A 58,722-nucleotide genomic window follows, 5' to 3' on the forward strand; every position below is an offset into this window, starting at 1 on the left:
AAGCAAAACAAGTGGCTTACTGTGTTTTTGAAATGACACAAAGTACGAAATATCAATGTTCACACTGTTTGTAAAACAGAATGGGCATGACAGATGTACACCTCAAGACTGTAGAACAGAAGGCCTCAGCAATGTTGTGGTTCGTTTTGAAGTAGCAGAGAAATTGTGGGTTTGACTTGTATTTATAATGCACTTGCTCTGAATGTAATTACAATGTTTCTCAATGTCTACAGTAAAAAAAACACTTTCTGTAAAGCAATATTGTTTATTTATTTGCAAGCTTTTCTGTGATTCAACTATTTAGACACATTCCTTCACCATAGCAGGAATGTTTGTAACAGTATTTACAACATTAAATGCACTACGGAGTGCGCAACAAACCTAGAATGTCTCTTTTATCTCACAAAAAGCAAATATCCTTTTTTTACAGTTGTCCATCACATCCAAACTGGCTGTTGTGTACTCATCCAAAACTTGTGCTGATATGTAATTAAAAGAAACACAACTTGTAACATTTTGTTAGAAAGCTTTTTATTCTGCATGTTAGAGGAGCAGATCACCCAAAAAAATGAAATTCACGTAGTGATCTTGAATCTGTGTGCTGTCATTTTTTTTCTTTAAAAACAAAAGTAGAAATTCATTTCAAAGTGTTATAAAGTCTATGCGACTTTTGGAAATATTCCCAGTCTCCTGAAGCCGTGGAGAATTGATTTAAATAATTAGTGTTTTACAAGTTATATACCATCTATTCCCTGTTAAGCTTTCACATGCAGATTTAAAACAGGATGGGGAAGAGTAAATATTTTTGACTGAACATTTTCCAATCACGATTGTCAGGTAAAATACGAAAGAAGGATCCAGAGGAAAACCATGAGCTGTACAGACAGCGTTTAATCTTCTGTGATATAAGATTGTCACTTCAACATCTCATTCACTAATAATGCACCTTTGGGCAAAGTAAAATGACCTAAAATGGTGAAACTAAAATGTTTCCTCTCCTCACGATATGCTGATTTAATCAGCTGTCATTAGTTCCCTACAGCACATCAACCTAAATAAGGCTTTACATTTTTTGTACAATGGATATTTATTGTATTTTTATATAAGTAAATTATATATTTTTAAATAGGTAGCATGTGGTAAATAAAACAGTTTTCCAGTGTTTTAAAATAATGCATAATGAATAAAAGCAACAGTAGATTGAGACTTTTTTTGTTAAAAATCCAAGACAATTCAACTAAAAATGTAAAAACAGAAAAGTAGCCACTGATACAATCACAAGCTGTTGTGCATCCATCATGTCGTGGCGCTGTACCATCATCCAGCCGGGGCGGAGTCTATTTCCTCCCCTCTTACTGTAGCAGTATGTTTGAGTCACTTAGAGGACGGTTTCTCTGAAGACTCCTATGAGGCTGTGTGGACGTTCATGTTCCAGGCGGCGGGATCCTGCCCGAAAGCCCATCCTGGAGTTAGTCCGGGAATGGGGGGCCGGCCTGAGTTCCGGCACGCCCTGAAGCTCCGCCCAAGTGAATGTGCTTAGGTCACCACAGCTGCGAAGGTGAAGGATGCCCGGACGCTTACGCAGGGGCATCGTGTTGGAGGCGGGCTCTATCTGAACGTGTCTGCTGCGGGTGGGTTGCGCCGGTGCTGTCTCTGAAACAGTGATGACCTGCAGTTGATAACAAAACAGAAGCTCATGTTTTATCCATTACATGTCTCAATGGAAAGAAATGACTGTGGATGGGAACAGGGCCACAGCTCCAGTCTCTATTCACTTTCGTGGTACTGTATAGAGCTGCTTGGACATTCTGTCTTCTATGCAAGGAGGTATATCATTTGGTTTCGAATCACCACGAGGATGACAGAACTATCTTTTCGTTGAACTGTCCCTCTAACAAGCTCATCTGTTGATGGAAGTCACTTGCCTGGTCAATGAAGCTGGCACATCGGACAGCCTCCTCCATGTGTTCCTCATCGGAGCGCAGCACGGTTTTAATGCTATTGACCAGCTCCTGTACCTCAGGAGTTAAGCTGCAGGCAGATTGCTCCAAAAACCGTGCCACCAGTAACTTCGTGTCTTTATAGCTCTGGTAGTCCACCATGGAGTTAGGGCGGGGCTTCCGTTTGCCACGCCCCCGTCGTAGTGTAACCGTTCCTTGCTTTGTTCCTGTCACTGATCCAGGAGTGGGACCTGGGCCTAACTCTGTCTGTGTGGCTGCCTCACAACTTATTACTGTAATGGACAGAAAATATCAAAACTCAGAACTGTATGTCGAAGTTATTTAAAGGGATAATTCACACAAAAATTAAAATTTATTCCTCATCATGTCAATCAAAACCTGTAGAAGACTCTTTCTTCCGTGGAACACAAAAGAAGATATTTGGAGAGGTCTCAGTCGTTTTGTGTCCATTCAATTGTAGTCAATAGAGGCCAATGTTGTTCTTTTAAGTAATTTTTTAGTTTTGGGGGAAACTACCCCTATAAAAGTGCACTTTTTTCCAAACTTTTGAACAGGAAGTGGGGCTGTTCAACAATGAATCGCATCCAATCAAAGTGCATATTTTTTTATATTTACAAACATATACCTGTCTGCATATATATGGAAAATATATATGTAATTTCAAATATATATATAAAGATTTATTCATTTTTATATTTCTTACATGAATGTGAACGTGTTTATAAATACAAAAGTAATATGCACCGATACACAGGAGACATATAAAAGGAACTTTCATGCTGTATGCGATTAATCACGATTAACAGATGAACAGCCCAAACCCAAAGAAATGCATTGTTTTTAAAATATGTCTAAATGATGTTGCTGAGAAAAATGTCATGTATAGCTATGTATTTAAGATCTCTGCACATCTCTGAACAGCACCCTGGGCCGCCCATCCGTGATTATGAGAGAGGAAGCCCTATATTTAAAAAGCTCTTAAATTAGCTGCTGACAGACACGGTCTCTCTAGATGTACAGCTAGAAGTGTCAAATCGGCCCCCTCTGTCCTAGAGACAGATACCGGGACACTTTATCTGAAGTGAGAAGCAACCTTACTCGCGAGAAGCCAATATTCACACGCTAATTATAAAGGAATCTTGTCATTTTATGACATTGTGCTAAACAGAATATCTCAGTCCATGTGGACTATATAGTACACTTAATGTATTGGCCTACCCTTGGCAGTGAGGTCCAGCAGGACAGGGTCACTGTTGGACCTGCGAAGGCGAGTTCTTTGAGGTCTTCTGGATGGGGAAACTGCCGTGTGAGGCTGTCTGGACTGTGATGGTGGGGTGGGGCTCAGTATGGCCGTCTGACGGCACCTGTCTGAATAGAACAGGCCGACAAATTATATAAAGTACAAGCTAACTGTAGATTAATCGTACATATTAACTGTAAACAATGGTGATTAATCGCATCCAAAATAAAAGTTTGTGTTCAAATAATGTGTGTATGTGTACTGTGCATATTCATTTTGTATTCATAAAAACATGCACATACATGCAAAAATGTATAAACATTTATATACAATTTAAATGATTGGTAAATATAATTAAATACATCTTAATATTTCCTAAATATGTATACACGTACGTGTATGTGTTTATAAATACAAAATAAATGCACACAGTATATTATGTAAACACGAACTTTTATGCTGGATGCGATTAATCGTTGACAGCCCTAATACTAAGCCGAGACAATAGACTTTTTACTTGAGTAGAACAAATTATTTTAGTTATTGCCACGATTCATAACTCTCTATCACCATCTCTGTTGCAGGTTACTTTAATTACTTTTCTTTACATGGGTTAAAATCAAATGATGTCAAACAGACATTTTGAAGGAAAGTGTACCCGACTGTTTAAATCATTATTATACGCTTAATGTTGTGAATGTACAATTTTGAGTAATAGCTCACCCAAAAATAATAATTCTTGTCATTTCAAACCTGTATGACGTTCTTCTGCAAAATATATTTTGAAGAAGGTCAGTAGCAAAAAACCTTGGTACCCATTCACTTTTTGTCGGTACCTTTTAAGTCAATGGGTTCTCAATGATAAAAAAAATCTGTTTTTACTAACAATCCATTAAATTTTTGCATTAAAGCAAAATAAAAACGGAACTATTGTACGCAATACGTTTGTTTGCTACACACATCATTTGGCCTTGACAAATATTTTGTCAGCTACCAAGCTGAAACGGCTATGAACAGATGAGGGGAAGATAAAACGCAAAACATATTTTAATGTTTTGAAGTATACAGACAGCTATAAAAAGACAAATCCCTCATTGGTGAACACACGAGACGCTGAACCCCCGAACCCATGCCCCCAAAAATACACATCTTTTAATATACAGATGACATAACTATGGATGGATACTCTGACACGCTTGTAAGGGGGCTTGAGTTTATTTATAAGAGGACAGTCAAGCGCTTTTACAAGATGTGTCAAGTGAATGTTTCATCATTTAATTTCAGAACTTCTTCAGAAGGAGGCTTTATATTCATAAAAGTGATTACAGTGATGTTTCGCCCACAACAGTAATGTTTTAGCAGACGTATACAGATTATGTAAACTGATTTTAGACACAAGCATAAAAGTAGGAATACAGCTTTATCATACCATCAGTGGGTGTATCTCTTTCTGTGGCCTCTGTGAGAACCTCCGTCTGGTCAGACATTTGCACCTCAGCCTGCTGGACCTGATAGAAATACAGAGAGGAGTCTTAATCTGACGGAGCTGCAGGCAATGTAAGCCGCAGAACGTCATGCTTGTTAGACAGGGACAAAGTCAGTCATGTCCACTGATGCAACCTTGGCAATGTCAAATTCTCCAGCAGCAAAAGAAAAAACTAAAATCGACTGTCATTTTATTGGATATTAATCCTTTTTTGTGGAAATATTTTATAGGCATTCTCCGTGCCTTGAGGAGGACTTATGTTGTAATTTTTTTTGCCAAGCCTCCTTAAATTTAGTTTACACGCCAAGCACACCAATGCAACATTCCTACAACAGTTACAATGCTTGTTCAATAAAGTATTTCAATAAAGAGCAAAGATGTCAATTGTGCAAAGTTATACATCACTTTTGGCCACTACCATACGTATCGTACATCTTGTTCCAATAGTGATTACCTGTTGTGCAGCCAGCTAATAATGTTACAGTAACAGGTACAGTATATGGTTATATAAACAAACGGTATGTGGCCCAAAGTTCACTTCTGGTAAACCTCCACAAATAATCAATAACTGTAGAGTTGTTTTTATTACTCTAATAGCATTCAATACAATATTAATATGAATTAATATTAGTATAAATCAAATGTAAAACAAAAAAATTATATTATAGGCAAACACCAGAATTTTAATTTCAGGGCAGTCACGTGCGTACGATGAAACAGTCTTTACAGAGGAGGCCAAAAGCATAGAGACCTGGTGACCTCCAGTGATAAAATCACTCTCAGTGTAAATGGGATGTAAATGCAATCTTAAACGTATTATTTATACCTTCAGTAGAGAGATAAAAGCATCATAAAAGCAAATGGAACATGATGACGTATTTTTTCTCATACCTGTGTTGCTGGCTGTGAAGCAACAGCTTCATAAGGTGGAGGAGGTTCCAGTGGACAGAAGACCTCCACACCTTTAATCCTGGCGCCATATATATGAGGAAGAGGAATCGTGCAGTCACCAAACATTCTGCCAAAACACATACGTTTACACTATTATTAACCCATGAGAAAACACAAATACAGTAAATACCAAATGATTCCAGATAAATCCATTAAAGCAGGATCAGAACATCTCATGAAATGGGTTCAAAATCATTAAATTATAGTCATGGTTCCCACAAGCTCTTCAGGAAAACTAGAGTCCTGTTTTTGGTTGCCAGAACATTTTGGTTGCCTGCCAAACCTGAAACCCGCCACCCACATACCACATCTACCGCATTTTTCTTTAAAAGAGATCCAGACAAAGAGCATTTGTTTCTGTGAAACTTTTTCCCTTTATGCAAGATATGGATCAGGTGAGGATAAATATGTGGTAAATTTACTGTAATTATAATTTCATGGAATGTTTTTTCAAGAAAGAAAGATTGAAAGATTTCACTGTAAATGTTAACACAGCAAGCAGAACAAAGAAAAATGGATGGAAAACCTCATATACATTGGCCTAAATCCTGCAACAAAGAGTGGGCAACCATTCGGATCTCTTCCAGCTATTAGCAGGCAAAAAAGAGATGTTGAAGGAAACCTGGAGAAGATGGCGGAGATTATCTACACCTATGGGGTGGAGAGATTTGGAGTGAAAAGCCAGAACCCAAGGTCATAGAAGGAGACGACGGGACGGCCTAAATCCAGGAGACAAAAAGAGATTGACAGACTTGTGAGAGAAAGGAGGAGACTCAGAAAAACAGTGGAAGAAGGCCACAGAAGAAGAAAGGAAGAGCTTTGAGGCACTACAAGGCGATATTAAAGAGCTTGAGGAGGCAAGATGAGAAAAAGGAGCGAACCAGTAGGGCTTTCTACAAAGATCCTTACAAGTTCGTCAGTAGCAACTTTAGCAAGGAGAAAACTGGGACCCTTAAAGTACATATAACAGATCATGAGGAACATCTACAGAAAACATATTTCGACAATCAGAGGCATGAGCCAATCTCCATTCCAGAGGACATTCTACCAATTCAGCTACAAGAACACCAGATGGACACAAGGCCCTCTAAATGGAGCGATGTTGAGAGTGCCGTAAAAAGGGCAAGATCAGCTTGAGCTACTGGAGCCAACAGTATACCATACAGGCTCTACAAGAAAGCCCCTGGAGTGTTTAGGTACCTTTGGATATTAATGGCTGTGGCATGGAAAAAGCAGGTGATACCAAAGATCTGGTGAAGGGCAGGAGGCATACTGATCCCCAAGGAGAAATACTCCTCAACTATTGACCAGTTTTGACAAATTAGCCTCTTGAATGTGGAAGGTAAGACTTCATAATAACTTCATCAACACTTCAGTGCAGAAGGCGGGCATAGGGGGTTTCTCCAGATGTTTGGAACATGCTTACATCATCTGACACCAGTTGCAAATGGCAAAAAAGGAGAAAAAAGACCTGCATGTGGATCCTTTGGATCAGTGCAACAGACTAAACTGCTGTGGACAGTCTTTGTCAGGGACTATTCCAGAGCAAGAAATAATGGAGCGTTTGAATAATGGGTGTGCTCTAATCAGGGCATACATGGATGACATGACACCCATTACAACAACCAAAGCATGTACAAAGTGACTGCTCGATAAGATCCAGGAGAACATGGAGCGGCACAAATGGAGATCAAACCCAGCAAATCCCGCAGCATTTCTATTGTCAAGGGCTGGATTACCAATGACAGGTTCTGTATAAAGGTCGAGCCCATGCCAACGGTTATGGACAAGCTCATCAAAAGCCTTGAGCGGTGATACACCGCAGAGCTTAAAGACGCTGAACAGGTGGAACAATTCATGCAAGAGTCAGTCAGTGGATTCAAGAAAATCAGTTATACAGCTCTTCCTGGTCCTTCCTCTTTGCTTGTTGCTATGCCTGATGTGTCCAATTTCAATGTTTGAGCTCACAGTGTCTCACACCAAGAACCTGGAGAGATTGGCGAGTACACAAGGGAAGAAATGGCATTGGGTACCAAGATGCCTTAGCAACATAGTGTTGTAAGGGAATGGACTACTGTCTTTTCACATTTCAAGCCTTGTGGAGGAATATGAAGGTTCCAAAACAAGGCTGGAGATGACCCTCAAAGAATCCCTGTGTAAGAGATGCTGCTCCAACAGTACAACAGGGAGGAAATGGAACCCAGCAACAGCGGTAGCAGATGCGAAGGCAGCCCTCAGACATCCTGGGACAACTTAAATATGACAGAGGGGGACTTGGTTTGGGATCAACCACACCCACATGACGAAAAGCTACAGCAAAGGAACAGCGTCACCTGGTGGTGGAGGAGCTTCGGCATTAAAAGGAAGCAAATAGATGCGCCAGAGCAGTTTCTCAAGCCCAGCAAGGCTGCTGGATGAGGTGGAAAGGCATAGAACGGCGCAAAATCACTTGGAGTGAGCTGTGGAGTATGAAAACAAACAGGCAAAGTTTTATCATAAGAGCTACATATGATGTGCTGCCCTCACCAACAAATCTGCATGTTGGCGTGGACAGGATCCAGTTTGCCACCTATGTGCAAGCTGCAAACCTTAAACATATTCTTGTGGGTTGTAAGAAGAGCTTGACACAGGGGAGATACACATGTTGCCAAAATCAAGTACTAAACTGCAGCAGTAGAGACCAAGAAAGTGGCAGCAACTGCCATCCCCCAAAACGCCCAGGCTAACTCACAAAAAAGGCAACCCTTTATTCGGGAGGTTCAGAAAAAGCAGGCCAAGCCCTTATCCCCAGATTCAGGGCTACTCAGTATAGCCAGGGATTGGGAAATGCTGTTGATTTAAACCACAGACTTACTTTCCCCTTTGATATCGCACTGACAAATCTGCAGCCAGACATGGTTCCGTGGTCCAGCTCCAGCTCCAGTAGGACAGTCATCATAGTTGAGATGACTGTACCATGGAAAAAAGGCATTTATGAAGCATTTGAAAGAAAGGACCTCCGGTATGTCAACTTGGCAGTGGAGGCTTAAGATCGGGGCTGGACAGCGAAAGTGTTCCCGGTGGAAGTGGGCTGCAGGAAGAACTTTTGTTTCCAATTCCACTACAAGCCTACTTATTGAAGTGGGGGATCCGAGGACAGGCCCAAAGGACGATAGTCAAAGATTTGCCAGTGTTTCTGAGAGAAGCAGCCAGTGGCTGAGATCAGGGGTACTGAGCATGCATTAACAGTTACATTGGGTCTAGAACAGCCTTAGCAAAGTGGTTGGCGTGTATGGTTGCATTGAGGTGTGATGCCACCGACCTACCAGCAAAGCAAGTGTTGTTGAGGCTGCAGCTACATTAATCTGGATGATCTTAATGACACAGGAACTGGGGTTCAGAGGACAGGTCCAGTGGAGGATAATCAAGAACTGGCCAGTGATGCAGAAAAAAGAAGCCACTGGCGGATGGACACCTCATGGACTGCCAAATGACCATGTAAAAATGGGACACACATCCAGGTCTTATCAACCTGCAATGGGCCTCCCTTGGCTGAGGGTGTCTTGTGACAAAGGGCCGAAACACCCAATTGGGCTGAGCTGCACAATTGACAATGTGTCTCATTGTCGGGAACCATACAAAGGTCATTATCAGTAGCACCTCACCAAAAGGTATTTGTCTCTCTGATAATAGCAAGGTAATGCTGGTATAAATATGCTATGTATTTCTATAATCATATATCTCCTAAACACAGAGGATGCTTACCCTATGAACCCATTGAAACCTCGAACCTCATTTCCTCTATTCATATTCTTGACTGCTCCCCCTGTCATGCATTAAGCGTGTGAAATATCCATTTGAATAGTGGGTTTATAAAACTTAGTCCTATTAAGCGAATCTGAACAAATGTTACTTTAAGGTAACAATTCTGTCAAGGTTTATTCAAAAAAGTGTGTCCATACAATAAAAATCAATGTGGTCCAATTCAATAGATTACCAAAGTTCTTCAAAATATATTTTGTGTTCTGCAGAAGAAAGAAGTCGAATGATGAAATGATAAAATAATTTTTATTCTTGGGCGAACTATTTAACTTGACCTGGCCAAAGAATTATTTAGTTTATGTTATGCAATATAGAATATAATAGCATTGCTAGGGGATCAAAGCACCTGCCAAAGGTATAAATGTTATTAGCCGCACATTATTTTGCTTTAATAACAAGCTTATTATTTTAGGCTACATGACAAAATATTTTAATAGTGTAGAAGACGGACTACAAAAAGAGAGATTTTGTGTTTTTGATACCTGCGGGCCAGGCGTGGGGTGTATGAGTAAAAGGTGGAGAAATAAGAGGGTGGGGGCGCGGGGGCGACAAACTCATCGGGGTCTGGGAGACGAGTGTGCTCCTCCACTTCTTCTGGAACCGGCCTGGCCTCTTCCTACCAAAGACGATCAATCAAAGCAATGTTAGCAAGCACAAGAGCAGACACAGCCATCAGAAAGTCTTAAAATTACATAGTACATCAAGCTCCAAGATTTGAGGAAATTCAGATTCCTCAAGATGTGACCAAGATGTACATCACGCATTATTTACTGTGTGATGTCTCCTCACCATGCAGGGTCTTCTGGTTGAGAAGATCTGGAGATATCGGAGCGCCGCGGCGACCAAACACACAGCTGTAGCCAGAGCATTGAGCGCACACAGCGCAAAGAGGACTTTCTGAAAGTGAAAAAAAACTGTGTGATGTCTACTGATAAGAAACTAAATGATTTCAGCCTTTTTAAACTCATAGATTAGATTTTGGACCACAGACACACACCTTGAGCAGGATTCTCATTGTCCCACATGCATGGCCTGCATAGATCTTTACCAGCTTCTCCTCTTGGCACTCTGTGCTTGGGGTCTCCGAACAGCAGTAACAAAGGTCACCATGCTCACTCTGAAACACAAACGTTATTTTATTTAGTGCAAAATATTTTCCACAGAAGAAAGAGTCGTATAATGACAATGTGCAATAAACACTCCACCGCTGCATGCAATATAAAGATTGAAGATTGTCTAGACATTTTGATGGGGAAGTTGGTCAAAGATCATTCTTTCACATACTGAAAAAATGCATTCATTTGATTTGTAAGTGGACCAATTTCTCACCAGCTGGCAGTTGATGGTACTGGAGACCAGCTGAGCTCCCTGACAGCAGAGAATGAACCCCGCCAGGTTTAGCAGAATACAGACCACTGACAGCAATACAAACAGGTTCACCTGTATGAGGATACAGACAAACCTTAATATCACTCAGTAAACAGCGTATTTATGGTTCACTCATTAGAAATGTCAAATCTACTTTTATTTGAATGGCAAAAGGACTTTTATTTAAATGGGAAAAGGGAGAATCGAAGACCAAGGTCAGCCTGAGGCCATCAAGACCTTAAATGATCATCTTTATTTTTGTGAAGGCATCCAGCAAAATCGGGAAGAAAAATTGCCTTCATCTGAATTATGTACAATAATTTTTGCAAGGCCGTTTATCCTAAAGTAACGAAGACACACATACCAGCAGAAGCATCGGCCGTTTCCATGTGGTCAACCCTATGATGCCAGAGAGAATAACCTGCAGACAGCAAACACAGAGCATTCAGCAAAGAGACAAACAGATTAACAGATCATGAGCCTATAGTTACCCAGAAGATGCTAAACAATTTCACAAAGGCCTACAATACTTTTAAATACAGTCATCGCTGACTGACTCATTCAAATACCACTGTCCATACTTGGCTCTCTTGCATTTCCTGTAACTCTGCCACTTCCTGTCCATTACACCAAATGCTGTGTGAGAGCCACTGCAGTATACAATTTGTGTTTGGCTCATTTTTTTCAGAGATAGCAAACGAAGGCTGTAAGTGTATTAAAACAGAGTTTACGAACAGCTTCTAAAGATAGTAATAGTGTTAACTGCATCCTATTGTCCTCCTGAAAACCAGTTTTTGCACAGAGACAGAAAAGATCTTGGTAACCGGTTGGTTGATTGTGGATATATAATATGGCACATAACGCAAATTATAATTATCGTGCCGTTTACTCATAAACAATAGCTAACAAAAGATAAACAGTTTAAGGGATTAAATGTATGGTTGTTCAACCTGTTTTTTATGCACATTGTAATTTGTGCTGTAGAAATAAACTTGCTATTTGTCATTTTTGTTTGTTGCTATTTAAGTTGTTCTAATGAGTTCCAATACACTTCAAATTAAAGAAAGGAAGGACGTGTGTTATTTGTAGGGAGCAGAATATAAAAAATGTACACGGGCTAATAAGCAACACCATATAAAAAAACACCATAGCAATCACTCAGATACCTAAATCACCCCTGACACCCTAGAAACCACCTAGTAATGCCATAGCGACCACCCAGAACACCCTCGAAACCACCTAGAAAAGCCATACACTCTAAAAATAGAACCTATTAGAGTTTCAGATTCTGTTTACAATGGACGCGTCATGATGCAAAATGACAAACCCATTAAGAACAAGACAGTTGTTGTATCACGTCTGATATAGACACGGTGTAATAGTGTAGTAACCACCTGTAACACCCTAGAAACCACCTAGCAACGCCATTTCAACCACCTCTAACGCCCTAGAAACCCCCTAGCATTAGCGATCACCCGGAACACCTAGAACCAGTGCTCGAATTGAAGGGGGGACTGGGGGGATCCGGGACCTGCCATTAGAAGTACCCTGAGATACCTTAATTAGAGTAAAAATTATAATGACAAATGTGATTAAATCTGTGCAATGGATATGGTAACCCAGAACACCCTACAAACAACCTAGCAACGCCAAAGCGATCATGCAGAACATACAAATTTAGGTCTCACACTCATTCTTTCATATTTTATCACTATGACTCTTGTGCTCTTAACACAAAATGTTACATAAACCTGAACCCTTAACAACGTAATATGGGATGTTATTCACTGCATAAAAAAAAAACGTTGACCTGTAATTTTAAAACTGTCAATTATTGTTATCAATTGTCATCTGTTGATCCCCATATTCTTGCATTTTAGTAGCAGATTAAAAGCAATTTGTGATCTGATCATGTTGCATTTTTGGTCATTTAAATACAGACTACAGTGAAATCACACCACGACAAAATGCATGCCACTTAATCTCCCTTTAAAAACCGTGCAGACCATAATAAACTTCTCCACCGTAACTTACATGTACATCACAGAGGGTCAATAAATAACCATTCGAGTCGCATGGTGACATATTAAGTTACGCTTTGATGCGATCTGACTATTTCTGTACACGCGTGTAATGTGCGGTTTGAGGCGTAAAATTACAAATTAAAAATGTTACGATGAATCAATCGGCAATGAAATACTCACTGAAGATCCGGCCCAGAACGGACAGGAGTTTCTGATCGGGGGTGAATTGCTGAGAGACAGAGCCCCGAAAGAGAGCGCCACCATGGAGCAGCCGAGCACCAGCTGCACTAAGCCGAGTGAGAGCAGCGGGCGAGCGGGCAGCAGCGCTGGGATGAGCCGCGTCTGATATCCAGACATGCGGGAAGGAAAAGCAGACGCGCACCGGCTGCGACTTCTGTTGGTGAAATGATGGGCCAAAGCGGCCCCCGACAAACGGCAACAAGATCCGGGCAACACTACTGGAAGAGACATTGGAGCCAAACAACATGCGTTGAACAAGCACAGCGCCGTGCCCTCATTTTACTCTGTTATCCTTCAACGCGAAGATTATTTCTTTAAACAATGTGTTCGCTGCGTCTTCCACGTTCGCGAGGTAGTTGAGATCGGTTTTAAAATAACTAGTCTCAGACCTGCTGGCTGCTGCTCGGATTTAGTTTCACATGTTTTTGTTTTTTGGGCGGGGGAGGGGTGGATTTTGTGCGTGGGAATAGGCAACACACGCCCGTGTTTCTGCTCCCGTGAAACTGTAACGCAATCTAGCGAATTTATATTCAACTTTGATTAGTGTGACGTCAATCATTTTTTTATTGAATAATTGTACGACATATTAAATAATGTTGAATGACGCATGCGTGTCAGTTTTGGCCACATATATACACACAGAGAAACATTTTAGAACAACCACTATAATAAAGCTTGACATACGTCACCGTTATAATTTGCGTGATTTTTTGCCCGAACCTAGGACGCGCAAACCACGCCCCTTACCCGAAAACCCCACCCCGCATCCATGATTCACGGCTCGGCCTCGATTTCATTGGTCAACTGAATCACAGCGCTGATTTGACCATACGCGGACCTTTTTTAACCCCTTTTTTTTATTAAATGTTCCTTTACACATAACAGTAAGATTATTCAAATAAAAAACACCAGAAAGTGTCAATCAATATAATTCAATTGTTGTAAAGACAGCCAGTACAAACATACTCTCATTTGCAGATGATATTGCAAGTCCTTAACACGTGTCTACACCGGACGCGACCGACGCGACGCGTCCGGTGTGGACACGGTAGCTTTTTATATTTACATTTATATAACAAGGGCTATAACCGTATTGCTTGGTTTGGAAGCCAGCCAGAGGAAATAAAGAAACAACAAAAACATAAGGTTCGGTTTAATTATTTATTTTATATTTGAAGATAATCGTCGTTGCAGATGTTTTATATTTTAGATTTGCATAATACAGCGTCGTCCTGCGGCCTTGATTTGATGACTACGCTTCCCAGGTGACTACGCGACATTTGACCAATGAAATCGAGCAAGATATATGAATCACGGCTGAGGGGCGTGGCTTGCGAAAAATCGGGATAACAAAGCGAGGAATGGGAAACTTGTGAAAAAGCGGATCATCGCGTATAAACGTGTTATAGCTGTTTTAACACGAACTCTTTTCTATTTCATCATGTCTGTAGAGGTCTAAAGCCGCTCCATGTTGTGTAAACATTATGCCGTGATTTATTTTATATCTCAATGACTGCGTGGCAGACAAAAGAAGCGTAAGTTAAATGTATTCTATACTGCACACACTTTTTACGATATTAGTTGCGATCAACATTTCAACTTAGGTCTTTCAGTAAATCTAGTGTTAAACTCATGCAGGGGGTGTTGGGTAAAGTGAGGAAAACGACAGTAAGCAGGTCACAGTAGCAGCACTCTACAGAGAGGAATACAGGTGTCATGTCCCCAAGATGATGTTGGTAGTGTCTTCATGTGATGCATTTGATGGATATCAAAGATGTGCAGAGAGCACCTCGGAGAATGTATTGTGGAGAATAAAAGGCAGGTATTATAGCTGTAGAAAAGCTGCTCAGAGGTCAGTTGTTAGACAAGTTGTTGATTTTATTTCTTTTACATATTTTCCAAAGAGATTTTCAAAATGTCACAATGATTTCCATCTATGCCATCAAAACCCATGCATACACAAGAGAGGCTCTTTGAATAGCTGTAGTGACTCCTGTGCACTGAAAAAAATCTGTTGGAACTAAAACATAAAGCTGTTTAATGTTATGTTAACCTAACATTATTCATATATGTTCAAGTTGCTATATTTGTTAAACAAACATGTTTTTTTTATAGAACCTTTGTAGAACTTTCAGATTTCTATGTGGCTTCAACTTTTCATTTATCTTTTCCAAGACAAATTTAATAGAATTTACATTTTACAACTTACATCACATGTCAAGCACCACTCTTCTGAGAAAAAAAGACATACATTAAAAAATGTCTTGTAGAACTCCAAGATAATTAAACCCTAAACGCTTAATAAGTGATTCACATTTCATCTTATAAATAACTCCCCTGATGCAGTCTCAAACAAATCCTGGGAACTGGACATCCTCTGCTCAGTTTCCACGATTCCAAAGAAAACCAGTTGGGACAATTAAAAAATGAGTTGAATTAGCATGTTTAAATTGGACAATGAGCAAAATATTAGTCTGTATGAAAGGGTTAAATCTGCTTTCAAGCAAGACAGATGGAAAACATGTCAGAAATAAGCTACAGTAGCTAATGTGAGCCACTGTTAAATACAAAGAGAATGAATAAGCACATAATAGCTGTTAATGTAATGTGAACTACACACGTGGATGGACTTTCCAATCTTATAAGTAATGTTTTTTCTCAATGCTCTTGCCTTAGTGCATGGTCATTAAGAAAAAGCACTTAATGGTCACTACCAGGAGGTGGTGCTATTGACTGAGAAACATAACGGCTGATTAAACCACACGAGTGAGCTCTAGGTTCAGAAGCAACTGAAATTGTGGTCATAAGTGTGACAATGGTTTGTTTGTTTTTCTCTTAAGGTGTGAGGCCGTGAGAGGGAGACATCTTTAAGCCCAAAATATTGGTATTTTTTTACACATTATTGTCCAATTTATAGTTATTAACAGCAGCAAATGCTTTATTTCTTTTACGAATAAAAGCTTGGCATTATCTGTATTTCTCCTACGCTTTGACTTCATCTGTGTTTTGTGATTCAGAAGGAGAGTGCTGGGGAGTTAAGTTGAACAGTCTTTAAAAGGATGCTCGGGCCGGGGTCTGTTGAAGGTGACCAAAAGATGAGCGCAGGCCTCAGTGTGGACAAGAACTGCTTGACCAAACAGATTGACTCGCTCAGTGTGGAGAATCAACTACTGAAGGTGAAATACAATTTCCAGTCCTCAACATTAACTTCCACAGATTTCCTACTATCACAATATCTTATGGTGATGTGTTGTGAGTTCTGTGCCAAAATTAAACTCATAATAGGTTAAATTACCCCATTCATGAGCTTTATCGTGAGACTCGGAAAATAACACCTATTACATCGGTTTTGTATTGCACATCTACTCATAAATGTTCCTTTGTGTGTTTTCTGTAAATGGTTTTTGTTAATAGGCTGCACTGAGACAAGCAGAGCTCAGACTCGGCACAATAGAGAGAGAGCGGGCCTGTCAGCAGGTCTCTCTCTCAGAGAAGATCTGTACCATTCATGAGCTCACAGGAGCCAAACAGCAGATGAGCGCCGTGCTGGCGGCGCAACATACTGAGCTTATCCGACTGAAAGGTACAGAGATACAGATCACAAAATTCAGATCTTGTGACAAGGGATAGTGTTAATTGCATTAGAAATAAAATATAACCTTTTCGTAAACTGTTATCCAGCTGGCCCGTTGTCATAAATTGACATATTCAGAACTACATGTGCAGTTCAACATCTTAAAGTGATAGTTAACCACAAAATGAAAATTCTCTCATCATTTAATCCCCCTCATGTCATTTCAAAACTGTATGACGTTCTTTTTTACGCAGAGCACAAAAGAAGATATTTTGGAAAATGTTGGAAACCAAACAACGGTGGTACCCATTCACTTGCATTGGTTTCGTATCCATACAATAGAAGTGAATGGGTTCGTCTTGTGATGTCATTCAAATGAAAGAATAACATTTTTAGGGTGAACTATTTCTATTATAACTATTCTGTCTTCTGTTTGACGGGTATGACTTCTGTTTTCAATCAGAGGACCGTGATGCTTTAAATGAGCTGCTGAGCCGTAAGACCGGAGACCTGGAACAGCAAAACTTCAAACTGAAGACCCAGCTGCAGGCCGTACGGGCTGAGCTCACCCAGACCAAGAGTTCTTTGAGAACACTGGAGGGGGCCGACGGACATGGTACGGACACACACCTGTATAAATGTATTCGTTGTACTAAACACAAAGAAAGGTATTTTGAAGAATCGATTACTGCACGGTTATCTTCCTTTGTGTGTACGGGTGAGTGAAGGATGAATTTTTCGGTGAACTATGACTTTAAGCACCCGACTATGCACTCTGTGACCTCACAGGACCGACAGCTCGGCTTTACAGATATCAAAGCTTTGAAAAAGTTTCAGAAAAAATAAAATAAAAGACGGAAGACTGCACACTATGTTGCTGGATTGGTTTACTTTCTTTAACTGTAGCCAGCGTGTGGCCGTCTTTTACTTGTTCGGCATTGTGGATAATAGCAGGAAGACAGCACACTGAGATTATAGATCCGAACCATGTTAGTTCATAGAGCTGCTGTAATGCCACTATGTACTTTTCCATTACATGACTAGCACAAAGTATTTCTTTTACATTTATGTATGAGCTCAGCTGTTTGACATCAGCATATGACGATATTGTTAAAGATCATTTGTTTACACTGCGTGGCTATGATTTCCCAGGTCAGACCAATGTAAACCTCTATTGTTTGTTTGACCCATTCAATTGTGAAGAGCGCAGAATGGGAAAATGGTCCCATATGACGTTAGCCTCAGTTCATTGGTTCGCAGACAACGTGCCTTTTGAATAGCAGACAATACATTGCCAGTGTAGGACGTTATTTTCTGGTGGCTTTGTGAAGTTGACATAATAGCGAATATAATAACGAAATGTCAAATACTTCACATACGGGTGAAACCTTAGCAATGCATTGAACATTTAAAAAAATAGTTCACCGTACATTATTTCTCCTTCGGCAAAGAAGCGAAACCGTGACGACATCTTAGTTCTGTGTGAGCCACCTTAGTGCTTCGGAAAGGAGGGGTGGGATGAGCAATTAGTTGCAATTTGCGACCTCGCAGCTAGATACTATAAAGTTTCATACACTGGATCTTTAACACAGTTTTGGCATCATTTTTATATGCATTTCAGGTCTTAGGGTTGCACTGGGGATGCAGAGACGGATCACTGCTAAAAGGGAGCAGATGGATTTCCTGCAGGTCCAGATTCAGCAGCTGGAGGAGACTGTAGAAAAGCTCAAGATGGTAAAGTGTTTTGCTAATAAACTAAAAAATTAATTTAGCATCAAAACACATGAAGGTAGGCAGAGTCGCCTTGTTTCTGTGTGCATGCGTGTGTAGTGCCGGGGCCTCAGCAAAAGATAATCGGGCAGATTTCTCCCCTTACGACAATCCTAGGTAAAGTCCCGATGATCTTTAACAGCTGTAAATGTTATCTTAAAAGACTTTCCTGTGGTGTGTGTCAAGAGGGAATGAACCTGATTGAAAAAACACAGCTGATCGCGAACTGTAACTATTCACGCAATATTCATTCAAATATTCAATATAAATAATATTTTTTAATTTACATTTAATGTACACATTTTTATATTCAACACATAGTGTATATAATAAACTTACTCTGAAATCGAGAGATCATATGCGAGATTTCCTGTGTTCACAGTCAGGACTGTGACTGTTTGAAAGTCTGTTTGTGTTTGGTGTGCTGTCTTCGTCACATCACAGGGCACCACACATTATAGAAGCAAAACGATTAAATCTAGGATTTTTTCTCCTCATGTCTGTGGTCTCTCACAGTTTAAAACTCTTATAAGATTTTTAAAAACCTTTCGGTGTGGCCCCAGCTTAAGTGTGTGTTCTCTGTGTCACAGAACAAGCATCAGAAGGCATTAGAGATTCAGAGGCAGACACAAGAATTAATGTCAGAGAGGAAGATCAGAAGAACACTGGAGGCTGAAGTGAAGGCATCTTGTTCACAGGAACGAGAGCTGAAAAGCAGGACAGAGAGACTGGAGGCAGCGTTATACAAGGTGTCTTACCGGAGTCACTTTTTGCCTCTTTAAGATGTGAATCGTGTAAAAACCACAACATTATGTTTTGTTCTATCTTGTACAGATGTCTGACAGTTTTGCTGAATGCCAAGATTTTATTCAAGAGCAAGAACAAGAGATCACGAGGTTGAAACTGCAGCACGTTTTAGATTTAAAGGTAATGATTTGAAATTTTCAAACGTTTATTTAATAAAAATAGTCATTTTCACTTTATCACCCATCTGCTGGTATGTAATCGTGTATGTTTTGGCAAGGAGCTGCAAACCCAGAACCGGCGTAATGTCTCCAGAGCTCCAGCCGGTCTCCACCCGGGCCATGTTAATGGCCTAATGGAAGCAAGAAAACAGTCCCGTTTCCAGCCACACACTGAATTGACAGGATGTGCTGGAATGGATCTCCCTCTGGAATCTCTCCAGCTCAGAGTCCGTGACCCCATTGTGGAGCCGAAGACTTTTAAAAGACAGCAGGAGGGTGGGGCTGATAAGGAACACGGACCACACACTGACAATGGCTTAGGGAAGTCAGAGGAAGACCGCAAATCTAACCCGTGAGAGCTTTGTTTAAAAGAAAATTTAAGTTTGGATTCAGTGCATGTTGGCACGTCAAGCTTCTTTGCTTCAGTAAAGTTGTTTAGTAACATTGAAGTGCTTGGTTGCCGTGATTAATACTCCCTTGCCTCCATCAGCGCTCCAAGTTGCATTAAATGCATGTGCTGCTTGTTTTGCATGTGTGCTCATGCAGTGAGCCGAGCTCCCTCAGAAGCCTTAAACCAGATCAGCAGAATCCCAGCAGCAGTTTATCAGAACACTGTGAGTTTGTGCTGCTACACAGATCAATGTTGGGAAACAAACATGAACTTAACGTATAGATTTGATGTTATGGTTTCATTGTTTAGTGGCTTGTGAGTTAATATTTAATGTCTTTTTCTTTAGTTAACGCATTGGATTTTGGAGTGGGCCACATGTTCTGTGGACGCAGGTCTCCTGTGCATGCTCTCCTCAGCTCTGATCCTACCTGAGGAAGGACTGGGCTGGACAAAGAGCTCCCCGCCAAAACCAAACACATGTGAGCTTAATTCCACTTAATCTGAAAAAATGCCTACAGTTGACTGTTGACAGAATGATGCAGTTATTCTCTAGGATCTTCAAAATGAGAACTTTTGGTCAAAAAGAGGCAGATTTTGTCTGTTTTTGAAACAATTGTGCCCAAGTTCTGGTAGTGGTTTAATAGTGCTTATCATGTAAAGGAAATTATACTTATGGATTGTGTTTCTCAAATTTATTTTCTATCATAAAGAGTCAAAAACAGTTCACGAGAATGCACTTTCCATAACTCATGTTTAACTACAGTTTAACTGAAGTAAATGATTTTGGTTTTTATTAAAGAACAATGTTGATCTTAATCTGGTTGAAATTTTGTCGTTCATTAAAACGACACTTCCATGTTGGGTCTTTTTACATAAAACGGCTCAGGAAAGCCCTTGAAATTCCCTCCCCGATGATGAATGTTTGTTTCAATACAAAAAGTGGAAGAAGCGAACCATGCTAAATGTTGCACTAGTTAGGAGTATAAAAGCTGTCGGTGGACTAACAAAGAGAATACATATGGCTTCTATTATTGTTGTTTATTTATTAACGAGAAACGTCTTTAAAACTTAAAAATTGTAAACTGTGATTATTTAAGGTGTTTACTGGCAGGGTCTGCTTCTAGAACCAGTAGACTTTGAATCTCTCATCCTGTCTTTCAGTTCCTCTTCAGAAAACAGAACGCTGAGAAACTGCATGAGAACACACAAAATAATTATACAAACAATCCTGTACATCATAACAGATCTGGTCTATAAATAGATATGCAGCCGAGGAAAAAATTAAGAGACTTATAGACAATTTTCAGTTTTTCTAAATGTACTTTTTTACATTTTTAAATTATAGGACGTTCTTTAGAATATTCTGAAGTGTAATTCTCAAATATTTTCTTACAAACATCTTCATGTTTCTAAGAATAAAAGGGCAGACTTTGTCAATGATTGTAATTTGTCCATTTGTTAAACTTTGTTTGTGTAACAAGCACCTCGCGACTCGCCTTCTTATGTAAACCTGTAATGTGTCACCTTTTTTAAAGACAACCGTGAGGGTATTCTAATTTAGCCTTTACATTATATTTCCAAAAATAAAGCTGTTTTTATTTGCATATTTTCATACATCTAACAAATCATGGAGATTTTGGCTAGAGAGTCACACGGCAGAATGAATATAGGGAAAACATCTAAATTTTCTCCCCCTTTCTTGGGCTCCAAGCAAGCATGGACCCCTGGGATGCCCACTGGATAATCCGGCCCTGCTCATATGTACATTGCATGCACGTATTTCATCTATTCGAATGAAATATCTGAAAAAGCCAATTAATTTACACAGCCAGGGTGTATGGCTGGGGAAATGTGTATGCTTTTCAGATATTTCTTGGATAAATCAATATTTACTGTTCTCTTTTTAGAAATATCTAAAGGTTTTGTATTAAATCTATAATCATGGAATCGAGAGCTTGTGAATCGGAACATCAGAATCGATTCTCAGTCCTACTTACATTGCTAGTGGATGACTTTGTCACTCCTGAGGTTTGATTTAGTTGAAAGTGGACTAAAATGACCACAAGACATCTATAAATGTTGATTAAATAAACATTTGGTCTCTTAATGTTTTCTGCGACTGTATTTAACTATATATCTATTTAATATACATATTTATGAAGGGTTACCCTCGGCATTTCCAATCTCTTGTTGATAATGTACTGTTGGAACGCCTGAATGGCATACCTTTCCTTTAGCTCCTTGTCCTTAAAACAGAACAAGAATGGAACTTTAGTAGCTAAATGGAGATGGGAATATAATACGACATCTGTCACATTATTTGCTCTTTTTATAACCAGTATCCAAGGCTGTTGCCGGGTGGGGTAATACTTCACAATCATTAGTCCCATTGATGACCATATGTATGTCTGCTTGTAGATATATGTGTGTTCATACTTGCCCCCTCACTCAACTGTCCTTCAATGTCCAGGCTATTTGTGATATCTGACGGGCTTCTCAAAAGGTTGCTGGCAGCACTTTTTGTGCAGATTTGGGATGGCTGAGGTCTGTTGTGTTCATAGGCCTATCAGACAAGATTTGAGATTGTAATAAAATGTAGCTAATTTTACAGAGTTTTACTGGTTTTTGTGATATACAGTCAAAAACAATCAATTTACAGAAAAAGACTGCAATTTTACAAACAGGAAAAATATCATTTTACAGGTATATTTCTGGTGCCGGAAAATAACCGTCATTACAGAAAAAGACAACAAATTTACAAGAAAGACAGGTATTTCTTGCGCCCCAGCTTTTTGTAAAAGCATTTTTAACTAATTTTAATAAAATAAAATACATTTGAATAAAAATACTAACCACTTGGCACTTTCAAAACCCTTGTTTATTGTAACTTGAACAAACAATTGAGTAGCCGATATTTGTTAGCAAAATGTTGATGACTAATAAATAAATGTATTCTTCTTACTCCTTCAAGTTTAAATGACCTTTGTTGGGAGACCCTTTGAAGTTTGATTTTTACAGACACAGTCCAACAGTTTTCAACAAACAAAGCAGAAGAATTTGTGTCTTTATACGTGAAATATTTCCAAATTATATTGCTAAAAAGATGTATAGTAGTATATAGTCTTGTACATTATTTCTGCATTAAGACTGTATAGATGTTAAACACAATAACAGAACCAACCTTGCTCAACCTGAATGCATGAGGATGCAGGTCCACGGAAGAGCTGCAGGGTATTTGTGGAGTTTTGTTTTTAATAAGGGTCAATAGTAGTTTCTTCTCATAGTCACTTTTGAATATATCCAGGATGGTTGACTCCGTCAGATCACCAGTGTCTCCACCCTGAGAAAACATAAAAAATGCTCTCACGCACTTAAAATCTAAAGCTTATGATCATTATTTTGTATATGAACATATTACCAGTGAATTTATCCATTCACAGAAACGCCTGGTAATCCTCAGCTTGCCATCATCTTGCAGGTGTTTAACATCGGTCATCTGATCTTTCAGACGAGTAGGTTTCTGCCATTTATAGATATTTGTTGGTCTGTTGTCTTTACATTTCTCCTTTTGAGGTCTTGGGAAAAGTTAGAAATGTTATCTCAGGAATGGTACATTGATCTTATGTAATTATCTGATTAAATCCAGAAGATTTAGAGAAAGAAAAAATACTTGATGCTGATGAATGGTTCGACAGTCTCACTGAGGAGCACCGAAGGTGAAAATTCACATTGTGGTCTGTAGTCTTGGGGGATTTCATTTTTTGGAGAGGTTGTGGACAGATCTTCCTTCACACACATATCGGGGTCCAGGACGGTCAACACCTGATCAAATAACTAATGGAAAAATGTGATCGAAACCTAATAAAAAAATGTCGTTCTCCCAAATATAATTATGTAGACTTTGTTTACCTCTGGTGTCATACCGCTCTCCAGATGAGGATAAAGGGCCAGAGGGTGTTGTTTCAGTCTGTGCTCTACAGCATCGATGAACTCGCGTTGGGTTTGACTCTGTGGATTCTGCTTTGAGTAACATGCCAGATCTTTACTTAATGTCTTCTGCGGTAACTTCAAAGCACACATGTGCTTCGGCATCCCGAAGACTGCAGGTGCCATTCCGCAGTCACAACGGGTAAATAGCTCTTCAAAAACAGTAGGATTCCCATCTCTAAAATCATCCAGCCCAGGAGACAGAAAACGCCACCTTCGACCATCTAATGCACCAGATAGTTGCTGCGTTTTGCTTAGATCCCTAAGGTATTTGGTCTGTAGTCTTTCCTTATACCTGAGGACAAAGAGAACTGTGATTTCTCATGCATTTAAATTAAATTTAAATTATTTTTGTAAAGACCATATTATCATACCTATGCTATATACTTTAAAACATATGTATTCACCCATAAGGGATCTAATCATGGTTTTATAATAGTGAAAGTTTACCATTAATCTTACCATAGTTTAAATACCATGGTTAACTGTGATTATTGTGGTAAGACCATAGTGAATTTGTGGTTACCCGTACATATACATTTCATTTAGTATACAAAGTAAGTAAAATGTATTTATATAGCACTTTTCACAGATAAAAATGTAAGTAATACTGCTAGTATACTACTTGGAACTCATTTGGCCTACTTTGAAGTTTATAAAAAATGTTAAAGTGTACTTTCAAGTAAAGGCTCAATATCCAATAGATTTTTGTTCATGTAAATTGAATCTGGAATTAAAGGAAAGATGTAAAATAACTCACCACGGGAATTTGGTGTTTTCCACAGGTCCAGTTTTCAAAGACATTTCACTCGTCTATATGAATCCTTTATATCAGAAATGCTTGCGTTTTATGAACGAAACATTATTGTGTAAGTTCTCGTCTGTGAGGGGCAGCGCGTGGCACGTCGCTATAGCAACACGACGTTGTTCTGGTCTTTGTATTTCTTTCTCGTGGTTCTTCTAGGTTGTAGTTCTTCACCACGAGAGGGCGCTTTGTGATTGTAACAGTGTTCGTGAATAATAAGACGTTATCTTTTTGGTCAGAGCTAAAATCACTATTTTTGTACATTGAAACTGAAGTATTAGGCTAATGTAAAGCCATTGGTATATTAATTATATGTATGCTATTTTAACCTGTTAAGGCTTAGACAATACATTATCAAATAAGAGTTCAACGCTATAACCTCGGCTTTTCCGTTGATTCTTAAGGCCTCTTCTTTCCCTATTTATTTATTTAGCAATATTATTTTAAACATCATTATATAAATCTTATGCCATTGTAGTCTTAGTTATATAATCGTTGATCTTAGACTAAACAAAAAATATCTGAAGAAAGCACCGATTCATTCCATAGGCTACATGTGGTTGGGCCTGTAGCCTACATCCTGGAAATGTTCCCCACTGTTTAGGTAAAGTACAAGACAGGAAGAGAAGACAATGGTATTTACATGCAAAGAACATGTTTTGCCTTATAGATTTGTGTAGAATGAGAATAGCTTTGCATTCATTAGTTGGCCAGACTTGGCCTATGCATGAATGATATGCTGCCAACAGGACGAGGTAACAAAAACACTGAAATTCTGTCAAGGAACTTTCTGCATTCGTCGTTGCCTTTTCTTGTAACAAGCTGAAAAATGTCATTAAACCAATGACCCATCGGCTCGGTCATGCTGGACAAGCTGCCTCGAGCTTAGAATAATTCACTATATGTATAAGCTGCGCACATGATCGTGGTCCGAGTTTACACATGATCAGAGAGGAATGAGAAGGCACAGAGTGAGCTCTGTTTAGGCAACTTGCTGCTGTTTATGGAATAGTTAAAAAGTGGAAAAATACTGTCAGTGTGTTACAAACGGTGATGTCCGTCGCATGAGCAGATCTGAACTTTTGTTGGAGAACACCCTTTAACATTAATTAAAGATATCTGAATAAAGAAAACCCCAAACCGTTTGTCCAAGGAATCCTAAAAAAAAATCAGTATGCTGAAAAAAAATCATAAAAGTCTCGCAAAAAGCCAGCATATGTATATATATATATATATATATGTGTGATTAATATATGCCAGAGGTCTTTGGAGCCAAGATCCTGTATTTCCTTTAAAAACATAAAAAAAATCATAGTATAATTTTGTACGTAAGAAACCGCACAGTATACAATGAATATGAAATACAATGATTATATTCATATTTTATATATGAACTTTGAGACCCATGACAAATGCTGTGTTGATGTATAACCTGTTTCAACAGGATGTCTGGGTGGGGCTTTTTTAAAGGCCATGTCTTCTTATTACAAAATAGCAATTAACCATAATTTTTTGCATGTACTGTATATTCTAGAAAGGGTTCTAGGATGTTCTAGGGTAAGTCATCAAGTTGTGAGAGAAAGATTTTACTTTTTAAATCTTAAAAAACGTTAAAAGTTCCTTTTGTCAATGTTTAAGAGTACACTAGTATACAGATGCACATGGACTAAAAGCTGCGTGTTTAGCCAAAATCTCTAATTTTGTGATCAAAACATGAATGTTTCACGATTCAGAATATGCATTACAGTAATTTAAAATATTGTATATATTTGCAATACGCAGCATGTGACACTAAACACGTTTTTTTTCTTAACCACAATTCATTTCGCCTTGCTTTCCGCAATAATGTCTCACTTGGGTGTTGTATCTGCAATGGCAATTGGTTTAAACATTTGTTAGAATAAACACATTTAAATGTGCTATTTGCTTTGTACACACTGAAGACAAACTTCAGAAGTAACATACAGACTGTTCAGAGGTGACTGTTCAGAAGTAACGTGATGGCGTGACTGTTGCCAGGAATCTGTGTGTGTTCAGGGTGTAGCCTGTTGACTATACAGGAGTCGAACATTACAACTATTTTTCTTATTAAAAAAGTTGATTCATTTGATTGAACTCTTACACGCCTTTAACTTTTAACCATCCTTTAGCGCGTTCATGTGACCCGACTCCAAATAATGTTTGATAGCAGCAAGCATAAAGATCTTCCCTTGGGGATTAATTAAATTTTCATTGTATAATGTTCTTATGGCATGCCTACATTTTAAACGTTGAGCAGAATGTGCAAGTTTTTAATTTTATGTGAGAATTTTCCCCTGAGTGGGAAGTTTCTGCCATAAGCATAGAGTCCGGAGAAATGATGCAGAGGGCATTGCGCAAAGCTGGTAATTGTTTGTAGGATAACTTCCTCCATGGACACTACAGCCGTTGAGACAGGTAGGGGCCTACAAACTCAAGGAATTTCCTCATAGCCAAACCCCATGAAAAGAATTTATCAGAGCATGTGATGTGCCAGAAACCAGGAGCTTTATTCCCATAAAGACAACTGAGTTATGTAAGTTTTGAAACAAAGCGTGCATGGAATGCTCCCTTTGATGCCTGCCGTGTTAAAAGCTCAGCAAGTGTAGAATAGAAAAGTACATTTAGAAGACTCACCTCATCAGGCCTGATGGAGATAAAACCCGCCCATAAATATTGAAGCGATGGCCCTGAAATCTTATGAGCATGACCGTCCTCAAATTTATTAAATTAAGCTTTGGTATTTCGAGACACGAAGAGGGAAAATAACAGGATAACACAAATCTTTAGAGATGACTGTCTGTCAGTTTACACAAAGAAAGGAAACATTATATCTCGGGAAACAAAAGCACATTTTTGTTTCAACTCATTTCAGAAAACAACTTGTCCCTTTCCAAGCATTCAAGGGGGCTTATCTTCCGATAATATATACCTCTCCCCAAGGAAGCAACTTTTTTTCTTCAAATAAAGCTCAAAATTAGACAAGCACGCTAAGTCTAGGACCCATGGGAAACTCATTCGCCTGTCCATGCAAAACAATGCCTTGTTGTACTTGTGTAGTTTGTCTTTTAGTTCTAAGATTTGGAAAACAGAAAAACGATTTACATTTGTTTAAATGCATATCATTTATCGTTTACTCTCAGTCAGTTTTTCAGTCATATCTGTGATTAGTTCAAACCATCTCCCGTGCTTTCTCAAACTGCACTCCGTGTCCTTGGTGAGCATCACAATAGAATCTCACAAATATAAATTAAGTGTACTTTTCTTCACATTGTACTAAACGCCCCGAAGCGGCATCAATCACATCTCCTGAAAAGGTCTGGCGACTCCCACGATCATTCCTTAACAGGGGCTTGCGCCGCCCATCCTGGATGCTGCCAAGAGCCTCTCTGGAGATGAAACAAACACACTGTACCATGCGGTACAGAGCTGCCTCGCCCCACTCTTTCCTAATGCCTGCGATGTAATTGATGCCACTTTCAGGTTTTGTTTTTCTTGGTACGTACAAGAACAATAGAACGTTTAATCACTTGCAGGTACAAAAATAGACAATGTACACAGATCAGGTATAAAGTAGATGTTATTGTTAAAGGATGAATGAACGACACAATTCTTACATTTTCATGATACTTTGCTTCTTTATCATTTACAAACCAAATTATTTGAATGGAGGGCCCAGTTTTTCAAGCCCTCTCCAAGATTTTCGAGCTGTCAGATGCCCAAACTGTCTGTTTTTGCCTTCCTCCATCAATAATTTAAAAGAGAATGGAATAAAGTGCACTGTGTTTGTAATGCAACAAAAACAGGTAAGCCTGTATGCGTACTAACTAGATTCTGTTAAGACTTTTCTCCATGAGCCGGGGTAAAACTCTGTGTTCAGTTCAGTCTTAAAAATGACACGGGTACCATAAACTCTCCTAGAAAAGTACTTTTTAAAAAACGGGATTTATGTTTTTCTATCATCAGGCTTATCCTGACTGTCTCATGCAGAGGCGTAGTACACAGAGATAAAAAGCATTTTTGTTAAGGGAGGAGTTCTGATTTATGTAACAAATAAAGATGGGTTAGGGTTTTATTCATTCGCTTCATGTTTTGCTGGTATTGAGATGGTAAAACCACGCGTCTTTCTTTTGCATAACATGCAAGAAGCCAAACATTGGACTTTCTTGCCAAGAAAAGGAAACACTTTCGTTCAGCTCCGGTGAGTTCACAGCTAGGTCTCTGGTAATGTGTTCTTCCTTTTCCACTTTTTTCCACTTGTGTTATTTTTAAAACAAAAACACAATCCAAAACAAAAAGAAGTAAAACGTCTTACGTTTAATTAGGAAATGTTTACCCCAACCTGCTTAAATACTTTTCCAGCACATAACAGGATGCAACAAAATTGTATTTACGTCATCAGTTTCACACAATATGCAAATCAGTACTCACATTTTGTGAACAAAAAGAGTTTGTTTTCTCTGGTGACCAAGTAATGTGTACAGTGCTGATACATTAACAGAACAATGATGACATTGATTGGATTCATGCATTCACAAAAATATGTCATGAAAGAAACTCAACTAGGTTTTTGTTTATATATGTAAATCATGTGTGAGAATTGTTCCCCTCCACCTCCTGGTGCTTTTAATAGTTTGTTTTCGCTTCTCTTATTTACACAGATGCTCTCTGATTGCCCCCCAGGAGATATCTACAAAATTGTTCACCCCAGCATCAGTTTTTTTCGTTCACATTGTTAATTTCAACTTTTTAAGCACGGGTTGTAATCATAAAACTTGATGATTTTGCTTTATCTATCAAAACGTGTAGAACCTTCGATACGTTTATTCTTCTGAGAAGTGGCCTTAGTCGTTTGGATTTCTTACTGTTAATCTGTGAAATACAGGAAAGGTGAGGACAAGTTAAGACCTGTTTCTTGTATCATGATATATACTTGTTATCTTGTTGACTCACAAGATGACATATAAAGAAAGATCTTAATCGTTTTCATTTGCTTTTGTTCATTAACAACCATTCGAACAAAAACGTGTGAGGGTCAAATAAGGTTAAAAGACTCATTCCATGGTAAAATATTAACAGATTTGACACAAAGTGTGCTTATAATAAAATCTGACCATATCAAAATGATTTGTAATTTTCAAAATGTGATTTTCGCCATGGCACCGATTGTAAATTCAAAAACACACCATCATACAGTCAAACTCGAGCCTTTCATGCTGTTCAACACAAGCACGAGATTTGCAGCGCGTCAAACCGCCTTTAAATAAACTCCGCCCCGAAATCAGTCGATCAAATTCGGCATCACACTCTCCGGCGGTCGACCAATCGCGCTCCTCAAGGGGTGGTCTCAGAACGGTGGTCCGGGTAGACGTCATCCAATAGAATCCGGAGCTCCTCGAACAAAAGGCTTGCGACAATCATCGTGTACCGATGCTCCGCCCATTATTCATCTTCATTGAAGAGTTATTTAAGGAGACACTGAAGGAGATAGCGGAACGCACAATAAGGGACTTAACGGTTTTGCGTGTCAAAGCCATTTAAACTCAGACGCCCCGCTGTGTTGTAACGTCCGTCCGGTGTGTTGATTTAGAGCAATTTTCATCTTTGTGCACCTCTGAAGTACACGTGTTTCAACAACACTCATATCTAAACGAATGACACAAAATGCAACTCGCTCTTTAACTTTATCTCAATGCACGTAATGCGTAACTTGCACAGAACTTAACATGATACGAAGCTGGACTTTACTTTTAGTTAGCAAATGAAACCTCGTGAAATATAACCAGGTCCTGTTTTTTTCCTGGTCATACTCCTTCTTAGTCTTCTTTTTTCTTATTTCGTTTATAAATCGACTCCACAATAAAACTATATATTAAATTCGGGCATCTGAATATGAAAACCCGCCTCAAACCCCCTTCAATAACATGAGCTCAGCTCTGATGCCAGTTGGACACGCCCCTCGGATCAAAAACTGTGTTTCCCATGCATGACTGGTTCATTTGAATCCGGTCAGGAAAGAGGAGAAGATCTCCTGTATCTCTGCATCGAAACTGTCTCTGCGTCCGAGAAACACTCCCGCAAACCGGACGTCACCGGGATAGAGGGGGAAACGAGACTTTAATTGAAATACCGACAGAGAAACGGAGACGTAGTGAAGTTCAGAACAAGTAGCTTCTGACGTTAGCTTCCTCTCGGAAAAAGACCGACCGGGCGGCGAACGCGCTACAACAGTCGCCACGGGAGTATCGCGGTATTTTTCTGTATAAATCTGCCGATTTGAAACCGCCTATAATGACCAGAAGGTCTTGTGCCATTTACGCCACCGGCATCGTGTGCGCGCATCTGCTCATTTTGGGAATCGCCCTGCTTGTGGCTCAAGTCTTCCAAACAATGATTCAAGAACGTATAAAAAAGGTAAGATTTCTCTTACGCTAACCTCTTTGCACACATCAAAACGCGTAACCGGCTTTCAAAAGTGTCATGGACGAGATTTCCTGTGGAGCATCATGCTCGTGGCAGTTGATATAACGGTTGCAAAATCTTCTTTCTAGTAAACCGAGTCACAATTACAAACCCACTAAAGTCCTTTCAGTCATATTTTGTTGTCCTAAAAATGGCGTTTAATAAGGGGAAAAGTTGTCAAGGTCTGAGCCGGGCTACGTGTTTTCCTGTCAGGTAACGTTAACGCATTCGCGTTGTATTGTTGGTGTACGCGCCCCGCGTTTTACGCTAAATGCGTAATGTTTTGGGGCATTTCAGGTTTCCCCGTCAAGGTTAGAGTTGTGGGTGGTAAAAACATGATATCACATTACCGTGATCAAAATGTGGTTTTGTTAGTAAAAGTGGGTTGGTCGCTGTCCACAAAGCCAACCATCATAGTATCATATTGCGGAAAATGCTTGCTTTCCGTTACCCAACCCTGTAACGTTGGTTGTAAGAACAAGAGGATTGTAAGAATGCGATGTGAATGCCTCTTATTTCATGTTATTCGTCCACATATAAGCTCACATATGGGGGTGGGGGAGCTGAGCTATACGTGCGAATGTGGGGGAGGGTCTCAGGCGGTTCTCCTTGGAAAAATACTTTGAATTTTGACCCCCCACACCCTCAGTATTTTTAACCAGGTATAACATTCACTGAAATGTAATTGAGGGAGTGAGTTTATATTTGGTTATGTTTAGGTGTTGACAGATGCTACATTGATAGTTACATGCTATATACGTTATGAGCACTTCTAGGAATTGAGCTTAATGAAACATTGTGTGTATGTTCATAATTATAAACACTCTCTTGTCCTCTCTTGCACTGAAGCGATACAAAGTCGTCACAAGGATCCGTGAGAACTGACAAAACAACTTTTTTGGAGCCCTGAGGTCATGCATGTCTAAGAGCAGGGCGTGGAGTGGCGGCTGTGTTTATAGAGCTGTACATGTGACATATAGTATGTAGCTGTGAGGCAAGTTTTCTTCAAAAGACAATTTAACGTGTATAGATTTAGTCTTGTCAATTAGTTTATTTCTTGTTGGTATTATTAAGTAGTTCAGTTAAAACGGCATTTGGAGCCCCGTCCGTCTGTGTAATAGTAAAGAGGGATGCTTGCTGCGTCCCAATCCGCATACTATCCGTCCTGAATAGTATTCGAAAGTAGAATTAGTATGGCGTGTTGAAGCGTGTTGAAAATAGTATTGCAAAGGTTCCCGGATGGTCAACCCTCGAAATTCGAAGTGCAGAACGATGGACACGTCTAATATTACCCACAACACACGGCGGGAGGGCGGAGCTTAGTGCCGCTCCACTGCATTGATCAAATTAAATAGCAGTCGCTTCGCTGAATTAACAAACGTAGGTACACAGTAAACATAACATAAGAAATAATGATTTATAAATACTTTTTTATTTTATTTCATAAAATGTTGTATTTTGATGCTTGTGACTGTTAATGATCACAGTTTTGTCTAGGTAACAACGGCCACTTCTGTTTTGCGTTAGTGCGTACATACGGTCATGCTATGTGCTATAAAGTATATACTTTTTTTCACAACAGAAATAGTACATACTTTTTTAGACGCACCAACTGTATAAACTGCGTCTAAAATAAAACGTATGATTGTGTCTTTACGTAACTATGGGAAGTGTTTTATATTTCCAAACATGTAAACAACAAAAAAGGAAACAACCTCTTACTATCAAATTAATAACACGCTTTGTTTTTCTTACCTTGGCTCTAGTTTTTCGATCAAGGCTTTGAAAATGTTTAATGTCCAGTTTGGACCTTCAACGTCGTCCTTTCTCAAGGTTGTCAAGTACAGAAGGTTAATGAAACAGTTTAGGGACATTTCTTCTTTAGCTGTTCTTATTTATTCCTGGACAGCACATCTATGGGTATTCGATTATTAGCATACAAAAGGAAAATGTTTGGGCTTGCAAAGGAGTTTAGCAAGAAGAGGGTTTTTTGCCTTTCTTGCTGGTTCTAGACTATTGAATAGGCGTATAGGCCTATTCATTGTCATTTATTGTATGAGCTAAAATTTGTTTTGCAGCAGAATCAGCTACAAGCTAAGCAGTAGTTTCAGGAAACCGCAGCCAAACTTTCTTAGATATGCTGAAACATTAAAGAACTAAATCAATGAACGTGACTCAACACAATCTTTCTTTAAAGAAAAGCTATAGTCCGATTTTACCACACATGGTCGAACAAGTTGAATAGCTTCGGATTTTCTTCAGCATTTTTTGGGGGGTTAGAGAAAGCACAGGGTGACTCCCACTGACAGATCCCATTCATGTGACCAATTCTTCAGTTCAAACAATAGGTGTCCTTTTAAATAGGTAATCTGATGTGTTTTAACAAAGATGGGACACTTTGATATGGATTTGCTCTTATAAATGACACTGATACAAGTTTGACTGATTTGCAAATAGTTTATATTTCTCGGCAGCACAGATATTGCATAACTTTGTCACGATGCTTCTGTGACTAATATTGTGACACGAATTAGCTAGTAGTTTAGCAATTTGACAGTCCTTGAGTTTTAGGTCCTTTTAAATATGCTGACGAAAATGTTTGTTTTTTTATTCGAGCGACCGCTCTACTAAAGCCATGGCTTCTGATCCCAGATAGTGTTATCTGCATTTCAAGGTAAAACCTTCAGGTTGTTTATGAGTTTATCTTGAGTCACTCTTTGGAGTCATGCTTTGTCCATTGCTATTGCACCTATGTTGTAGTCACAAACAACATTGATGTACTTTATCAGCACCTTAGGTTGTTTGTTCCGCCTTTTAGATTGAGATGACGACGTTCAAGAATTGAGAAGCGCAACTGCTGAATGTTCATTTTGATGCAAACGTGATTGTTTGCGTTACTCTGTCTGGCCAGGAATACTGATGATGTTGTTTGTTCTTCTTTAACTATGAATCAGCCAACTCTCAGATGATCGCTTTCCTCTTTTTTTTCCGTTCATACCAGGTTTTTTTCCCTTTACGTCTGCTCTTTTTCAGAGTTGCTGGGTCATTGACTTTTCACTTGATACTTCAGTCCGCTTTCAACAGATTTTCACGAGTTTTTGTTCCTTCTTCCCTAAAAAACCCCTCAAACTCAAAGTGTGACATCAGCTTGTGTCCGTCTCAACAGAGAATGCTGATGAAAGTTAGATGTCTCAGACCCTGTAGTTTAAAGAGAAAAGCCATATTTTCATGTTTGATTTTGTTTGTTTTGCAGGAGATCACACTGGGTCAGAACAGTAGAGTATTGCAGGGATGGATAAACCCACCGCCTCCCGTTTACATGCAGTATTTCTTCTTTAATGTTACCAATCCAGAGGAGTTCTTGGCTGGAAGAGAAAAGGCTAAAGTCACTCAGATGGGACCGTATACATACAGGTGAACAGATGTTCTTAAAATCTGCAAGATCTTTAGTATTCTGTTTTTCAGACGTCATTTGTTTTCTGAATTTGACGGTCTTGTCAGTGACAACCTTGTGTGCCACATTCAGGAAGTGACTCATGCATTTTAGAGGATAGGAAACAGAAAATGTTGGCCTACCCAAGTGAAATGTCAAATATGAATGATATACTTATAGAAACTAAGCATTTTCTTTTTTTCTTTTGACATTTTAAAGACCCAATTTTGAACATTTACATTAAATTAAATGTTTCTCTCTTCTAGGGAATATCGACCAAGGGAAAATGTTACTTTCCTTGAAAACGGGACAAAAATCTTTGCCACGAATCCAAAGAGCTTTGTGTTTTTGCGGAACATGTCCGTGGGAGATCCCGAGGTTGACCGTCTGATAACAGTTAACATTCCCTATATTGTAAGAATAATAAAAAAAATTCTGTTTGTGGCATTTTTGACATTTTCTAAACTCTGAACACGGTGAATTCGATTACATTTTCTCGCTTTCAGGCCGTGATGAACGAGTTGAAGTCCTACAACTTCTTCCTGAGGACTGGTGTCTCTATGATGTTGGGTTCCATGGGCATTGAAGTGTTCATGAATCGTACCATCCACGAGATGCTCTGGGGTTTCAAAGATCCGCTGCTGACAAAACTCCACAACCTAAGACCAGAAGTGGAGGAGTATTTTGGCCTTATGTACAATGTAAGACAGCGAGATTAATCATATTCATAATGGTTTTGCCAATTAAGATTAAATTCAAACTAAAACTTAATACAAACTAGTTTTAGGAACATTGTCAAAGAACTGAAAAGTCTGAATATTTAGCATATTTTCCTGAGAAGCCTTTTTCACCAAGGGTCTTATGTGCTGAACGCAAAGCAGAATCCGCAAAGAACCTCTAGTATTTAAATATCAAGTGATGTTTTTTATGATCTGTCAGTCACAGACTGCAGATGTTGACCAGTTTACTAGGTATGACACAGTGGCCTGGTTTACTGAAATGCTTTCGAGGGATTAAAAATCAATTAGATATAGAAAAAAGCAGCAGTTTTTGCAGTGGTTGGAGCCGTGTCATTACACTGAGCTCTGGTTTTCATTACTACAACATTTAGACTCGCTCTTTGCATTCATATCCTGCTAGCTCCATTACCTCTACACAACCAGTGGTTCAGATACGTTTTGTGTGAGAGTTTTGCATTGTCTCAAATCCATTTGTGTTTATTTGCTACAGAAAAATGGAACCCATGAGGGTGAATTTGTCTTCCACACCGGAGAGAAGAACTACATGGACTACGGCAAAATTGACACGTGGAATGGAATCAGGTATTATTCTTGCATAACCCTCTTTGCCTTACTGACACAGTGAGAATATTTGCACACTCACTTGCCTCTTGAGCTTCTTTGAAAACTGGGTTACACACAGAACACTTGTATTCGGTGGTGGGCGGGTCAATAACAGAGCGTAAAGTCCATTAAAACAGCCACTGCAATGCTCTAAAACTGACTTGCATACTTTAAAAGTAGGTCATATTGCATTTCACAGTCCCCATTACTTCTAATCACTAAACATGCAGAATTCTCTATTTTAGTTTTGATAACAAACCGCAAACTTCCCTGCTTAACACAGTACTAGCAATGTGGTCACCATCTATTACTGTTGCCCCCCCACAGGAAGATGGACTGGTGGTCTGCTAACCAGAGCAACATGATCAATGGTACCGACGGCAGCGTCTTCCACACCTTCCTGTCCAGGAAAGAGCTCCTCTACATCTTTGCTGCCGATCTGTGCCGGTAAACAGCGTGTTTAAATTCAAGTTACTCAGCCACTGTGTTGAACCCACACGCTCACTCATACCCTTTTTATCTGCAGATCCATTCATTTGCAATACGTTAGCGACAAAGAGGTAAAGGGCATACCTGCTTTCCGATTCGCTCCTCCTTCGGATGTTTTAGCTCCCCCCTCTGAGAACCCCAGTAACGCCGGTTTCTGTGTGCCTGCCGGGGATTGCCTGGGAAAGGGAGTCCTGAAAGTCAGCGTTTGTCGACAAGGTATGAACGTTCAGTCCCATGGCACGCCTTAGCTTCAGGGGTGTTTAAATTAACCCTTTTATGGGGCAGAGAGTTGGCTTTTGCTTGGAATATATAGGGTTTTCTACATCTTCAGGTACATAAATCACATGCTAGACATTATAGGGACCTGAATAGGTGACCTAGACTGATGTTTAACTAAAATAAACCGCATGTGTAAATAGCATTGAACTTCTGGTTGTAAGATACTGACCCTTCTAACTCAAGTTCATGATAGATAGCTCTGCTTTTGTTTGCTCACTCCTGGACTATGAAAGAGATATCGCTGGTTAGTGCTTAATGGGTAACTTCTAGTACAATTTTATGATTTAATCACTTGACTCGCTTTAGGTGACCTCCAACAAATTGCTCTATCTCAACCTCTATTGCTTCCGCCATAAACTATTCGGCTAATATTATTATTGAACCATCATAAACTCTTGCTGTTATCTTCCGAGGGCAGCCGCAGCTGTTTATATTTGCTCATGCTTTGATTAGTCATGTTTCCTAGAAGGGGTTATTAATGGTTATATTTAGTTCATTATTAAGCAATGGGATACTTGCATGCTACAGTTCAGAAAGTCAAAGCCATAAAATGCTAATAGAAAATATTTGAAATCTGAAATGCTAAATCCAGTCAAATTAAGATTTTTAACGCTAAGTGTATATCATAAAATGAAAAAGAAATGTTTATATTTCTGCCCTATTTCTAGGTCACTAATCAAAAGAGTGAATTTGGGACATTGACTGTGTTATTTCGGGACAGATTTCTGATTTGAGAGTTTGGTACATTCTCAAAGTACGCTGAGATAACAGGCTTGCACAAACTTGTAAAGTCCGTGTCAGATTAAGTCCATGCTTTCATTAAAGCAAAAAGAAGTCATACCAAATACCAAGAAAGAATTTGTTAAACTTTTAGGGCGAATTGTTGTGCTGATAATATTATTTGAAAGAAAAAAATGAAAATGAGATAAATGAAGTTTACTGGAAGCTGTTTTTTACTAGTAGTCTTACAACAGCAATTGTGCATTTGGTGGCTGTTTGTGGAACTGCTGTTACTGTCAAAAGAGGAACTTTCATTTTCTGTCCCTTTTGTCTGCTGAAACTCCCTAAAATACTCTTGCAGGTAATTTATGGATTGTTATTTTAGAGCACACAGAGTTTCAAAAAGCTGACACATGAAATCTAAAAACAGAGCATTTGTGTTTGACTTTTAGTTAATGACCTGCCGTGAAGGGAATTAGGACTATTTGACTATTTTTGCATCTTCACTGTGACTTGACAGGCGCTCTAGAAATGATTGTCAACAAACGTGTTTAACTCAATTCGTTCCTGTTTCTGTTTTTATGTACAGGTGCTCCCATTGTTGTGTCTTTCCCTCATTTCTACCAAGCTGATGACGAATACATCAACGCCATTGAAGGAATGAACCCAAATGAAGAAGAGCACGAAACCTACCTCGATATCAACCCGGTATGTTTTGGATCGTTGATCGGTTTCATTGCGGTTTTGGGTGAAAATGGTACACTCCGAATCCAATTTCACCACAAGAAAATGCAAAAGCCACAATAAACTCCCTGTGATGAAAACTTCCGCCAATTAGTAAATTAAATTTTGATTCTTTATCAACACACATTTGCTAGTGGAATTGATGAAAGTGTATGTGAAATATTCTAAATGTTAAAAGAGATTTAATGGAAAATTGTATTTTTTTGCAGACCACAGGGGTCCCGATCCGTGCCTGCAAAAGAGCTCAACTTAACGTCATCCTAAAAAGAGTCAGCGGCTTCCCGTAAGTTAAACATATCCCAAAACTATCGAAACAATGTCATCCTTTGAGAATCATATTAAACTTATGTAATTTCCTTTTTTAGTAAAACAAAATTCCTGAATGAGACGATTTTCCCCATCATGTATGTCAATGAGGTGAGTGTTTAGTTTTCTTGTTTGTTTTCACAGTCCTCAGCATTTGCTTCATTACTCTGGAATTCCGTTCTATTTCTAGACGGCGACTATTGACGATGAGTCTGCTAACCAGATGAGAACGCTCCTGTTGATTGTAACGCTGGTGTCCAACTTCCCTGTCATCATTGTGGGGCTGGGGGTCATTTTATTCTTGATCTTGATCTTCTTGGTCTGCAGGAACCGCCAGAGAAAGGTAATTTAAAATCTTCCCTTTTCTGTATTTGTAATGAATGGAGGGAAGAATAAGTTACTAAGTAACACCTTTTCCTGAAACGATTATTATGGTTAATATTCTCCAGAAATACCAAACACGTTTTTAACTTAAAACACTTGCTGGAAAGGTTATGGTTATGGCGTGTCACTATCCTGAGAGATGCTAAGCTTAGTTTTGTTTTTACACGTGCACCTGCATGCGTTTAATCTCTTGTGCATGTATTACTTTATGAAATGTGTTATTTTATATACCTTTTGTTTGCAGTTTACAGTAGTTATTAGTTTGGATCGGTTTCGACTTAACATGAAAATGTTTTATTGTTTTATATACTAATGATGAATGAATTTGAAATCTGCCATTGCTTATTGCCGTTGTTTTAATTTCCAGTAACCGTTTTCCTCCCCTTTTTTGTTTCTATTCAGAACGAAGTAAAACGTATTGATTTTACTGAGGCTTTTCATTCTTTTGCTGTAAGTCCTTATTTCTCCCCTACACACACATTTACTTTTGTTTTGTTGAGATTTGCCTGTTTTGTCATTATTGAAGATTTTGTTTAATCAAGTTTTCAGAAAATTTGCCCATACAAATGCCATTCTTATTGTTTTGAACAGTAACATGAATTTGTTGCCACCTATCATTATTCATTGCTTTTCCTGCATGGTTATTGTTTCGTACATTTTCCAGTGTATTACATACATTGTTTGGGCAAAATACTGTTTTTGTGTTGTAGCAGTGTTATATGTTGTGTTATATGTTGAAATTCACCCATTCGTATTAGACGCGCAGCGAACACGCTAATGTTCCTGTTCTAATATCATATCCCCACAGACGGCGAAAGACGAAACGGCTTACACCCAGGTCAGCAACCAAACGGAGGAGTCGCCCGAGAATCGAAGTCAGCCTTTAAGGAATGGATCTTATATCGCCATGTCGCCAGTGGAGGCCCAAAAGTGTTGATGAAGATCCTCGACTCGTTTTATATGTTACTTTTCACTGTGCAATTTGTCCTCTGGGCCAGTCCCCATACACCCACCAACGTCTTGCAGAAGGTCACTCAGCATAAGGTTGACTTTTTTGAGCGTGGCCTTTCCAACATGCCATTTCTTCAAACAAAAAGTTGCATCCCGAATCGGCCTCCAGGTTTCTGGAGATATCTGTTGCCTACTCATGAGAGGCCTCTAAACTCTCTTGCCTTCTAAAAGAACCAATATGCATTGCATGCTCACAGAATTCAGAGTTCCTTAAGGATCTTTCACTGGAGCTGCTGGAAAAACTCATGTCTAGGACAGTCTACGCTCTTAAAGCGAATCTCTTCCCACACTACTGTACGCTGGCCTGCGCAGGCGGACCTTGAACTAACAAAGCTCTTTATTTGTCAAACCCTTTGATAATGAGCAGATAAGTGCAAACTATCGATTTACCCCCTCTAAGTGTATTTAGAGGGATAAAAGGTCTAATATGCTAAAAAAACCTGGGTCCAAACCAGGACTTGTGTGTATGATTGTACATACCAGTGTGTGCTGTAATTGTATGAATTTGTATGTCAGCAGGCAATATCTATGCTTGCATGTTTTGTCACACTGTTGTGAACAGCTCGGATGGGTAGCGGCCCGCCATTTTGCACGATGCAGAGTGACAGGAAGTGGACACTAGTGACTTGAGCGGTCTTTCATTTCACCCTTGCGTGTCACATCCTGTGACGTTTAGCGCCAAATGGATTCCCTCAACCGAGAAGCTTTGCAAAACCTAGAGTCATCATGCGTTAGCATTTCGTCTTTTCCGTAATGAAAGAACATCAGATGTAGAAAACTCGCAAGTGGACTTGAATCTTTTTTGCCTTAAAAACACTTACGAACACAAAATGTGATCTCGCTGCGTGGCGACGGCAGGCACGTGACAGAAATCTTTTGAAATCGCATCGAAGAAAATGTCAGCCTACCTCTGACAGATTCAAAGGGTTTTGCGAATCAATGTCAAGAATCGTGCCTCCCGTTAACAGCAAAAAGCGTCCGTTTTGTAATCACGAGAGCACAGCTACACTGAACCCAGGGTTAAAAGTCAGCAGGTTTAGAGTTATCAGTGACGTCTGCACATGTTTTTTCTGTGCACTGGGCAAGAGACTTTAGCACTTGAATCACGTGCGTCTGAGTTTTCTTCGTGCTGTCTGCATCGATCAGAGCATTGACTATTGCTTCTAAACGAATTGAGGCCATATATACATCAAAAGGATGTGATAACGCCACACTTCACCTTTTTATACGCTCATGCAGTTTGCATTGCCATGACCCATGTTATATTGTTTTAAAAAGGGGTGTATTTTGGAAGCATTGAAAGCAAATCCGATGCCAAACAGAGGTTAGGAAGATGAAGATTTGTAGTTACCTGATTAAAATGATCTGTTACGTGCCGCAGTCTAGGTTTCTGTGGATCCCGGCGCACGTTTCGTGCCATGGTTTTTCTAATCGTAAAGATTTAGCATAAGGTTTCAACTGAAACGGAGGAAAAGTAGTTATTAACAATATTTGATAGAAAAATGGGTTTCCTTTTTGTTCAGCTTTCTGCTGGACCGTGTGACATAAGATCTACAACCTGAGCCATTTCTGCACGGTCACCAGATTCCTTTCGAAACGTGTTGCCCCTTGTTCACCTCCCTATACGCTTGACCAAAGATAACATTGGTTTGGTAGATAACCGTTTGTTTACTTTCCACAGTGACATGTACAGTGCCATCGATTTCCCATTTACAAACGCATCATCACGGCCCTCATTAGCTTTAAGGGCGAATTGGGAAAAGATGTGATTTAAAAGTCACACAATATTTTCTAGGACATACTATGTGAGTTTGTAATGTGTTTAATACTGCAAAGAACTTACCAATGTAAAGTGTTGCCACAAGTGTGCACATAAACTCTCAGTATTATGTATTGATACAGCAATACAAGAATATGTACAAAGCAAATTTTATAATGAAGTGGAAAAAAGGTTTTGTAATCAGACAAACAATATTTATGTATTCATATGTTAAATGGTATGTACATTAACAGAATTTGTAAGGTCTTTACTTTGGTCCTGTTCATTTCTATATTTTTTACAAGTGGGGTCCTAAAGCACATTTCTGTTTTCCTTTTCCCTAGTACCAAGTGAATATTGTGCTAAATCCAAGATGGAACAGTGTACGTGCTGGTGAAATTGTAATTTTGAGAAATGCTTGTGATGTATCTGTGGGGTTTGAGCCGATCGTGTGTAATGATCTCATGTTATACGACCTTCTCAAGCTGTCACCTCACTGTTTAGTCCAACTGGAATAACAAAGGGAAGGCTGACTGTCTTAGGCTTCTGTTTAGAGAGATTGCTGTAGTGCCATATCGGTAAAAGGGAAGTTTCCTTGGCAATCTAACCTCTTATCTTAGATGAATGATGCCCTCCTACAGGGATGTGCGGTTCGTGCCATGCCATCCTGTTTATTTAATTGGCTTTAGTAGCGCTGTAGCATTACTTCATTCTGCTTTCTTTTCAGAGCTGGTAAATTTAGCGCCCTGGCATCTTTCAACGTGGACTTAAAAACACTGAACATTTCGTCTTTTCCTGAGATGCGTTTTTGCTGCTGAGAATGACAATCCTCGTGTCATGTTAGGTGCAGAATCATTTCGAGTAATGTTCACATTTACTTTTGATAATTTACACTGCACAAATCTTTCTACAATGCTTTTGTAACTATTTTTAGTGTTATTTTCAAAAAATAAACAAATTATGAAATCTTGCAAATCCTGTCATGTCGTCGATATCCTGCCCTTTGGCTTCTTCATGACCTGTTTGTGTCAGCATCTTTGTCTATCAAGACAGTGTAAGAAAATCTATGCAGTAGTTCGTTTAACTTTAAATGTGAAGTTTGCATCACAAATATATTTGATACGGTTCAAATACATTTTTAAACATGTAGTTAGGACACTTGCATTAATAGTATTATTTCATTACTTCTCGGGACTTCATTACTCACTTTTTCGGTTATGAAAGTATGCTTCATGCAACAGTAGTACATTTTGAGTACACTGCTAGTTTACGGCTGCATATTTAACTTGTTCTGAACTTTTAGGAGTATGCATAGTTTAGGAGGTTAATATGTACACATGTTTTAGTTTGGGAAAGTGGTATAATCCCAGTAGTGGAAAAGGTGCAAACAATTAGCAAGGCTACAATTGAAATACAGCTAGAAGATGCCTGGCCCGAAGTTAACTTCCGGTCTGTGCGGTTGGTTATAATATAACAATGAGGTTTATGCACTGCCTAGTTCTTCCTGTGAAACGCGCAAATAACTTGTGCATGTAGCCTATTTATTTTATATTTACGTAAATATGAATGTATAGAAACATTTTTATAGCGTATTAAATTCAAACCACATCAATTCTTTGTGGTCTACCAGAAGTAACGTTAGCCTGGGCCACATGTTGTTTTGTTTAATGTTGTCGCCGCTGAAACAGTCTATATAGGCCAAATCGACCTTTCTGTCAGTCTAAGTCTTTCCTGTATCCATATAGATAGTGTTGTTTTTGTATATTTCTAAAAGTATTTTTTTTAAAAGGGGAATGTTACTAGCAGCACTCTTGAATACACTTTTTGAAGGTGTGTCCTAATGTACTTAAATGATTAAATTGTTTTTGTGGAATGTAAACTGACATTTGATCATAACTACAGGAAGGTGTGTTGATTCTATGGGAGATCACAGAAAACCAGGAATGAAAAGTTTTCCCATGATGTGTCACGATTCAGCAGACATGTGAGGACTCGTGCGCTTTCATGTTGTTCAGACCTTTTCCCACCCACACAATGTGCTGTCTGTCTCTCTCTGTGTCTGTGCTGACAAAAAACTATAATCACTGAGGCCGAACCAACCGACAAATACAGAACAACATGTTCTGCTAACTCGAGGCTTTTTTATAATACTGATGCGCCTCCTGCTGGCATAAAATAGACATAATCATTTTAGAAATGCTTCAAATCTTAAAAAGTTCCTGTTTAGAAATGACTTACTGTTACAGTTTTTCTCGATTGTTTACGCACAAATATTGGTACTTGAGACACAATGACCACAACATGTAACTCATTCACCAACCACCTGAACCAATTCTGCTAAACTACAAGCACAATTCCTGCAATTTTCGGGCAGAAAAATCTCTTGTTTTCACAAGGAACACACTTCCATTCAAATATGCACACTGAGTCATCACATGTGTAAACACCTGTCACAAACGCTTTCTCCAAGCTATGGAAGATGCATGTGGAGATATAGCACCTGATGCTTTTCATGGCTGGACTGAAAAACATTGCTTGTGATGTGGATGAGGTGCTGTGTTCAGACCCAAACCCAAGAGAAGATGCAGCATAGTTTTTTACTGTAACTGTATACAGTCAATTCTTCTGTTGTTTTGTATGTACACCACTGTATGTGCCACTTTGCGTTGGTTGGGATGTACACTGTACATTCTCTTTGTTGGAAAAATAAAATATATGTGTTACCGTTTATTTGTGTGTTCTGACTATAAAAACTATTTTATATTTATGTCTGTAGTAAGTGTAACACTGAACCATATAAAGAGCAAAGTCATAATGATGAATGGAGAAGTGTTTTCCATTCATCATAGTGTTTTATAAAGAGCACATCAGTGTTCAACCGGTTCACATAAATATCTATTCATATGATGGTTTGTGTGTGTCATTTGAAAACAAAATACCATTTTGAGAAGAAAGAACATTGTTTTGAATGTGAAGTTTCATTTTGCAGGAGAATTGAGGGGTTTTGCCCATTGTGTTTGTGTTTTTTTTTATTTGTGTGTAGAGTTCTGAGAGTATGAGGCATGATTTCAGAAAAAGTGTGTAAACAATTGAGAAAAACTGTAACACGTATCGGAATTTTAATTCAGGTTTTAATGCATAGTTTAACTTTTGGATACTTAAAGACCGGGTGAAGAAATTTCAGATAAAAAAATCTAAACACATAAATTTTAGAAATATATTGCTGAAACACGTTACAAAGACTCAGAAGTATATAATACTAATTGTGGAGTTAGAAATTACCGTTTTTTTCACCAATTCTGTGTTCAGGATTTTCTGGGCGGGCCTAAAAAGTTCACTCGATGACGAAACGGGCGTCCGAGCGTGCATGGATGCATGGCCCCGCCCCTGGCGGTTTTGAAAGTTGAGAAACGGTGTCATGACAACAGCGGCTTTCCCGCGACTGGGCGTGGTTTCTGTGGCGACAGCCGACACGCCCCCAGCGTTTGAGATCAGAGTCCTGTCTATTTCTTTCAAGATTTTGAAAACTTATTTTATTTACCTGGATGTTTTTTCTCCATTCACATTTGCCTGGGTGGTTAATAACACACCTTTCTGTCATGTAACACATATTTTAATGTCACTTTACTCGGACTTTAAGTATTTTTAAAACAATTTCATAGGTGACATTTACAATAATAGCCTTTATTGGTGTAATAGCTGTACTTTTTCACAAAAATATAACTATTTTACAAGTACATTTTCCACCACTGATAGATGCTAATAACTTCTTTCTATTATGTCATGGCTAAGCAAAATGTTGCTCTGATTCAGCAACTACTGCACATCCTGAAAATGTATTTTCAGCCGTGCAATCTGCGCAAGTATTCCTTTGAAAGCCGTAACCCATCTAACAGACACCCTGTTTGAATAACAAAAAAACATCAGCATGCGGCATGGCTTTTTGTCGGGTCTGTTTTACGGCGTGGATTTGTTTCGTGTGATAGTACACGACCCAATGTCAACACGCCCCTCTTAAAATGAATTTCAGCTACATAACTTGCATAATCAGCACATTTACACAGAAATGAAATACAAATCTTTAGAAGTTCCAGTTTGTAAATATGAAGAATCTGCTCTCTGTAAACCAGAAGAGTCTCTAGTCTGTGAATCTAAAGAATCAGCAGTTAGTGAACCTGCAGTCTGTTGATCTGCAGTCTGTGGGCTTTGCTCCTCTTGAGGAGGGTCCTGATTTTCTTGCTTTAACTTTAATAGACTCCTGCCTCTCTCAAGCCTGCTTTTGTCCACCAGTCGAAAAGCCTCCATGAACTCATCGATGTCAATGCTCCCGTCATTATTAGTGTCTGTGTTGATAACCAGCTCATTGACGGCCTCTTCAGAAATCTCCATTTTCAGATAGGCACTGAGCAGTTTCAACGTCTGGCGGAAATCCTCAAAAGTGATGAACCCTGTGAGATGCATAAGCACAAACATCTGTACAGCATCAGGACCTGCTTCATGTACTTTCTCCAACTGTTTTGTTTGCCAGTATTAATAATTTTTTATACCTTTATTTATATCGCTTAAGGAAAATTGAGAATCTGTAATAACATTTTTGTCCAATTAACTTTCAAAAAACTAATAACTTAATATATGCAATGTGCAATTCATTACTTTTCATTTGCAATCATTATTTTTTAGACACATAGCAAATAAATCACAAATTTACTCATCAAAACACATTTTCCCATACCTGAATTATCTGTGTCCACTATTCTAAAGATGGTCTCCATGGTGGATCGGTGTCTGTACAGTGCCTCCAGTAAAGTCTGTTCAATGTGCTTTTTTGCAAAGTAAAACGTAAACAGTCAATCAAAAGCTCAGAAGATCCATTTTTTAAATAAAGCGAAATACATTCATTACCTCACATCCTGGCTTTTTCAGGGCGAGGTCACGGAACCAGGTGTGATAGTCCAGCAGGTTGTCAGAGGTGTTGGACACTAACTGGGTTTGGAGGACACGCCAGGGAAGATCCAAGTGCAGAACACGCTCTATAGCAGCGGCCCAGTTGTCCAAAGAGATCAGTCCTGCGAGAACAAAGATTATTTCTTCCAAATCGCAGATCGGAATGGATTTAATGTGATTGTACATTAGAGAAGAAATGCAGAAAAAACACTAAAACACAATTTATCAGCCATAGACAATAAAAGGTTATTTAAGGAAGTATCGGTACCTGTCTTCTCCTTATCAGACTCCTGAAAGGCACTGATGAGATCAGACTTGTTCGCAAACAGTTGCTCTCGCAGGACCTTCAGAGCCGTGTGCTCTGTGCGTTTCATGCTGAAACAATACAAGACAGAAAGAGCAGAAATGAAACTGTACAACAAATCAATATTGACACTGAAATAAAGGAAAACAGACAATATGAATATAAACAAACCACTTTAATCTTTAATGAACGTCATCCCGAATGCTATATATTATATTTTGAAAGAAAATCACATCCTTTGTTGGATGGGTGAAGGCATCTTCATCTGTTTTGTTACCTCTGTGAAAAGCTCAGGCCGCGGGTCATACTGGTGGCTTGATACTGAACAAAGTAAGGCACTAGATCAGGACCAAGTCTGATAAAAGCTCCTCTGTTGCTGCCAACCTCATAGTAGTTCGAGGCTGAAAAAATGGTGAGGACCTGAAAATCACATTTTAAAATAAGTGAGATTGTTGTGAAACATTAATATTTATTATGCAATATTTGGACAACAGAAACAAAAGTGGACCATATTTCCCCAAAAGAAGAAAAAATGCACTGGGCCCTTGAATTTAGTTTGGTTAAAAAAGTGATACATTGAGAGAAATAAAGAATTATAAGCATAACACAATAAAACCAAATAAAACACTTTATTTATGTTTAAAGAAAGTTCAAAGAGATTTGTCATCCATTGCATTAGAAACGAGTGTTTCTTTTAGCAAAATGAATGAAACACTCCCACCTAGCGCCGACTGACTGCACGACACGCCGTAGTGTAGTGAAGGCTCGTGCGCGACAGAGCTCTCGTTCACGCGCATTATAATGTCAATTTCTGTCTAAATTCATAAAATGTATTGTAATTACAGCAATGTTACACAATTAAAAGGAATTCCACAGAAAAAAGTGCAAAGATGTTCACGGATTTCAGGTCAGGCACAAAATTGTTAGGAAGAAAATAAAGATTATTACGGGAATTATTATTATTATTATTACAGCTAGGGTACAACAAAGTTATGAAAATGTAAAAAAATGTTTGTTTAAAATATTAAACAACTCTAGATTAGACCTTATATATATATTTTGTTTGTTTGTTTGTTTTTTGTTTAAGGTGCGCGCATCGCACTGGCACCAGCGATGACGTCATGTTATTTACATTCGAAATAAACTTTTTAAACACCACATCGATCGATCAGCTGCTCGCAGATATTCGTCGTGTGATTTATCTCCGGATTTCTATTATTTACACCGATATTAATTCAATCTCATTCTCTTTTGATCAAGAAATCTGAATTCAGAGTTTCTGTGAAATATTTCTTCCATCGACATATTTCCAGTTAACGTTAAGTGTCTTCCGGACATCTGAAGATGACATCTGCATCTGCTCACGTGGCCTCTCTGTACGTCGGTGGTCTTCACCTGCAGGTGTCAGAGGTCATGCTGTACGACAGATTCATTCCGTTTGGCCCGATCCACTTCACCCGAGTGTGTAGAGACAGAAACACATTCAGGTCTCTGGGTTACGGATTTGTTCATTTTGTCAACCGCTCGGACGGTGAGTTCAGTTAGAAAAATGTACATCGTTTGGCTTTACATTATTTATCATGAACTGATCTAATCAGGATTATATGGTTGTTTTATTTTAGCTGAACATGCAATGGATTTCTTAATGTTCAGTCTCCTCATGGGTCTGCCCATGCGCATCATGTGGGCCGATAGAAACAAGGCACTGAGGACCACCGGCGTTGGCAACATTATCATTCAGGGCCTGGCAAAGGACATCAACAGCCTGGCACTTCACGACACCTTCTCTCATTACGGCACCATCTTATCCTGCAAGGTCACTGACTTGTATTACCTTCTGTTATTCCGAGTTAAACATCCATCAGGGTTTGATGCTTATCCGGACAAATGTCTCTTATCCTTAAGGTGGTTGCTGGTGAGAATGGCTCCAGAGGATATGGTTTCGTTCATTTTGACTCCTACGAAGCCGCTGAAAGAGCCATTCAGGAACTCAATGGGATGATGCTGAATGATCAAACAGTGTAAGCTTGACTGCCAAATGTAATGTTAACAGTACTTGTAAACTTCTTCAACTGAATGTGATGGACTGACAGTGTTTGTTTGTGTCGACAGGTCCATCAGCCACTTCAGATCATTCCAGGAGCGTCAGGCAGAGAGGGAATCCAACCCCGACCGCATGAAGAAGGACTACAAAAGCCTCTTCCCGGTATCCATCACAAAACCCTTTATTAGCGATCAGATCTTTAGTGCACATGAAATGTTTCTCATTAGACTCATTTGACTTGTGTTTACAGGGAGTGCATCTCTATGTCAACAATCTGCCCTACAGTTGGAGGGACCACCAGCTGCTCAGAGTGTTTGCCTCGTTCGGGACCGTCACCAATGCTACGGTAAGATGCTTATTATTTAAAGGAACAGGAGACATTTAACAGAGTTTATACTCGGTACTGTTTTCTGTGATTTACATTTCAAGCAGATAAAATACATCACGTGACCTCCAGATGTTTTGGTGACTGTTTTCAGGTGGTGAGGAACGGCGGGCGCAGCCGAGGGTTCGGCTTTGTGTGTTTCATGAGCCCTGAAGCTGCAGCTCGAGCCGTTTCTGCAATGGACGGACGTGTCATTGCCAGCAGACGGCTGAATGTGGCCTTCTCTCGGGTCATGGATACGCCAGTGTCTGTCAGCGACTGTGTATCACCTCCTGAAAACCAGTCGCTGCTCCCTTCAGGACACTTTGGGGTTGTTCCACAGGTCAGAACATGTCAAGCAGAAATGTACAATAAAAGAAATCCTTATGCACATTTTGATCATAATTCTGTGTCTTTCACAGGTTATCAGCAATGCCAGTCAGCAGCCCGCCAGCTTCATTCGGCTTGTGTCCAGCTGTCGTCGGGATGCCGTGGGTCTCCTGCCTAAGTGTAAGAACGTTTTTAAATGATGGTGTGTTATTTCAACCCTCATGTTTCCGCTGCTCTTAGCATCATTCTTTGGTCTCTTCTGTCACAGGTGAGAGTCTTGTCTCGCTGGTCTCTCCGCTGCTGTTAGACTCAGCGGTGCCCGACATGCCGATTGTGAACCAGGAGCTGCCAGAATTAATGTCTCAGACCACTGATGCTTCTGGAACATCAGACACCTTGAGCTCTCCGCTATCTGGAGACTTTGGTGCTGTTGTTCCGAAGGTCAGATGTGTAATTTTATACATGGTGTTCCTGTAGCTAAAGTCATGGTTTTGACTCCTTGAATTCACTGTAAGTCACGGTCAGTTTCATAGTGTCCACTGAATAAAATATTTCTGGAATAAATGTAAATGGTTTTAAAGTCAATCTGGTTGTGTAAGAGAACAAATAGCTGAATAAATGTAACGATGTGTTCTTTTGTACAGACTCGTAACAATGCCGGTCAGCAGCTGTTCGGCCATCTCTCCAGCTGTCTTGTGTCCAGCAGTCGCCGGTATGCTGATGGTGTGATGCCTCAATGTGAGTAGCTCAGGTTTACATCTCTCAATGATGTCCGGTCTGTCACATATTCCATCATGTGTTTGTTGTGTTCTCTGATATACTGAGTCTGTCTGAACTGTCACAGGTGAGAGTCTCGTTCTCCTGGTGTCTCCACTGCTTTTGGACACTCAGGTGCTCTGCATGCGGGTTAATGCTCATCCAAACCCCTTAACAGACTCTGAGTGATGGAGTTTTTCAATAAGGTAGAATTATTCTTTATGGTTTTCAGTCTGATATCAGTGCCGTGCGGCAGTCAGACATCAGTCATCTTGAGGTTGTGCCCAGCCGTCGCCTGTATGCAGATGGTGTCCTACCACAGTGTGAGTAGCTCCTCTTTACATCCCTGAATGGCCTGTTAGATTCAGTCTTCATATTTCTAATAGTTATTAGTAAAATCATTCTTTGCTCGTGTTCTCAGTAGTTTTACTCTGTCATACGGAATGTGTTTCTACTGTCACAGGTGAGCGGTTCCTCCTATTGGTCTCTCCACTGCTGTCAGACACGTTTGACTCGGAGCCGCCGTGCATGCCGGTCAGTGCTCATCCAATTCCTCTGTCAGATACTGAACGATCACAATCATTGTTTTATTTATTACGGCATCATATTTAATTCATGATCTTGTTGTTTTAGACTGGTAACCTGGAACTGTCAGAGATGACACCTGACCAAGCCACTGATGCTCCTGGAGTGTCGGAGACCTGCGGTGCCGTTGCAGCGGTTCAAGACAGGTTTGGTAACGGTTTGGGTGTGACTAGAAATGTGAACATCTCCAAGGTATGAGAAATCTCTTCATTTGTCAAGGATGTAACTGTTATTGACGCATGCAACCTTTTAGAAATAATTGTGAGTTTAAAAAGCATTGATAAAACACATCTGTTCTCTTCTCAGGTGATGGTGGTTATGGACGGTGCCTTTGTGTCTGTGTTCTGCTGCTCCTCTGATGACACCATAACTGTGATCGTAAGAATCCAGGAGGATCTTCTTCTTTTCAGTGAGTCTCCATCCATCTTCCACTTCAGTTCTGTACATCTGCTGCATTATTCTGACACGTTCTCATTTATCTGCCACAGGTGAGCAGCTCCTCTTCTTTAACACGATTGCGGGTCAAGCGAGGAGGACCTCTGAGGACACATGCAGCCCTCGCCTGGCAATACAGGCTGTTCCTGAGAGTGAGTAACCCCGTTCTTATTATACCGGAAATCACAGGTCATTTTCTCCACATGACATCAGTCACACAGTTTAATAGATCTTAAAAGCCAATCAATGTCCTTCTCCTGGTCAGGTGACCAAATTGTAGCCGATACAGTCCAGCCCTCAGCTCCATTTACCAAACAGCCAGTGTTGACCACCTTGAAGGAGACGGGGGCTTCTCTGCACAAGGGTGGGTCTGAGTTCATTCAGTGGTTTTATAAGTTTACACGTATAGTTTTGTGAGTTTTTGATTGTTGTGTGTTTTTTCAACCAGCCTCTCAAACGCTGCACATCTCACCTGTCAGAGCTGATGAAGTGACCATTGTGACACGGGCTGATGTGCAGCAGGTACTAAAATATTTCACAGCTGTTTAGTGATTTCTGTTTGAATGATTCAAATACATTTCATGGTCTTATTCTCTTATACTCTTTATGAAAGTGTCCTCACAAATCACTTTCTCTACAGCAGCAGGTGAGTTCCTCTGACCAATCACAGAGGACTCTTTGGGGTTTTTGGTTCAATAAACTGAGCGGTTGTTGGAGCCTCAGAGGTCTAAGCTGCCCCACCACCAATGATCTCCTGCTTTTCTGCACTCTGAGGTCAGTCCTCATGCTGTCTGTCATCACATCAACATTTCATTATTGGAGAAGATTGTTGTGTGTTGTGTTGGTTTAGTGAGTCATGTGTGATTTTCTGTGTTTCTAGGAGATTTCAGCAGGTGTGACAGAGACAAACGGATGGGGCAAATTTGTGCAAAAACAAAAAAATGTGCAACAGCAAGAAATATTGTAATCAATATTGTTATACAAAAGATATTGTTTTAGTATATTATATTTTATATGACAAATTTTGTTTTGTGCAAGTAAAATGTATGCAAAAAATATTTTTGGGAATGTTAAAACATTTCTCATCCAATTAATGATTTAGACCTGTTAAATACTAATAATTTGTTCCAGTTTGTGCATTAAAAAATATAGTTGTGTTTTTTAGACTGGCAATTTTGTGTATCACTTTTCTTTTGATATGTATTTGATATTATGTTTTATGTAACAGGACTAATACATATATTTGTCTCATTCTTTCCTGAATAATTCCACATGAGTACCATTCGTTGGTCTGACAATGCAGTGCAGCTGTAAAATCGATTCGGCTTGAATTATCAAAATGGCTCTAACAATAAGCTAAAATATAAAACAAATAGTGGAAAAATACTCTCCGTGTGTGAAAAAAAGTGTGAAAAGAACATGAAATTAAAATAGGAAATATAATTTCCACAATTCATATTGAAATGTTTGCACCAACAATCATGAAGTTTTTTAAGATCTTGTCTGCCACATATTAAAATACAACTAAAATAACATTAAATCAACACTTAATAGCCAAATATCTAAACACACTACATTGTATTTAACAGTGTTAAACCCAGTTTCCAAAGACCATACACCGCCATTTATTTAGTCTTAAACAACTCACCCACGTATCACCTCTCTCACCTTACGATTATGGCAGAACTCGTAACCGTCCTGCTTGCACTCATGTGAACGGATGATGAGCTGGAGGTTGTTTCTGTTCAGAAAGTCCTCTGTGACATCAGGACCCCAGTAACATCCTCCTCCTCTGATCTCATTGGGAATACAACCGTCCTGAGACATGGGGTCACTCCACAGCAGGTCCAAAATCTGATCAGACAGAATGCAAACCAACCATTAGCTGTGCAAATAATGTTTCTTGGTTATTTGATTTTATAGGTGTCCATTGATATTATAATTTATTCACATTTTGCTTATCTTGAATGACATGATTAAAATTTCCCTTTAACCGCAATAACACATATAACTTACCTGTTTCCACTCCTCGTTGTTAGTATTTGTGAATTCTGAGGTATCTTGTTCAGACTCGGATGACAAAGACGAGTTGAGGATTTGTTGAGACCTGCTGAAGCTGGAGAGACTGAACTCCGCTTGCCTGCGGCGGATCTCCAGTTCCTCCTCGACGGTTCGAGCAATGGCCGATGAGAAGTTCTGAAGAGAGCGTGTCTGGAAACTGTCTCGAGAGCCGAACTGTTTGGGAAACATCAGGGAACCCCGTCTGTTTTTAGAGATCATCATCTCATCGTAGACCTCAGCAGGTGTGTACAGGTTAGTGCGGGAAGCACTGCTCTTCTTTGGAGGCCTCAGGGCAGAGACATACTAGAGAAAGCAAGGGGTCACAGTTATAGGTTTGGGTTTCAAAGACATGCTGAATATTTATGTGACTCACCTTGTGTCTGTCGACTCGAGCTACCAGAGAGAGATCAGTGGAGTCTGAGATGCCTCCATGGACCACCAGCACTCTGTGATCAATCACCGTCAACAACGGCAGCCAGCTGAAGATCTTCTGAAGTAACTTGAGGATACGCTTTCCGTGCATCTTAAAGGATGGACAGATATTGAAATCAAATCATTTCAAACGTGATGTGAAATTCAGAGCAGAACTAAATCTAAAGAACCGAGCTTGTGAAAAATGAATTAAGATAATTAAATTGCTTCTTATTTACGGAGTAAATCTAACAAATATATGGCATATAGGCCTTTGCAGTACATAAAATATACATCCTTTAATGATGGATGTTTGTGCTTTTGTAATTTTACCATTTTGAGTCTCATATATGATATACATATATATTTATATAGATATTTAGATAACATGACATTTTAATATAATTGTTTGTTTTAAGCTGAAGTTATGAAGTAATTTACCTCTAGGATGGCATGCGTGTAAATACATTCAGAAAAGTGTAAATTCTAGGTGAACTAAACTTTTAACTCCTAAATTCAATGTACAATGACGTTCTTCAAAAATAATGTAAAAAACTGTAATTTGACAGAATTGTTACAGCTCAATGTTCTTCTTCATTTGCTGTTTTGTGTTGTCTTTGCTCATTTAACGCGTAAAATAACATTTATCATCCTCGAGTCCATCCTTTTTGCCGTAGTGAGTGTAATCCTCTTAACATAGGCTGACCCACATGTCTGTAAAAATAACCGCAACAGAGCTGAACAGTTTCTACTTTTAAACACTAAGCCTGATGCCTGAGTCGGCCACTTGCAATAAATAGAAGCTGTTTGTGGAAAGAAAGGGTTGGGATATCCCTACTTAATTTTATCAAATTCAAGTACATGTTTAAGTATACTTTATGTGTATTAATAAGTGTACTTTTTCCACACTATTTGCGATTAAATTGTCCTGATATTTACACTGTACCACTAAGTATAATTTAAATGCAAATGTAGTAAACTTTGAGAACGCAATTATTACGCAACAAAGATTTACTGAGAAGTATAAAGAGTAGACTAAAACTACTTTCTTGTTTTAACTTCTTCTAGTAGCACACTTGAATAAACTTCTTTTCTGTAAGAAAAATATGGCAACATTATCCTACCTTGTATTTCTTCAACACTTCTTTGGTGAAGCCATACCTTTAAAGGAAAGGTGAAACTTAATTAGGAACAATTAGGAAAGTGTACTTAATATTAAATAAGCATAATCAAAGATGTTCTTAATATGAATTCAGATTTACAAAGAGTAATTAAAGAGCTATTAAAACTAATAAAAGCTCTTCCTTGCAAGATCTTGCAAGTATTTTTATTATTCTAACTATAAACAGTAGAATTCAGGTGAGTACACTCCAAAAAATGTTACTGAGATTTACATAAACTTAAGTAAACTTTAAAGCTTTGTAAACTTTAAAAAATTGTAAACAAGATTGTAAGTAAAAAATGTTGAAAGATTTTTAGTACATTTTTAATGTCAAATCATGAATGATTTAAAAAGATTTTATTGAGTTCATATAGCTGCTTATTTTTGTGATATTTACTGAGCCCACCACATTTTTTTATGAGTGTACGAAAATGTCAAGTTCTGTTATTATTTTTTAGAATCTTTATAAATGTAACGTCTGACATCTGCAGTGCCCGCTTGCTCCACAAGAGGGCACTGTCCCCATCACTCAGACTGTCACGGCAAACTACATTTCCCGTAACCCTTTGCTGGACTTATTATGTTGATCACCCTCACCTGTTTTGTAGTTAACCTTGTCACTTCTGTCTACATAAGCCTGGTCTGTTCTTTCAATCATTGCGAAGTCTTTATTAACACCCTGCGTCTCATGTATGACCTTGGACTGTACTTCGGTGTTTCCTTACCCCTGTCCCCCTCACCCTGTCCCCCTGTCCCCCTGTCCCCCTGCCCCCCTGCCCCCCTGTCCCCCTGCTCCCCTGCTCCCCTGCTCCCGTTTTGTGGACTTTGTTTTATAGCTTCAGCTGTTAGTTTAAGCTGCACTTAGATCCTCATTCATCAAGCCCTCGTAACAATTATGTAACTGAATGCATGTTTTCGTCTATTACCTCAAATTAATTATGTGGTCTTCATGGTTTCCTCGGTTAAGATAAACGTTTCCAGGATATACAAGTAGGAACGCGAACAATATGAGGAGAATCTCAATTGAATCTTTGCCTCTGTCCACATAGTCTCCATTAAAAATGTAGGGTTTCTCCAGTGATGGCATTCCATTCTGGAAGAAACAAATCCAAATCTTCAGACAACAGTTTTTTCAAGCTCCTATCTGTGTGTAACGGTTCAGTAACTTACCTTGTAAAATATAAGTAGCAAGTCCTCTAACTGGCCGTGTAAATCCCCTGAAATAAAGTTTTCAGAAGTGGCACTTCATAATGTCACGACAGAAGAGTTACAAGAACGTTTCAGGCACTCACCACAGATTGTGATTTCTTTGCTATGGCATGTGGAGACCCGGTTGATGTTTGGCAAAACCCGGAGGAGCTTCCACGTTTCCAGAAGAAGCTGAAGGACGTAACGTGAGTGAAGCTGCTGCTTGGAGAAGCCAGAAGGGTGCGTGGTTAAAGATGAGGACGATCACAGATTTATATGTACATTTTTTTTAGAAAAGCATCGCTACTTGTTTGTTTTTGAAGGCCTCTGCAAGATTAGCAACTTGAGCCATGTCTAGTGGAAAGGTTAACCTGGGGCCAGAGTAGATGTCCGGCACTTCAATATTAGTGTAGCTGAAATACCTCTCCCACTCTGCATCTCGACACACCTCATTCTCTCTGAAGATATGTGAGATCAGGTTTCCTAAAGGAAAGAATATGTGGGATATGTTTACACAGTTTTTTTAAAGGAGCTGTGTAAATTGTGTGGACAGGACTTTTGTACGTTCACTGCTGGATGGAGTAAAGTTATCCACCAGGTAGCCGAGAAAGTTGTACAACTGTAAACAAATGACATAAAATCATTGAGCACATTAGTTCAGTTTTCACATTTCCGTCACAAGTTCATTATTTAATTCATACTTTGATTTGGTCTTGAAGGTCCAAGTACTCCATGGACTGGAAGATGTTCCAGGTATATCTGCGTCTCACCTCCATACGGGCCATATACTGTCTGTACCAACGCTGGATCACCACCGCAGCCTTCATTGCTTTGAGAGAACAGAATCACTATACCATCTCCACTATGGTTTATAAGTAAAATGTGGTTGTGGTAGTGCAGTCATTTCAGGTCAAGATGCTATAACCACAGGCCCCAATTGAAAAAACTAATTTTCTCAGATTTACAAATGACTTTTACTTACTTATGGCCGCTGCATAAAGAAAAACATGAACATTTGTTACATATAAACGTGTAACTCATACTTATTGACATTGCACATGAATAACACAACAACTTTGTTCAAATTTAAAATAAAATTAAAAACAAGGTTGATAATATTTGGACTGGATAAATCTCACCTAAGATGAGGATTCCATCTGTTTTATAATTTTAAAAGTCGATTAAATAATCAAATATTTAAACCAAATAAACATTTTGAACTCCATCCATATATAGCCTTCACTATAAATAACCCCTGTCATTTAGCTGAATATTTCTGTTATTTGTTTTTACGGATTTTCGACGTATAATGTAAAAACTGAAAATGATTTTTTTAAATACGGTAAAAAAACAGGGAAAACAAGTAATTTTACAGGTGAAACTGCTATACAGGTTATTTCTGTAGAACAAGAAATAACGGCATACAATATTTTATACGGTGTATGTTATTTAAACTGACTGCAAACATCACTGGCCACATTGTAAGTGTTTTACCTCGGTCATGTCTTTTATTGAATTCACTTGTTTTTGTCACCCCACACCCCATAGCTTCCCCTGAAAACAGAAAGAAAATATATTTTTCATTACATAAATAACATCTAATAGCATTTTTGTTTAATAATGGTGGGGGAGAGTTTAAGAAGTTAAAACAAACTATAAACGAAAATGAATCAATTTTATTAGTAATTCACTATAATACCTATAACTCAGACCAGCTAATACAATGGTAATGGCAATTAAAATGGTTAAACGGAAATCAACATATCGCACAGCTTTTGACATGAACACTCCACCAAATGTCACACTGTTGTGTAGGTTAAGAAGATGGAGAGAGTGAGTTAATCTGAGTTCATTCCTCTATTGCACTGACCACAGACTGGCCTCAATCCTCATCTTTACAGACCAGACGATGTCAACACACACCTGTGTTCCTGTGAAAGCTCTGACGCTTCAGTCTGTCACTGACTCTAAACAAACCTTCAAAGGGGAAACTATCTGGAGAAAACCAACGTATCATCAGTAGGGCTTGGTTATATTTATTTAAAAAGTGCCCTGAATACCTAGGTCCTAGGATCATGGACATCATAAACAATTATAAATAGCTTACTGTAAGCAAACACGCCAGCTTTAAAATTAAACTAGCAAGGATGGTTTCAAAAACATTAAGATTTATATATTTATACATTTATTTTATATTTAAGAGATGCATATTTTGATTGATATTAACGTGTTTATTCGTTTGTATTCAAATGAAAGAAATAAGACTATTATTTTTATTCCTAATAAATAGAAAACAAGTTTCCCTATAAACATATTTCTTGTACAAATTGTAGTGACTTTCTTTTAAAACAAACTTTCCAAATGAGTCTTCGGCTGGTTACACCTTCATGTCTTAATATAACGTAATATAAATATTTTTTGTAAATAGTCATAGCTTAACATTTTATGTGCAACTTAAATCACAAATAATACCATGTTTCTATACCATATAATTTATGTATTTAAAATATATATGATCCACTGCTTGAACTGTATTTATTGTAAAGCTGCTTTGCAACAATGAAAAACTGTGAAATTTTAAATATATTAAGCATGAAGTCATAAAGCATTATAAAATAAACATAAAA

At 39.0% G+C, this 58,722-nt stretch overlaps 5 protein-coding genes across 6 annotated transcripts in view; 2 read left to right on the forward strand and 3 right to left on the reverse strand.

Moving 5' to 3' along the window:
* Positions 1–521: 521 nt before the first annotated feature.
* On the reverse strand, positions 522–13,570 carry fam189a2 (family with sequence similarity 189 member A2). The gene is made up of 11 exons (XM_079481962.1): positions 13,012–13,570; positions 11,172–11,228; positions 10,769–10,879; positions 10,437–10,556; positions 10,229–10,336; positions 9,922–10,055; positions 5,579–5,705; positions 4,631–4,709; positions 3,180–3,329; positions 1,926–2,233; positions 522–1,669 (listed from the first exon to the last, which is right to left on the reverse strand). Exons 1-11 carry the CDS (start codon positions 13,300–13,302, stop codon positions 1,379–1,381), a joined length of 1,776 nt encoding a protein of 591 aa, XP_079338088.1. The 5' UTR covers positions 13,303–13,570; the 3' UTR covers positions 522–1,378.
* Positions 13,571–14,384: 814 nt separating this feature from the next.
* Positions 14,385–22,731, forward strand: LOC306889351 (coiled-coil domain-containing protein 158-like). 2 transcript variants are annotated; one of them, XM_079448172.1, is made up of 12 exons: positions 14,385–14,606; positions 15,912–15,955; positions 16,089–16,247; positions 16,486–16,654; positions 17,109–17,261; positions 18,267–18,379; positions 19,006–19,164; positions 19,250–19,342; positions 19,440–19,732; positions 19,927–19,994; positions 20,118–20,250; positions 22,475–22,731. In XM_079448172.1, the coding sequence occupies exons 3-11, from the start codon at positions 16,131–16,133 to the stop codon at positions 20,201–20,203; spliced, it is 1,251 nt and encodes a 416-aa protein (XP_079304298.1). In that variant the 5' UTR covers positions 14,385–14,606; positions 15,912–15,955; positions 16,089–16,130; the 3' UTR covers positions 20,204–20,250; positions 22,475–22,731. The 2 variants fall into 2 exon arrangements, with proteins under 2 accessions (XP_079304298.1, XP_079304299.1); XM_079448173.1 differs by lacking the exons at positions 19,927–19,994; positions 22,475–22,731 and having other exon boundaries at positions 14,400–14,606; positions 20,118–20,255.
* On the reverse strand, positions 20,873–24,047 carry fam47e (family with sequence similarity 47 member E; the record flags this gene model as incomplete). Its single annotated transcript, XM_079450252.1, has 6 exons — positions 23,681–24,047; positions 23,442–23,605; positions 23,190–23,346; positions 22,953–23,111; positions 21,940–22,017; positions 20,873–20,962 (listed from the first exon to the last, which is right to left on the reverse strand). Exons 1-6 carry the CDS (start codon positions 23,882–23,884, stop codon positions 20,873–20,875), a joined length of 852 nt encoding a protein of 283 aa, XP_079306378.1. The 5' UTR covers positions 23,885–24,047.
* A 5,963-nt stretch (positions 24,048–30,010) lies between these two features.
* On the forward strand, positions 30,011–42,483 carry scarb2a (scavenger receptor class B, member 2a). The gene is made up of 13 exons (XM_079448158.1): positions 30,011–30,995; positions 34,297–34,457; positions 34,743–34,890; positions 34,983–35,177; positions 35,707–35,798; positions 36,147–36,266; positions 36,346–36,524; positions 37,897–38,015; positions 38,261–38,334; positions 38,417–38,468; positions 38,548–38,700; positions 39,144–39,191; positions 39,550–42,483. The coding sequence occupies exons 1-13, from the start codon at positions 30,873–30,875 to the stop codon at positions 39,676–39,678; spliced, it is 1,593 nt and encodes a 530-aa protein (XP_079304284.1). The 5' UTR covers positions 30,011–30,872; the 3' UTR covers positions 39,679–42,483.
* Positions 42,484–44,466: 1,983 nt separating this feature from the next.
* Positions 44,467–58,722, reverse strand: part of ppef2a (protein phosphatase with EF-hand domain 2a) — a 14,732-nt gene continuing 476 nt past the window's right edge. The window contains exons 2-17 of the mRNA XM_079474983.1: positions 57,590–57,649; positions 56,797–56,924; positions 56,660–56,714; positions 56,403–56,578; positions 56,200–56,314; positions 56,078–56,124; positions 55,834–56,000; positions 54,870–54,906; positions 53,708–53,857; positions 53,290–53,637; positions 52,942–53,127; positions 47,037–47,179; positions 46,724–46,830; positions 46,414–46,577; positions 46,244–46,331; positions 44,467–45,959 (exon numbers count right to left, since the gene is read on the reverse strand). Of these exons, the coding sequence (XP_079331109.1) occupies positions 45,568–45,959; positions 46,244–46,331; positions 46,414–46,577; positions 46,724–46,830; positions 47,037–47,179; positions 52,942–53,127; positions 53,290–53,637; positions 53,708–53,857; positions 54,870–54,906; positions 55,834–56,000; positions 56,078–56,124; positions 56,200–56,314; positions 56,403–56,578; positions 56,660–56,714; positions 56,797–56,924; positions 57,590–57,641 (2,355 nt within the window). The 5' untranslated portion in view covers positions 57,642–57,649 and the 3' untranslated portion in view covers positions 44,467–45,567. The remainder of the gene's footprint in view (positions 45,960–46,243; positions 46,332–46,413; positions 46,578–46,723; positions 46,831–47,036; positions 47,180–52,941; positions 53,128–53,289; positions 53,638–53,707; positions 53,858–54,869; positions 54,907–55,833; positions 56,001–56,077; positions 56,125–56,199; positions 56,315–56,402; positions 56,579–56,659; positions 56,715–56,796; positions 56,925–57,589; positions 57,650–58,722) is intronic.

Source organism: Barbatula barbatula (assembly GCF_947034865.1).
Source record: "Barbatula barbatula genome assembly, chromosome: 2".
NCBI classification, from domain to species: domain Eukaryota; kingdom Metazoa; phylum Chordata; class Actinopteri; order Cypriniformes; family Nemacheilidae; genus Barbatula; species Barbatula barbatula.

Coding starts and splice junctions, on each gene's coding strand:
- fam189a2 (XM_079481962.1), bottom strand. CDS start 13,302: ATGTCTCTTCCAGTAGTGTTGCCCGGATCTTGTTGCCGTTTGTCGGGG. Junction 5,706..9,921: donor ACCCCACGCCTGGCCCGCAG/GTATCAAAAACA, acceptor GTGTTTTGGCAG/AATGTTTGGTGACTGCACGA. Junction 2,234..3,179: donor GCTGGACCTCACTGCCAAGG/GTAGGCCAATAC, acceptor TGTCCATTACAG/TAATAAGTTGTGAGGCAGCC.
- LOC306889351 (XM_079448172.1), top strand. CDS start 16,131: ATGCTCGGGCCGGGGTCTGTTGAAGGTGACCAAAAGATGAGCGCAGGC. Junction 16,655..17,108: donor TGAGCTTATCCGACTGAAAG/GTACAGAGATAC, acceptor GTTTTCAATCAG/AGGACCGTGATGCTTTAAAT. Junction 19,343..19,439: donor AGCACGTTTTAGATTTAAAG/GTAATGATTTGA, acceptor TGTTTTGGCAAG/GAGCTGCAAACCCAGAACCG.
- scarb2a (XM_079448158.1), top strand. CDS start 30,873: ATGACCAGAAGGTCTTGTGCCATTTACGCCACCGGCATCGTGTGCGCG. Junction 34,891..34,982: donor CAGTTAACATTCCCTATATT/GTAAGAATAATA, acceptor TCTCGCTTTCAG/GCCGTGATGAACGAGTTGAA. Junction 38,016..38,260: donor CCTACCTCGATATCAACCCG/GTATGTTTTGGA, acceptor ATTTTTTTGCAG/ACCACAGGGGTCCCGATCCG.